The sequence below is a fragment of the Lygodium microphyllum genome, chromosome 22, assembly GCF_053477565.2.
Source record: "Lygodium microphyllum isolate KBCC chromosome 22, Lygodium_microphyllum_v1.1.10, whole genome shotgun sequence".
NCBI classification, from domain to species: domain Eukaryota; kingdom Viridiplantae; phylum Streptophyta; class Polypodiopsida; order Schizaeales; family Lygodiaceae; genus Lygodium; species Lygodium microphyllum.
In genome coordinates this window covers 78,949,873-79,021,961 of record NC_141156.1, presented here as the reverse complement: position 1 = coordinate 79,021,961, position 72,089 = coordinate 78,949,873, and positions in this window count along the sequence as shown.

The following is a 72,089-nucleotide window of genomic DNA, read 5'->3' as shown; positions in this document are numbered from 1 at the left end:
CTCCTCAAATCCCTATTTTCAATCATTGTTCTTTTATTGAGGATTGTGTTTTGTCCCCTCCTCCTTCTTGTCCTTCCCCATCCACCACTATTCTTTCTACTTTTCCAACATACTTGTTAACACCCTATTTAATAGATTCCCCTAAATTTTGAGCTTATTCCTCTTTAGCTCACTCTTTGTTTTATGATTTTGCTTACCCATTCCTTCATCCTGTCTTACTTGTTCCTCTTTCCTCTCCTACCACTTTTATCAGTCATCCCGCTCAATTGGTTAGTGGTTATATAGGCTCTGATTAAAAGATTCTTAGATGACACGAATGGAATTCAGCAAATTCTCTTGTAGGGCCTCAAATAAATTGGCCACTGATTTCAGGGGAATGGACAATTGCTAGCTAGGATTTTAAAAATTGTCTATATTTTTCTCAATAGTATTCTCTATCTTCATATTCTTCCGTGAGATTGACTACTCACTTTTTTGAGATCTTACGTACATGCACCCACATTTGCATAATGATCAGAAGTCAATCTTGAAGTTGTGCATGAATGCAAATGTGAATATCTTGTATTGGTGGAGAGGATGTGTTGCCTGTAGTTTTTCCAAAATCCTCCCAAGACTTTTGTAGATGAGTCTCTATCTATGGATCATTTCCATAATTGGTGCACAGATCAAACGCTGTATGCTTGCGTAGTGAATGTCGAAAGGTCCCCAAGAACAAAAGAACTCTACTTTTTGCACAAAACTCAAGGTAGAAAGCATGCACAACATGAATAAGAGACCAATTGGATGCAATCTCCCCCCATGCCTTGTGTGAGCACTCCACAAAGCATGTATTTTATGTATTAATCATCTTCAAGCTCAAATAATAGCCCAAATTACAAAATAGCACACTTTTAGCTTTTGAGTTTGCTTTAGCACAAAATAGAAATAAAGCTAATGGGCGGGCGCCCAAAGAGTCAAGCATACCCAATACAATGTCCAAATGCAAATATTATAATCGTGCACCCATGCGCATACAAAATAATAAATAAATATCTAACGCCTCAATAAATAGGCACGACAAAATATAGGCGCCATGCCTAAAGTATGTGCCCATATAAATGATTGCTCGAATACACACTATCCTCCAATGCTTTCCTCCACCACTGCTACTATCTCTGCACATCAACTGAAGCATTCACAATCGTTAGTAAAATATTACAATTAAACCGACAAAAGTGAATACATAGCAGTCTTCAGCTACATAAATAAATCAACTAGTTAGAAATCAATCCTAACCTTAATTTATTATGAGTGCGCACTCTAAACTCATAAACTTTTATTAATTTAATATGTATTTTTCGGAATCACCCGCTATGGAATCACCCATGTACACACTAAATTAATGAAACGCTCGAAAAGGATAGGCGTCCCCATCAACTTCTCGCACAAAGAATCCACTTTGTGTATGAGCCCCGGTCAACAAAGTTTACGGAATCCACGGTAAAACCTCACGGAATCCACTGTGGCACGGAATCCACCGTGAAATATGCCTCCTGGCATCATACCCCCGAGGTGGGATAGCAATTGTCCTCAATTGCTATTAGCTGAATGTGGAGCTAACAGAGTGGAAAAAGCATTTAAGTCTCTACCGTGCATCCATTGGGCCTCTTCAACAGGATGGTTTTTAAACTTGACTAAATATCTAGAATATCTTTGGCGAGTTCTAGTGGTCATAAAGTCAGTATCTAGGATAGCTTCAAGTTCAAGTATTTCAGTCTCTTCATCTAACAAAGGTGGGTTTTCATAAACAAGGTGTGCAGGTAATTGGCCTCTAAAGGGTCATAACAAACTAATGTGAAATGTGTTATGAATTTTCCAGTGAGGTGGTAATTCTAACTTGAATGCATTGTCATTGATTTTGTGAATGATCTTAAATGGTCCATAGAATCTAGGTGCTAATTTCACAACTGGCTGTTTATCTACACTTTGTAATCTACGTTTTTCTATTCTCAACCAAACATAGTCATCAACTAGTTTTGATATAAGTAATAAACATAATTTTTATTTAATTAGAGTAAGTAATAAAAATGGATTATTTGTTACAAACATCTTTCCATAAATAAGTTGTGAGTGATAGTCTATGGATAGATTATGTTGTACTTTCCAAGATATTAGAAGATATTAGAGACACATTGAAGTTCTTAATAAGACAACACAAGTTCAATATATAAGTTCTTATAATAGCTCTTGCATAACTTACTTTATGATAACACTTGCAAAATCTAGTTATGCTCACAAACCAAAACTAAATAAATATATAAGATCAAATTCAATAATGCAAACACATTATAAGGTTTTTGACAAGAAAATACATGTTTAAGCTTAATGGTGTACACCATTGAAAAATTATGTCAATATTATTTTCTTTATTTAAGTTATATACCTCTTGCTATCATATTTTTTGAACCACAAATATATAAACCATTGAGAATTTAGCCTTGCTTATTAGCACTTTTTGTGAAGAAACTTTTGAAAAAGACTTCATATACTTCAATATGATTCTTAAAATTAAAATATGTTTGATTTATATATCTAAATTATTTTATGATATCATGAGTTACAAGATGTGAGTCTACGTATATGAAATAATAGTCTGCCCTTGGAGTATATTCCTCACATATAAGCAAAAGTAGTAAAGGAATAATTACAAGATATAAACTATAATAACATGATATTTTTCTTTTTTCATGATTTTCTCATGTCTTTTTTAACTATATCTAAGATATTTGATTTTTTTATATTTTTTAACTTTAGGATAATGATGTGATACTGCTATGATCTTTATTTTAATGAGATTTTGTATTTTTAAAAAATTATTTAAAATTTACTAATACCTTGTACTTTGATAAAACTTTAGATTTTTTCGAGCTCATTTGTTATTTTAAAAATATTTTAAAGTTGTAAATAAGCTTTAAAATGAGAAAAAATCACCAAAGATAGAACTTGCATGATACAACACAATTAGGCGGATTGGTGCATCACCAACTCCCCTAATCACATCATATTATGCAAGTTTTATTTGTTACACTATTTAAAAAATATTGTAAGATTAAAAATAAGATTGAAATTTTGAAAAAATCACCACAAATGCATCACCAATCCCCGTAATCGCATTGTATCTTGCGAGTTCCCTTTATGGTGCTTTTTGCTTGTTTTTTAAACTTAATTTTACAATTAAAATATTTTTAAATAGCAAATGAGCTCCAATTTTTTTTAAAAGTTTTACTTTTTTTAAAAGCATAAGATATTTATGAAAAAATGTCACATTTTTTGACAACTATAAGATCCCATTAAAAATAAAGATTATAGCATTATCACATAGTCAAATCCACTAGTGACCATTACCCAAAAACTGAAAAATCTTAGAAAAATCAAACAACTTAGATATAGTTGAAGAAGACTTGAAAAAAAATACGAGTTGCAAGATATGGTGCGATTAGGGGATTAGTGGCATCTAGCAACCCCCCTTATCACGCCATATCAAACATTTATTATTCTTCATGATTTTTTTAGATACTCTTAATTAATATGGCTTGATACAAATATTGTTAGCTAGTTTGGGGTGTCACTTAATGGAAAGATCATTATAGATAGTTTGGAGTATCTTAAGCATAATAAGGCCTTGAAAATTTTCTGGCTAGTCCTTTGCTATTTTTTTAACCTATCATTACATAATCTGGATCTAGAAGAGGCTATCTTTTTCAAGAGATATTTCATTAGTATATATTTACTAGATGATTATCTTCTTTAAGAGCTTTGAAAATATACAAGAGGTATTGAACAATTATATATTTTTTGGACAATATATTAGCCTCTTCAAAAGGATCCCTGCCAATGAACGACCTACTGAGAGGGCAGTGTCTACAGTATTCATGAACGGAATTTGGAGTGAGGAGCTCTACAAGGCTTTGGCCAGTAACTCTATCTTGCAACGAGACGTGCTAGCTAGAGTTTTTGAAGAGGCAATACGTGTAGATGATCAGTTTAGGGAACGAAGCATGAGGACTACCAGCCGAGAAAGTGCAAATCAGAGGGATCCAAAGAGATCAACTATGTCGGGAGAAAAAGCAACCGCTAGTGTGCAGGAAAAGGTCGGTTCACTAGTTTGGCCATGCCTCTTCGCACCTAGCAGAATCACTACTCTGTCACCCTTTTTAAATTTTGTAAACCGTTTGGGTAGATCCTGCGGTTTCTTTTGCCTCTCTACTTCTGAGTCCTTTGCTCGTGTCCTAGCCTCCTCCTTTAATCTCCTGCGCCTTAGGTGGACTGGCAAGTCCCCTTTTGTACGTTTGACCATAGAGGGTTAGGGTATCTCGGGATCACTCTCAGTGCTGACTTCCAACTCCGAGTTAAATTCACATTCCTCGCTCAAGGAAGGATTTTCCCTAGGGGGTCGTAGTTCAGTAGGTGCATCTGTCTTGAGCACTGGGATTACCCATGGTCGTGCTACTCCAGCTTGCTCGTAATCCACGGCTCCTATGTGTTCTAGCCAGGATCTATCGCACTCCATCCGCATGACTCCTTTTTCACTCCAATTCGTCTTTTCCTTCCTAGTTCTCAAGTCTGCCTTGATTTGTTCTATCGTTCTCCCTTCTGTGTCATACTCTATTGTATCTATATCTTCCTCACTTTCATCTCCTGTAGAGCGGCAGTCCTCATATTCCTTGTCGTCAAAGTCTTGCTCTTAAGACCGTTCATCATCGCCTAAGATTTCCTCTTCAGTCTCCTTGTCGTCAGTAACTAAAGCCCAATTGTATAACAAATTCAAATTGTGGACTTTGGTCCATTTCCATTCTGGCTTAGTCAACAGATCACATAGAGGCTTTAGGTTGGCAGCCAACTTGCCCTTCAGTGTGTCTGTCAGATACTCTACGATTTCCTCAAGCTCTAGCTTATTACTGGGGATATGGAACGAGACAGGTTTCCTTGGGTTGAGTGAGCTTCCTACCATGACACAGAGTGGCACAGTTGGCTCCTCTATTGGCATGGTTGCAGCTTTAGCAACCTGCCGATATAGTTCTTTCTCATCTGAGAATGGTAGGTCAATGGTTGCCAAGACGTGCATCCAATCCCGCTCATCCTCAGGGCAGGGAATATATTTAGTGAGTGGTCCATAGGGTTTGGCCGTTTGAGTATCACCTATCAGCATGGCTGAGATGGCATTTAGGTCAACGGGGGTCATTTTCCAAGTGTCCATCTCTACCCTTACTGCTTCAGTTCTGCTCCCTAAGAAGATCAAACCATTTCCCCAATCTTCAATGACTCAAGCATTTCTCATCCAAGGTCGGCCTAGCAGTATGTCGTAGTCCACTCCCTTCATGACAATGAGGTTCACGGAAAATTGCACACCTGCAATCTTTACTGGCCAGTTCTTTAAGACTCCGAATGGACTTACCTTCATTCCATTTGCTAACGTGACATTGAACCTAGCAGTCTCTATAGGAGGGTTTCCCCATGCCTCTAAAACTGCATGGCTCAATACGCTAACACCAGTCCCTGTGTCTACAATTCCTTTCCGTGTCATATCTCCTAAGGCTAGAACAGGTAGGACTACATGCATTTCAGTGCCTTCCCAGAAAGCATTGATGTGCAATGACTTAGGAGTTGAGTGTAGAGTTAGACTTGGGATTTGTGTAACTGCATCATGATCTGGCTGATCAGCACCCGTAAGTCCTGTGTGTCCCTCCACCAAATCTTTTAACTCCTACCATAAAGAAGGATTCTGCCTAAGCAGGTCTTCTATGCTTAGAGTTACTGGGGTGGAAAGCAAGGTTGCAAGGAGACTGCGGGCTCTTGTCTTCCCCTAAGGATAGCAGTCCTGGGCCATGCATTATGTCTGCCCTGGTAAGTCCCCCTTTGGCCTTGCTGCTACTGAGTTGCCCCCTGTGGCAAGGATACACTTTTAGTTTGTAGTTTTGTGGGTGAGACTAGTGTGCTCACGCAAGAAAAATTGTCCATTGGATCTTCTAGTATGGGTTTAGCATCCTTGAGGTGCTCCCGGGCATCCTTAACCCACTCCTTGAATTTGGCTATAGCTTCGAGTTGTCATTTGGGATGGGGATATTCCCCTACCTTGGCACTCCCTAGCTCAGCTCTCTTTGTGGCTAAGGTCTCTACCTCTGCATCCGTGACTTTCTTTCCTGTCACTAACATCGTGGCTTCCTCGGTTTTAAGGGTTATCTTCATGTCTGTTCTCTTTTTCCTTCTCCTTCGGCTTTTCTTTCCTATTGAGGCTACGTCAAGGTTACTTGGTCTAGGCAAGGAGATACCTGCCTGCCTTGTTTGAGCTCGCATCATAACCTATAGTGGGATAGGTGTGTCCTCACTATCAAAGGTTTCCACTCCAAACAGCCCTAGAGGTACTGACGGTACGTTGGCAGAGCTAGCTGATGGTTTCTACCTAGGACAACTAGGAAACATGTGAGTGATCCCACATTCTATGCATCAGAGATCCGCTTTGTCCTTGTTAGCATGTTCCTTTTCTGGGAAACATGATGAAATGTGGCCTGGATAGCCGCAGGTCTAGCATGTGATCGGATCTTGGCTTGGCCTTCCAAAGCCTCTGCCTCTTCATCTACCTAATGCCATCACCAGCACCGGCCGATAGTCCATCAGGACTGGGTTGCCCTCCTCGTCATAGGATATGTACGGGTTTACATATGTCTCCTCTTCACTAGGCTCTTCCACATAGTGAACTGGAGCATCGTTCGGTGGGTGGGTTACAAAAGGCCCTCGTGGTCTTGGTATATATGTTGGGTTCATCTCCAGCCTAGGTCCGGCAGGTCTTGAGTCATTTGGTGCAAGGAGTGCCAATTGGGCTCCCCTCCCAAAGAAATTGGGTGGTCTATTACCTAAGTACGGAGGATTGTACTGTTGTGCATATGGGAATCTCCTCGGCATCCTGCAATGCAATGCATCATGCCCAAATCTACCACAATTTGAGCATGGCCTAGATCTAAGATCTTGGCATTTAGCTGGGAGGTGATTGCCACCACAATATATACACTGTACATGCGATCACATAGGCTTCCTTATTAGTTCCTGCAGTTGTGCAATCTCCATTCTCATCTCCTCCATCTCCTGGCCTTGGTCCATACTCTTTCCCTTTTCCTGCACACTAGCGGTTGCTTTTTCTCCCGACATAGTTGATCTCTTTGGATCCCTCTAATTTGCACTTTCTCGGCTGGTAGTCCTCATGCTTCATTCCCTAAACTCATCATCTACACATATTGCCTCTTCAAAAACTCTAGCTAGCACGTCTCGTTGCAAGATAGAGTTACTGGACAAAGCCTTGTAGAGCTCCTCACTCCAAATTCCGTTCATGAATACTGTAGACACTGCCCTCTCAGTAGGTCGTTCATTGGCAGGGATCCTTTTGAAGAGGCTACGCACATGAGGGATGTAGTCCCTGACGTCTTCCTTCTCCCTTTGGCTGATATTCATCAACCGAATGATGAGGTTGTCAGCATACCTTGCCTCCGAGAATCTCTTGATAAAGAGGCCCTTAAGGTGAGCAAAGTTTGTACATTCTGCGCCATCGAGGCTAGAATACCAGATTCTCCCCTTATCGCCTAAGCATAGGCCAAAAGCTTGAGAGTGTTGCGCAAGGTCAGTAAGACCGTTTGCTTCGCATACTTGCTCGAACTGCTCCATGAAGCTGTATGGGCCATTGCTAGGCTCATACTTCACTAGTTTTTTTGCTACGATAGGGATTCTAACCTGCCCTTTAGCCCCTTGCGTGACTCCCAATCCCGAGAGTAGTGCGGTGGCTAGGGCTGTAGCACTCTGCTCAACGGACATATTGTCCATGAGTTGCTTGGCTACAAGTTTGCTCAATGTCACGTCAGCCTCTGCTGCCCGTTCCCTCTCTTTATTCAGTCCAGATTTGGCTACCCCAACTAGGTCTAGCACCCTTCTAGCCTCGTACATATCTACATCTTGCTATAGCTTTCTAGCCCTTTGCTCGTGGTTGTAGGCAATTATGCCTTCTAGCGCTCTCCTGATTGCTCTTCTCTCTTCTTCGAGGCTTACTACCACTTCTTCTACAGGTCTGCCCTTGATCACGGCCCTAGTAAGTAAATCGTAGTCATGGACTAGTTCCTGTACTGAGACTCGGAATTCTCCTAGGTCCTCTCCTCGGTCGCCTCTTGATCCTGACATTGTTTCTGCCTCTAATTCCACAAGGCCGTCGATCAGTTCGAGTAGTTCTGGCAGCACCCGATCCTCTATGTTGTCGTCTTCTGGATCCTCACATCCACTTAACGTCCTCCTAGGTCCTAACCCTGTTTGTTTGCTAAGTCTTGGGGTTCACTCCTATTGGTGGGTTCCTTGAATGATTATGTTCGAGTGTATTCCTTGTTATTACAACCAATCCTCAAATTATGTACACTCAGTGTGGTGTCTGTGCATTTGGTACGAAATCAGGCTTTCTGCTCTTTTAGGGCACAACCAATGTGGCCTACTGTGTGTGCAGGATTACGGCACTCAAGTGCGATGTCAATGCTACCTTCAGCTCTTGGCCACTGGGTATGAGGTTAGCACATGGCTGCCTGGTTAAAATCTGGGTCTCTGCTGCGTCTCTTAGGTATGTGGGGGTCTGATTTTAGGTCCGCTATTGCAACTAGGCTGCAACAACACACTCTGCTAGGTTTCCTAGCCACACGGCCAAGTTTTCTATGATTTTCTCGCACCTACAGGGTCACACTAGTGTCTGTAACGCGGGTCTGGGCGTAAATTATTAAAATAATGTAAAAAAATGCATTTGGCCAAAATTGGCCTGAATGGCAGGGTCCGAATCCCAAAATCGGTGTCCAAACCGCCGAAGTCCGAATGTCTTGTTCGGCCGGGGCCGAAGGCCGAATGGTCGAGTCTGAGGGCCAAAGCCGAATGGCCGATTCCGAGGGCAACTCGAGTTGGGCCGAATGTCCAGGTTCGGGCGGGCCAATTTGGCCGGCCAAACACCAAATGGCCAAATCTCGAATTCGGAGGGGCCGAACTGCCGAAGCCCAAATGGCTAGATGGGTCAAAGGCCGAACTCCAAAGCCCAAAGGCCTTCGTTTGGGCGACCGAAGCTCGAAGCCCGAATAGCACGTGGCCAAATGCCCGAAGGCCGAATGCCGAACTCTAGGTTCGGGGCAACCAACTGCACGATTCTGGGGTTCGAACGTTTGAACACGTCGGGGTCGGTGCACTTCCGACAATGAAAATGGTGACGAATCTAGTGTTATGTTGATGATTAGCTATTCTAGGCTGTTAAATACACACAAGGGCATGCCAGAGAAGAGATTTGTATACCTGTAGCACCCCGGAAGTGTGATCGAAGGGCGTCCGCTCCTCTCCTGTGCCTGTAGCTCTCTCACTTTCTCTTGCTCTCTCTCAACTAAGTCAGAATGCAAATGAGCTCTTCTCCCCTTACCCTAGCCTTACATAGCATTGCTCTCTAACCTTAGAGCCTTTCCCCATTGCGATTTTCCCCTTAAAAAACACGATTTTTGCCTTCTTTTTCTTATTGCAACTAGATTTACAGCAGCAAAAACCCTACCATTTCAGTTTCGAATCTTAATCCTATCCTACCTAATGCTAACAAAAAACCTCAAAACCAAGCATGGATTGTATTTACCTACTCAAGCACTCATAAAAAAACTCAAGATACTTACTTATTTCAACGATTAAACCTCCTAAATCTCCTAACTATCTCAAGCACCGTTTTACGCAAAGGCCCTACTCCTATGCTCAATTTGATGCGCGCGGCGCTCAAGGCTTGATTCCGTCTATCCCAGCAATGGAACCAAAATGAAGGGGAGCTACAAGCTCTACCCCGAGACCTACGGACCGCTTGTTGATCAAGTGTTTCAAGCCGAGCGGCCATGGCTATCTCTCACATAGACGATGCATCATGCCTACCTTACGATTGTAGTGAGCTTACCTTGATGCTTGATCGAGTACCCTCCTCTCTCTTGCACACCGGTAGCTCCAAGATCCTTCTGGCAAGCTCAAGAAACCTGAGTCCCTCTCCCATGAGCTCCATCCTCCATAGCCATGCGCGAGACAAGGGAAGAGAAGAGAAGAGAAGAAGATGGAGAGAGGAGATGGAGAGCTTCTTCTCCATGATCCCTCACTCTCACACACTCACTCCCTCACCGTCTCACACTCCCTCACTCCCTTTCTCAAGCACAAGCAAGAAGGCAAGAAACAAGAGAAGAAGAAGAAGAAGCTTTAGCCACACGCAAGAATGAGCTTCTCATTCACTTTTGAACTTTATATACATGCCCTCCCTTGTTTGGGCGGTCATCCCCTTTTTTACATGGCTGGCCATTGGCCTAAGCCCATTTCTCATTTCCCACCATTCTAATTTATCCTATTCTCAACTAATGCATACAATTTGCACAGGAGCGAGCCTAGCACTCTTTTACAAGGATTTGGGAGCACTTCCACATTTAATGGTGCGCTTTTTACTCTTTTGCTTTCTTGGGGCGACACTGAGACTTTCTGGGGGTCCTGCTCAAACATTTAAAATTTTCAAGGTTTGGTTACCAGACAAGGCGCCTTTTCCTTCTTTTATCATGCACTTTTTTTGCTATGTTCTTTTTTCCATTTTCCCGCTCCTCTGCTCCATTTTCCCACTCCTCTGTGGTGCTGTGGTAAACACGATAAACAAGCAGCAAATATTAAGAAGAAGGTCATAACTAGTTAAGATAGAGCAGACACAAATCTTTTGAAAGGCTTAGCACCTATCAAACTTCCTTCGTAAACTTACAATTTGTGAAGAACTTATGTAATAACTATTTATTTTTCAGTTAATCCTACACGCTTATGTAGCAATGAGGATTTGGAGAGTTAATAGAATATGAAGAATGAATGAGGAGAGGTTAGTCAATCCATAGCAAAAACAAACAATATAGAAGATCCATTTTATGAACTATCCATGTAGGTGATCTACACAATGAAGTATGCTATGCATATTTCATTCCACACAATGAAGTATCCTATGTATTTTTTAATCTATCGGTATGTATTATAGTTAGTGTGCTTCCTTTGAGCAAGTACTTATCAGGCAAAGTAGATGCTTGCATAGGTTCTCCCTAGGCTATTTCAAAAGTAGGGAAAATACTTTGGCAACTCATTCTAGTGGAAAAGTATGGGAAATATAGAGGGACTAGGGCAAATATATTATGGTCTCAAGTTTGTAAATGAATCAAAGGATCTAAGAATTGACCCTATGTATTGGAAAAATAGTTTTAAGACTAGAATATGACTGAGTATGGAATTAAGAAGAGTGTGTGTCTCACTATTATGAGTTGTTAAAAAGTAGGCCCATTATTGAGCTTTCATAGAAAGGAAAAATTTAATTATATATTGGTTCTTCACTAAAAGAGTATGTGTGGTTGAGTCTATAAATAATGTGTATCATACCACTTGTAGAAATCTAAGAGAGGTAATTTACTAGTACTCAACCAAAAATTCTTGGTTCCATGAGTAGCACCACCAACCTAATAGGGAATGATTTATGGTCACCCTAACAAGTCATAACAATCTAACACCCATCTAAGAAAGGCCACATTGCAACCAATCATTAATCAAAGTGGGTAACACTGCACTTCATTCAAAGAGAGTGTGATATGGGAGGTTTCTAAGAGTCAACCTCTCTACCACATTATATAGTCACACATCTTACCTCCTAAAACATAATTATCTTGAATATTATCCTTGTATGAGGCAACAAGAATAGATTATCTCTAGTTCTAAAAGCAATTTGAAAAAGCCACCCAACTAATCGATAGGATGGGTTCATTGGAACCTTTACCCTTCCCTTCCCATGCATACCTCAATAGGCTTTAGTTGAATAAATAGCTTATAGTACCATAGTGCTTTGATATATGCAAATAGATTATTTAACTAATTTAGTATATAGGGTTTATTCTACAATTTCTTGAAGCAACACAAATCAATTAATTGATGCATACACATTCTTTCACTAGTAAAATAGTAAAGTATCCATAGTATAATTTCCATGATAAAATATTTGCTAACCAACTTATCATTCCCCTACTATTCTTCTAGAGTCTACCATTTTGTATGCCTAAGGGGACCAGACATCTTGTTCTAGATAGTTAGTAAGGCAATGAGGTGGCTAATAACACTCCTTGGACCTAACATTTGACCCCTCCACTAATTTGAGGGTATGGAACACTAGAAATTTTTAGAAAAATTTGTCTTACTCATGTGATTGCATGCCACCTCACCCTCCTTCGACCTAACATTTGACCCCTCCACTAAATTGAGGGAATGACACACTAGAATTCTTTAGAAAAATGTGGCTTACTCATGTGATTGCATGCCACCTCACCCTCCTTAGACCTAACATTTGACTCTTCCATTAATATGAGGGAATGGCACACTAGAATTTTTTAGAAAAAAATTGGCTTACTTGTGATTTCATGATCCACACAATCGATGGCCATCCTAGTCCAAGGTTAGAGGAATACCTCATACACGTCACAACTATAATATCCCCATTATGTAGCTGATAACAATAAAATGATGTCAATTTAAAAACAAGAAAATTATTATGTGAAAGTTGTTAAATAAACATTCCAGATATTGAAGTATAAATTATTAACTCATTTGCACATCTATAAATTGTTAAACATAGATGTAACTAATAAAATTTAACCCTTAAAATTAAAATGCAAGAAAACATGTATACTATAAAACAAGCCATTTGACTTTGTTAATTGTGTAGATGTGTTTGTCTCAAAAATTTATTCACTCTACAAATTAATGGCATGTCAATTGGACACCAAGAGTACAATAGGCCTAATCTGCAAAGGAACATGGAAGAACTATTATTTTGGTGCTATAAAATGATGAGAGAATGAAAATAAATTTGGAGCAAGAAAATGAATTCCAATTTTGATTTTTAATGAAAATGGACAAGCTTTAAAAAAATGGCTTTTTGAAAAGAAGGCACACTCAATAAAGTTAAACTCAAATTAGAGCAATAAAAAAAAGACAAAAAATAGAAAAAGTATAATGGGTTCTTTGTTCCTCTTCTTTCTCAAATATCTTATATAAATATTTACCTTTAGGTAGAAAACCATAGATTCTACATGCCATAATAGAGGCTAAATTGAAGGAGATGGCCAAACCTAAGGACCTAAGAATCTCATGGTGCAAATAAATTGCAACAAAGTAGTCTGTGCCAATTGTAGCATGGTCTAGGATGTTAGTGCCCATTCTTGTAGAGCCAACTATATTCTGCTCATATTGTAAAATACAATGTGATAGACCTACTACCATATACAACCCACTCACTTTTAGTTAGAGTTATCAATAGGGGTCCTGTTTATGGTGAGACAATGATTCTAAATTCAAATTATTGAGTGGTTTACTTTATATAATGAATTGTGTGGCAGTGAGATTTTCTCAAAGTGTTGCACCTAACACACACAATACATTAGAGAAGAAGCATATTCAAGAACACAAAAGGAGAGATGGAGACTAGGACATTTTCTTATTTTTTTTCTTTATTCTTTATCTCAAAATATAATATACAAAACTTTTAGATATGATATTAAAAAACGAAAGTGACCCATTAAGTAAAATAGTATATAACTATATATATTAATTGACTAGTGCTATAACTATGCTAGCAGGTTGGTGTAAATAACCAAATATAAAAGGTGATAAGTTAGTGGCTATGTGAAGGTCATAATGACTACTTAGATCTTAATATAAAGGTGAAAATCCATCTAACCAGGTTATCCATCATCAGTATTTGCATGGATTAAGATTAGGGTGAAAGCATTTATAGGTGGCTTGGAAAGTGGTGTCTAGGACATTGCTTTTTGGCACTTAAAAGTTGGATGTTAAAAGTACTTATACCCTCAAAGAGAATTTCAAGAAAAATGTAACAATAAATTTGGTCATTTGGACATTCACAAATATTATTTCCTCCATTAATGGAAGTTGGGATTGCACAAGCTTGTAGTTTCTCTCTTTCTCGCATTCTCTCTCTCTCTCTCTCTCTCTCTCTCTTAGTTGTTCTATATGTGTGCTCTCTATCTCCCTCCCTCCCTGTCTCTCTTTCTCTCTCTTGTTCTTTCTCTTTTTTTCTTTGTTGTTCTATATGCATGCTTCTCAAAAGTGAAAGAAATGAGTGGAAACAGTGATTTGTTGGATGGAATGTAGTAATGTGGTGCTCAATGAACAAAGAAATGAAGGATATGTTGATCCATGGTAGAGCACTTCGAGAAATTAGCCATAATTGGGATGTGTACATTTGCTAGGAAGGAAAATCTTTGATGAAGTTCTTTAGAATCCTTGTTTCCATCCTCTGTAGTGTAAGTCAAAATAGTTGGAAGGACAGAAAGAGAGATCCCATGCATCACATTACTTGATCATTGGTTCAAAATAAGTATCATGACATGTAGTCTATATGAGAATATTGATTGGCTAGTTGATGTAGAGCTCGGCAGGTAAGTTACTCATGAGTATATGTGTGCATCACGTGGGTTCAAAATAATGTATTTTTAAAATACTATTTTTATACATGTTTATACAAACAAAAGGGTGTAATAGAAATGGGTTATTTATAGATTGAATAGAAAAGGATTATGTTTTATTAAGGAAAATTTCATAGATAAGGATATTTACATATAGGCCTTGAATGCACATGATGTGGAGGATATATATCTATATATATATAGCAACTTCCTCGAGATGTAGAGCATGGATAGAGAATGCAAGCTACAAATAACTCCTTTGGAGAGCTTTATGCTACATGCCGAAATGTTTAGGGGACTATTAGAGATGTATAAGAGAATCAACACTTTCTCCTGTAGAATACATGTAGGTAATTGGTTATATTGGGACATCCATACATCACAACAATGAGAATGGAGACTAAATTGCTTGATGACGGTTTTGCATATGCTTCTAATAAGAGAAAAAATGATAGAAGCTCAATATAGTTCTTGACCATGTGTGTTAATCACGTATGAAACGGAGATACTCTCAAGGATTACCTAGTGTAGTGAAATATAAAATAATTTAAGGGTTTGTAAAAGGCATTGCTATAATGGGAAACTATGGTAGTGTTGCATGGAGGATGTTATTTATTCCTAGTGAGAGGAAAAATGTATCTATAGCTGGTTTTCATGTGTGAATAGCAAATAGCTCAAAAAGATTCAAAAGTATTGAAACCATGTGCAAGGCTGAGATGATGTATATAGAAAAAGTTGAAAAAGAGCTTTAAAAATATGGTGTTTTGGCTATAATGAAGGAATTTCAAGAATGAAAGTAGTAATTAATGTAAAAAATATCAAAAACTGTGTCTTATAAATATGCACCTTGGAGATGTTTGAAGTCATAAATGAATTTGCACAAAAAAAATGTAAATTTCAACAAGAATGGGCAAAATTACTTGTGAAGATAAAGTATAAACCCTAGCATCATCCCGCACTCAAGCTTAGACATTCACTACTACTACTGACTTGGTTCAAAAGAAGCATGCCTTGCAAAAGAATCCCAAGGAGGAGAGCAAAGATCACTATAGAGATGCAAAAGCCCAAGTAATTCACTATATGTATATCCTCTATATCACATGTGTTCAAGGCCTATTTATAAATATCCTTATCTGTGAACTTTTTCTTAATAAAAAATAACCCTTTTTTATTTAATATATAAGTAACCCATTTATATGGGACCCTTCTATATGTCAAAAATGTGTAAAAATTGTATTTTTGAAAATCCCTTATGTTGAACCCACATGATACATACATATATCTATCACTGACCTCTTGAGGAGAAAAAGTGGCCAATCAATGCACAGAGACAAAAATGTATGGAGTCTAATATTAAGCTACAAATAAAAGTGGAGCAACTAAAAGGGAGATTGATGTAGTGTAAGGCCCTAATGTCCAAGCACATGATGCACATCTACTCTCTCTAAGATACAACTATCATTTTGCACAACAACCTCCACTATTTTCTGCTCATAGTCTTGCCTTCGGATCCTTCTAGTCCACTCCCTATCGCTCAAAGCTGGCCCCTTTCCATCTAGATCTACCCATTTTTCTCAGTCCACCACTATAGGCTCTAACGTCAAACCTTGGTCCTAACCAACTCCTCTCGGTCTTTCTCTTACTTGTCCTTCTCCTCTTGACTCCTCACCCTTTCTTTTTCCTCTTTACTTCTTCCTTTGACATACTGTTTAGGTCACAATCTTTCCTTAACCCTAATGATCTCCATATAACTCTTCAATATAGTGTAACACTACGAGGGAAACTAAGTCAATTCAACCCATTGTCATGTATTTCTTCTAAATAGTTAGCTTTTGGGATGTACTCTATGTTTTAATGTTTGTGATTAGATCCTATACACCCTTGATGGAATATATGAGCATTTTCTTTTCTTGATTAACTAGTTTTCTCAATAGTGTAAATGGTAGTTACTTTTTTCAATATGCTATATTGTTAAGTCTGTGATGCTAGCATACCTCTATATTAGTTCTCGGTATGATAAGGCTCTACTATTCCACAAAGTTCATGTAACTAGTTTGCACCACCTAGCAACCATATCCAAAACTTGGACTCAATTACAATGTAGACCACTTTTTGATAGGTCATTAAGCTTTCTTAGAAACCATGGGTAATGAAATCACAAATGTCCTCTTTGTCTTTTTGATTGGTATTCATTAGTGTGACAAGAAAATTATCTATATAAATAGTTTCAAAGAATCTCTTGATAAAGAGGTCCTTTAAGTGTGTCAAACTCATTATATTCATCATCGTCAAGTCTAATGAACCAACTGCAACCTTTTTCTCTAAGGCATTACCCAAAACCTTGCACAACTCAAACTCTAGTTAAAGCCAATCTTTTAATAAGACAAGTTCAAAGATGTACATTCTCTAGGATAGTCGTAACATACTCTCAAAATTCTAACACACTCAATCAACAAGTAGTTGCACATATGATTCTAAAGCTTAAACATACATTGTGTATCTCATTACTTGCCTATCAAATTAACCCAATTATTAAGCACAATATCACAAGTTGTTATGAAATAGTAAGGTGTCTTTGTATGTGTGAATACAGTTTACAAAAGTTATTAATTTCCAATTGAGTTAAAATTATTCAAAAATGAGTTCATGAATCTTCTCTTTATAGAACTAATGAAGATCTACATCCTTAGAAACTAATGGTTTCTCTTAATGTCATAGATAACATATTTCTTAGGCACTAGTTAGGAATAACCCCAACATCTAGTTTTAGTTATTGGCATGCTTGACACTATATCTATTCTTTAGATGATGGCACCAAATCTAGTGTATGCTAATATGCCCACAATTTTTTGCGCATTGATTCACTACAAATTTCAAGTGATTGTTTTTTGTATGTAGCATACAAAAAGTACATAGTGACCAAATTCAATATTTCCACCCAATATATCCTACATAGCTCATAATGAAGCACAACATTTCAATGTGGATAGATTCCCATATGCTAGTGATAACATTGTGGACAAAATTCACCCATATACCACCTACCTTGATGGGGTTTCACAACGAATAGAGGAATAGATATCTTCTCCATAATCTCAAACATAGCTTCATATTATGATAGTGATCTATACCTAGGACCACTTAATATATCAATGGGAAGATCTCTCTCAATCAAACAACCTCTTCATCTTAATTTTCTATTGGTCATGGTTGTGTATTCAAGTTAGTGGGAAGTAATCATTAAGGATTCAATTCAAAAAGGTGTTACTTTCATAATTAATACTTTCTATTCACAAATTTATTATCCATAAACTATTGCTCCAATGCCACATATTGAGATGTACTTCATTTAAAACCTGAGACAATTCCTCTAGTAGTCAATTTTGTGCACATCACCATTCACAATCCCCTTGTAAAATCTCCTCAAAGGGAAAGCATGGAACAATCACCCCTAAGAGCAATCTAACACCTACCTAAAAGAGGTTACTTTATACTTGATCAAAGGTGAGAGTGGGCTAAGAATACACTTGGTTCAAAGAGAGGCAATATTTATTTTAAACATCCATGGCCATTAGGGTTAATACTCAAATATACTCTAGACCCCTAAAATGGTGTCAAGATAGTCCGATCCTATCAACTTTTGAGGATATACTATTTAGCTAATTATATCCTATTAGTTTGAGGGGAATCCAACTTGAGATCATGATGGCCTAAACCAATATTATCTCTTATCTTTCTGAGTATTGCAAGCACAAGTTTATAGGATAAGATAACCGTCACATTTGAAATACAAAAGCAATCATATCGCATTCATAAAGCAATTTTGTTATACATTTTTTTATCCTTGTTGTACATGAAGCATATTTACATTCAAACCTCTTATATTCTTAAAAAGAAAATATCCAACTAAAGTTGGCTTCAAAGTTTTTAAGGCTATTTTAAGTTATTTCTCAATCAATACACTTTTAAAAGGAAATATAGCAATCTTATGAATACTTTTTAACCATCACAAATATATTTGTATAACCTTACTACTATGTGTATGCCCCTTCACATAATTTAAGAAGGAAAGGTAAGGATTCTGAAGAAAAAAATATTAAGTATATTTTACTTAAACATTGTCCTTGTTTGGCCATACATCATTGTGTGGTACTACCACAACTTTGGATTGGTATGTAGCCACTACTATTTGAGTTCTATAGGTTTTATAGCATCCTTAGACTATGCTCTAGCTTGAGAATGAGCCTTATCTTTAAAATATGGTCTTATTGATGGTGGGATCATGAGTGTTCTATCTATATCTCTTTGGGGACTTTGAAAATAGTCTTGAGAATTTCATGAACATGTGTCAACTACCTCGAAATTGAGATCTGCTATTGCTTACAATAGATCTGCGGTATATGTTGGCATCCATCCATGTGCACATAGCTAACATCTTCACAAAGTCACTGGGTGAAAAGAAGAAGCTACATTAGAGAATAGGACATGGGGTTGAGCTTACAAAGGAGTATTGACATAACAAGCTCGATGTTTGACTATCCAATATAATATTTTTATTCCACCAACATGGGTTGGCATGATTGGTAGGATGCACTAATGATCTTGATTATAGATTCAATGGGTAAATATACCTTGTAGTGCTAACATAGTTATGGATCTTCCTATTGTTACATTAGTGTATTATGTCTAAATTGACATGTACAACCTTACACTTATATTTTATAAGATGATGTTAATTCTATAAGAAAGAGAGGAAGAAGTAAAAGGAAGAACAAGAAAACGAACTAATTTCCCTCAATCTTTACATTGTCGAAGGGATTTTAGTCAAAAGGTCCTATCCACTGGGGATCAGAGGGAGAAGGAAGTAGAGAATAAGAGATAGAAGAGAAGAAAAAGAATTGACAAGAGGTACACAAGATAAAGACAAAGCTTAATGAATCAAGGCACTATGTATTGATAGAACCTAAGAAGATGAAAAAAATCATTGATTGGGACTACTCAGAAGCAATCACGAAGCATTAGATCTCCTCGAGCTCCCTTGTAGACCCAAAACATGCACCAAACACTAGCTTCTTCTCTAATGCTTGGACTGCAAATTTGATGGCTCTAAAGGGGGAGTAAAACCTGAGGACATCTGATCATTATTTTTCCACTTCACTCCTTTTTCTCTAAGTTTGGAGTGTTGTTTGCTGCCTATAAACTGTGATCACGCAACAAGGATTTTGGAAGCCCTTCTTTTTGCATAAAATCTCCCAAATTGGCTGAAAAAGTAACTCACTTTTTGCATGTCACCCTATTTTAGAAGCTTTCTACAAATTTTAAGATATTTACAAGAAATAATATCCCAAATATAAAAAATAGGCTAAATTTCTCCAAAAATTATGTATTTTGGAACTAACCATACTATGGAACTAGCACTAATGCCTAAGATGACATTGACTCTCTAGATTAATAATAAAGTTAGATGATGATACACTTTAGAGTTTTTCACATTGTGTTCACATAATGGCACGACATCCATCCCCTCCGAATCCACACATCCTCCGGTATGTGACAAAGTCCTAGTTGTTACTAGATTCTAAGTCCTCTTCATCCTCTATAACCATATTCTTTGCTTCTTCACCTTCCATATCTTCTTAGGGAGTCCATGTTTCATGGCCACTAATTTCTTCCAATTCTGGCAACTCACAGGTAGTAGATTCTCGCCTCTTGAATAATTAGATTACTTTCCCTACTTACTGAAAGTTTTATGTATGTCCCATCCAACACATTTAATGCATAAGTAGCATTATCAAACACTCGTCTTACCACATAGGGTTCAAACCATCTTTTGGAGACTTTATGCATTGCACTATGCTATTGTCTAAACTGCTATCATAAACGAGTAACCAATCCCCATCTTGTATGGTTCTTGACCTCAATCTATGTATTTTTTCAAACTGTTTCATGTTATGTATCCTTGTTGCCCTTAACTTTGCAACTACTAACTCTATGTCTTCTGACTTTCTTTCCAACTGTCTTATACATAAGGAAAAAAACTCCTCTCGATTCAACTCCAAGTAGCACACTCCATGTGACTATCATCTCTTCTATCAACATGATAATTTTTTGACCATACATCAATTTAGTAGGCATATATCCTATAAGAGCACTATGAGTTGTTATGTCAACCTACAAAGCATAAGAGAGCAATCATTGCCAAACTTTTACCTTCTCTCCACATGCTTTGCCACTACCTTTAGAATAGGTGGATGGCCTCTTTAACTTTTTCCATTTCCTTCAAGGTTATAAGATGAAGTCAAAGAAAGCTTTCTCCTCAACCGTGCAAAGAAATCTTGGACTTCATCTGCATCCAATTCACCCCTATCTGCTCTAATTTTTCCCACATAGCCATACCGACAAAAGATCTCTTCTAAGAGAAAAATACACACTGCATTTGTTGTCTTAGTATATAGAGCTCTCCCTTCCACTTCATTAGTCAATTATTCATGGGAAATTACAAGATATCACATTTTCCAAAGACCTATAGGCATCGTGACTAAATCAACCACCCACTTAAAATGAAGAGACAAGGAATATGTGGGCTGCAATCCATCCCGATATCTCACACATGAATACATTTAGCATATCATACATGTTTCCACAAAGTGAGAAACTTCCTTATACATGCCCTACCACCAATATCTTTCTTTGATCTTTGCAAAAGTACCCTAAACACCTCTTTGACAAGCCCATAATCTTTCATGAAATTCTTGCATAATATTTACTTGTGAACCTCTATTAGCCACAACTTGTAATGGCATAACTTGTTTCTTCTTAGCATGTTTCCACAAGTATCCATCTTTTAAGAAAAATCCATAGGCTTTGATCTTGATCTTCTTAAAATCCTCATCTAATCACTCATCTCTCTTTGTTAATGTACTGAGGAATTGACCAATTCTCAACCAGTCTTCTGCATATTTGTCTTCCAAAAACACTTCTACACAATATACATAACATCTAAAGTGTCTTCTCTTTATTATCCCAGCTTCTATTAGAGTTGTAGCAACTCCTTTCATTGCTAAATTCACTCTTCCAACATCATTTTCAACTATAAGAAGATCATCTTCTTCCTCCTCATCCATCATCCCATCTTCATTCTCATAGTGTGCCTCAAATAACATGTCTGCTACTACTAGGTTATCTCTTCATGCAATACGTTGAAATTCAAGATTCAAAGATTTGATGTATGAAATCCACTAGAGCATAACAATTTCTAAGGTAGCACAACTAGTAATCATACCCAATACCATCAAATAATCAGTCTCAATGACTACACAAGCACCCATAAAATACTCCTTATTACATTTAAGGGCTGCCATAACTCCCCATAATTCTCTTTTTACTTGTGGATACCTTCTCTATCATTCAATAAATACTTTAGCACCAAATTGAATTGCATATCTTTGCCCTTCCTCATCATCTTGCCCAATTTCCCATCCAATCCCAATTGGGCTTGTATCTCAAGGAAGTTACTATATGTATATCCTCTACATCATGTGCGTTCAAGGCCTATTTATAAATATCCTTATCTCTGAATTTTTCCTTAATAAAACATAACCCTTTTCTATTCAATATGCAAATAACCCTTTTTGTATTATACCCTTTTGTATGTAAAAAATGTATAAAACTGGTATTTTAAAAATACCTTATTTTGAACCCACATGATGCACACATATATTCATGAGGCTCGTATCGACAGTAATAAGGATAGGCTTTCCATGTGAATTATCAGTATTTCTCAGTGTAGGAGCAAATTTCAAGAGCTGCTTCAATTTCTTCATTGCTTTTTTATGCTTCCTTTCTGAGTGAAACCTCTAACCTTTCCTCAAGCTAATATGGAGCATTAGCTACATGTGAAAAGTGAGGGATCCATATCAAATAGAACACACATGCACCCAAGAATCTATGCACCTCATATACATTCATGCATATATCTTGCATTCTATCAATCCCCTCTATTTTTACTGGTGATGATCTTTTCCCATAAGGCCCACACATATGCTCAATATTCAAAACCTCTTCAACTCCAAAGACTCACTTTTGTCTAGAAAGAGTTAAATACACCTCTTCTAGACATATCAAAATCCTTTCACAATCAACAATATGGTCTACAACAAACTGTCATCACCCATGGGCATCCATCTCTTCATTCCTTTCATCCATCACACACCCTTTGATTGGAACATCATCCAAGAAGGGCATTGTCAATTATAGTATAAAATTCTTGAGTACCCTATTCATAGCATTTGTCATGTGTGACATTGAGACTGTTGCACCCCGTGGGAGAGTATACATCCAAACTAACCCCAAGGGAGTCTTCATGGTTGTGATATCCCTACTCTCACAAGTGCAAGATGAAACTGATCATACCCTGAGTAAAGATCACCCAAAGAATAGATCACTCTACCTACAAAAGCCTTTGCAATTTCATCAATCATAGGGCCTACACCCACATTTCTTACGGTCACTTTATTGATTGGATGCATGTCTTGAATAAATCTCAAAGCCCCATTTTTTTTTGGCATGGAAAACCAACGATTTGAGTACGGGCCTTAGGAGGGCTCCAAGATCTTCAAGCAAATATTTCCATTTAGAAAACCCATGAGAGACAAAATTCGAATCCACTCAACCTATTTCAATTGATTGAAATGGAAATTACTTTTCATGCCTAGCCAACATCTGCATAAAATAGTCTCTTTCAGCAATGAAAAAAACCCTTATGCACCAACTTTCAATTCTTGTAATGTTTCAGTTTTAAACTAATGACCTATATCTTTAGGATCCCGTAAGCTTGGTTGCCTTGTCACTTTTTTATAGAGACCATCATTTTCTGATGGAAGTGGCAAAGTAAATGGTTTCACATTTTCATCAACCATCTTATACTTTGTCTCCACAATTGCTTCAACCCATTTTAATTCTTCGTACTGAGCAAAGAATGATAAAACATCATACATGTCCAAAGAACATACTAACAACACTCTATTTTTAGCCTCTTTTTCTTCATGTATAGTTACTAAAATTTCAGTCATAGTGTCAATAATATTCAATCTATAAACAATGCTTGAAATGCCTTCATTTTCAGCTAACAACCCTAATGCTCTCAATCCCTTAGTAGCCCGTTTCATAGATATGCATTTAGCCTTGCACATAGCTTCCATAGGCTTAAACTAACATGAACTATTTCCTGTAAACTAAGAATAATGGTAGTAAATACATGCGTCATTCCATCAAGAGGTGAGTACATCCTCTAAACAACACTACTATAGCCCTGCATTATAGTAGTGCTCAATGAAAATGTGGGTCTTTGAATTCCCTTGCATTTAGAGGAAAAGGAGACTCTCTAAGAATATCCCAATTCCTAGGATGATTAACACAAACAGTGAGAAATTAGAGTGCTTTCCTCCCATCCTTGCTTTTGACTCTTGCATAAGCAGAATCATCATCAAGTACCTTTGTTTCCATACACAAACATGTAATATACGGCTGTCCCAAAATCACTGCATATGAGGAATTATCTTGCACAAAGAAGTGTTGCTCTTCTTGTACATCACCAATTGTCACTTTTACATTAGGAAATGCATTATAGAGCTCTCCTAAATAATTATTTGTAGCCCTCATGCGCATTGGATCAGTGTCCATAGGCCATTCACCATTCTCATACGATCTATACTCAATGACATTAATCTTAAACCCATGGTCAATCATAGCAACACAAGGAATTCCACACTCCCCTATTTTCACTATTGTTTCATTGGTAGCCCTGTCCCAGTGATTTATTGTATAATGACTTTGAGGAACAAATCTTGGAGTCTCTTCCCCATATTGTTGAATCTTTCTTACTCCACCATGCATATTGCTACAAGACAATGCATGCATGTTCAACCACTTTTTTCTCTTTTCCACATTCTTTCCACTGTTTAGTAATATCTTACATAGATAAACCAATACTTACATCATGCTCATATTCATCCCAAATACCCAACAAACTAGTTTCCTCTTCAAATTCTAGCAATGCACTAGTGGTATCACTAAGAAATTGACACTTCCTCTTAATCATGTCAATGATTTTTTAATGAAATTCCCACTTGGCGATGCCAACCACCTCTCCCAAGGTTAATTCCACCCGATTGGTTAAGATCCATTCTTCAAGAACCTTCTTAAGATCCATGATTGTCTCAATATCAGACTACAGCTTATATCTTGGCTGCTTGCCCTTCTTTTTTCCCTCTTCTTTGCTATCCTATTTTTTCTCCTAACCAACTTCTTCCATAACATGCTCCGGAGGTGGCTCATTTGTAGCTTTAGGCTGATCCACACTTCTTCCTGTCACTCTTTTAGATGTCCTTGCATTATCTTCATCTTTCTTTCATTTCTCTTCCACAAGTACATCCTTGTTTAGCACCTTTGTTAAATATGCATACATTGAATATGCATCTACTGGTGATTCTTGTCCACTTATGTCACGAATGTCTTGCCCTGCATGAGAAATTTCATTATCAGTAACTTTTCTCTTTTCAGTTGCATGCAAATCTTGTGTCCATATTGTAGCCTCTTCGGACCATTGGCCAGACATTCTATCCAACTATAGACCAAAAGTAAAAGCATCTACAGCCGCATAAGCATTTTGGACAACCAATTCTTCAACTTTTGCATGCCTCCGTTTCCAAAATTAAAAGCAAGAGGCAATCCCGTTTCTTGTGCATGGATCTTGCAATATTTCCAAAAGATGATCTGTCATGCCAAGGCCTCCTAATAAGCAGCATAATCCTTCCTTTTATGCTGCAAACTGTCACACCACATACATCTTTTCCCTAGTTTAGGGGTTATTGCATGTCCCCTTTCCTCTTGTCCTTTCTCATCCAATTTTGCGACCGTCAACATGATCAATAATCTAATACATCTTCTCTAATAGTGGGAAAATCAGGTGCAACCACAGGGTTAGTCATAGAAGTAGGTGGCTTACTAGATACATCAACTATTTTGCTCGTAACAATGGGAAAGCTAGGTACATGTAATCTTTCTCCTCTTCTATGCTTTTTTACCAGTGCAATAACAGATACTCTTTTTCTCATATCTATCTAGGTATTCCTCTCTATTTCTCTCTCTCAACACATGCACTATCTCTCCTTCTCAAGGATCTTTTTGTGTGTGTGAACATACAAACACAAAGGCACATACTCTCTCAACTCCCTCTCTACTCACTCTTGTGTATGCATACTGACATAGATATGAACTTTGAAGATTAGCATTGAGATCTTTCTTGTGCATGGGTATTCACTCATTAATTTGTATGACCAATTGTGATCTTGGAAGCTCAAGGGTTTCTTTCTACAAGTATCTTGAATACCTTCCAACAAATATATTTTTTCTCTAACAAAGATTATAGTATATTAGTTTATCTAAGTCATAATAATATAATTTTTTATAAAAATAAAAATTAGAGTCACAAAGAACAATGAATTTCACATTGTGATTATTAGAAATAATTGAACATTGAAATTAGAAAGAAATTTGACATTATTAGAAAATAGTGAGACTAGAGGTAGAGTTGGAGAAAGAAGAAAGAGTGGAGGAAGGGGATAGATAGAGAAAGAGAGGAAGACTAAAGAGAAAGTAAGTAAAGAGTGTGGACATTGATGATGGATAGCCTAGTTAGATGGATCCACACATCTACACTTAGCACATTAGTGGTCATTATGATTCTCACATGGCCACTGACTTATCACTTATTATATTTGGTTAGTTATACATGTCTATAACTACCATAATCATAGCATCAATTGATTAGTATAGTTAATTATGCACTATTTGACTTGGTAGGCCACTTTCCTTCATATTGTATCTCATTGTACTTTGTATACATTACATTATCTAAGGAAGAAGGAAAAAAAACTAGTAAGAAAACATGTGGTCTCCATCAGATCTCTTCTTGTGTTCTTGAGTGAGCTTTCTCTTATATCTGTTGTGTTTGTTTGGTGCAGTAGGTCAATAAGGTTTCCCTACCATGTGATTTGGGACATGGTATCAAAGAAATGCCATTGAGATAGGTTAATTTTTTAGGTTGAAGTGAAAGAGAAGAACCAAGGATTCAACGAAGCAAGTAATTTGTAAAAATCTCTCCCATTCTTTCTCCCTTTCCCTTGGATAGTATGCGTGGAGGTACTAAAAGAAGGGTCAAGAAAAAATCTCATATCTTTGTGAGATTTGGTGTGCAACTAGAATGATATATATTCTATAGATAGGTCCTTTCGGAAACTTTGCCCATGTTTTTTGCCATCTCATGTGATTTTAGGTTCCATTTTAGCTTTGCAAGGTTGTACATAAAAGTTTCAAGGCATATTTTAATTTTGGCTGTGTCAGTCATTCTTATATGCACCAATCACAAGTTACACATTTTAAATCTGTAAGTTTTTGTATGTTTGTCAAGAAGAGAACACAAGGTATATCTGCGAATAGGTTGTAGATTGTATATATTATTGAGCAATCAATGAAAAAGACTACCTAATTCATTATTGCACATATCTTGTGAAGGATTGTAGAAATTTTGCTTGTTGTTTAAAACTCAATTATATTGTAATAGCTAAGAAAAATGAAAATCCAATGTTTAAGAAGCTAGATGAGAACAAGTACCCATCATTCAAGTAGTACCTAATCATTGAAGTTTCCTATAATAAAATTTCTTATTGGAAAATGTCTCTACAACTTTGTTTCATGAGGTAAAGAAAAGAAATAAGTTGCTCAAAATAGTAAGAGATTTGATGCAATGTATGAAAAGTTTAGATTTTAGTCTTTCTCTTTTTTCTTTCTCTCTTGCCATAATTGTTGTTCGTATGGACTAAGATGATGAGGGTAGAATGGGTATCAATTTTTATGAGGACGAGATGTAAGGAATAGAGTGAGGAAGTGTGAAGGTTAGCATAAGCTACTGTGTGATGGTGTCAAAGACTTCGTTTTTTGAAATATGATGTGTTGTGTGAGATTTCGTGTAAGTGCTAATTTATTAGATATTATGTCGTATCTCTTATGTCTATTGTGAAATATAATTGAAAATGTTTGAGCTATATTTGGTGATGTTTGACATCATTAAAAACTCAATTTCTTTCAATTTTTTATGTAAAATAAATTAAAACTACAAAATTTGAGATGTAGAATTTCATGCATAAATGAGATTTTCTTTGGATTTTGAGAGTTCAATGTTGCTTGCATGTAATAATAATTCATATACTGATGGACCACAATCCATACTAGTCACACGAGTCAATTTTTTTAAAAAAATAACATTCAAATAAATTTTATAAATCATGAAAAAATATTTTTGAAGCTAAAAGGAGATAAATTAGTTTGAATGTGTGGAAAATTATCAAAATTTGAGAGAGTGTGTGTGGATGTATAATGAGGGTAGGGCTTGAGGATTTGCCTTAGCATACCTCTATTAATGTGTGAAAAGTGTGTATTTATTGCTTATTCATATAAAAAATGATGACAAAACTCTTTTATACCTATGCACGAAAGTAAAACCTAAGCAGTAGAGGGAAAAATGGCTGAAAAGAGATAATATTTGAATAAGTTTTGATTTCATTGCATATTATGGTATATAGGCTTTGGTTTATTTGAGTTTGAAGAGAAATAGTAACACCAGTTAGCTTGGTATTGTCCCTTTCAAATGCACATTAGAAGAAAAGAAATCATAGGAAATATATTTTTGTATAACACTTGGCTAATTTTTAATTAAAATTATTTGAGCACAATGAGTCATACACGTTACGTTTGCATTTAAGCATGGTATCAAAAGAAAAACTCTTATATGCATATCACATGTATACCTAGTTGTGATGAACACTAAGAATGTTAGATTCCTTTGATGTAAAGTAGCACGGTGATCTTTGGGGAGATGTTATGTGAGGTTGAAAATTTCCTACATTGCTATTTTATCTATTCTTTATGTTAGAGACAGCAGATCTTGGGGCCAATCCTTAGAGTGTAGGAGAGTCGTAACAACCACATCAATCAACTAGGGGGTACTCTATTTATGTGTGTGATGAGGTGTTAGTCACCTGTATGTATGGGATACTCCCTTTGCTTGGAGTCCGGATCATATACTATGGTAACAAAGAAAATTAGAAATACAAATGTTGTAATCACAATACTTTTTCTTTAAAAATGTGTAATTTAAAATACCATCTTTTATTCTTTTCAAGCATGATTTAAATTTGTGAGAGCCATCTTAAACTAAAAACTTTCTTTCTTAATATTAGTCCATTCATCAATTAATTATTCCTCCAATTTTCAATTTACCTCCCACCATATTGGTCCCCACTCCTCCCTATGTTGAGGTGTCAATAGATCTGTGATTTCTCTAGAGGGAATGGTAAGAGAAACAAGGATTTTTCCATTGTCTCCTTATACAAAACATTATCAAAAGGAATCAATCATGATGTCTAAGAAGACTAATGCCTTGCAGCTTCACAAGGAACAAGACAATGTTTGATATAATTTCAATCATAACCTACTCTCGAAAGTGTTGCACATGATTATTCTTGATAGCAATAGGTTGCTTCTTATTCTCATTGTCTTGTTTAACACCCTTCTCCTCTTTATTTGCCTAATGGATAGCAATCATCTTAGGTTTGGGTAGCCTCACATGTAGAAATTCTTCCACTAGAGGCTAGAGTCAAGTTGCCACACTGCTATCCTCCTCTATAATATATTCACAATAGTCTCATCATCGACAAAACTACAACTTTTTTCACTAGCACAATCTCTCTTCATTTAAGAATTCAAAATGGCTCAAAAATATACATTTTGATCAAAGCTATGAGATGCTCTACATAGTCTACAGTGTAGCCTCATTATCAATGTGTCTACATGAAAAAATCACCAAAATTAGCAAGATCATGAAGTTTCTTTCAGTAAAACATAAACTTCAACAAATAACCAAACAAAAAAAGTACTTTCAGAAGTTATGATGTCTACATCAAGTATTTTATCTCCATGAGGAAAACAAATTTTAAAAAGAAAACTTAAAATTCATTATGATGAAACGAGATAATTTAAAACTTCAACAATTAGAAACATATTCACGACTAAGTCAAAACATATATATAACATAAATATCTTTGAAATGGCCAATGAATTATTAAGAGGGAAAGAATCAAAGTAAGATTGCATGTAGGGGGTTTGCCTATTGCCCCCACTGGCAAAGAATCTACAATGAAACCATCTGTAGCTATAGTTGTACCTTCTAATCCAATGATGAAAGAAAATGCTTTGGATGAGACAGTGAAGAGAATGTATGACATATAGTTAAATATTATAAAGTTGGATAAAAATGTAAAAGAAAGAGGGAGGGCATTAGCACTAATCCTACCTGAGAGGGGTTTATACATAGATGTATATGGTGTGACTGCCCTCGATATGAGAGGTGTTATTGTGCTTCCTATTGTGATGCATATTGAGATTTCTAGCTCGACATGAGTTGACATTCACTATGTGCCTTAGTGATGCAGTAGGATATTACTCACTAGCATATTGAGTGACTAACATGAGGATATGCTAGTGATTCTACAGCTAGACCACACCTATCTAATCCACCCTTGGTTATGGCACATTCGCTATACCACCTCTTTTTTCCTTAATAAGTTGACAATTAGTGATTGTGCATACACATATTCTGGTACTTTCATGTTAGCCTTTTATTATGTTGTAGTTTTAGTTTTGTTGAGTGAAAGAAGAAAAAGAAGAAGAAGAAGAAGAAGATTTTAGCCATATCTCTCAATGTGCTCAAATCTCCATTGTTTTTGTATATACTTCTGGTTTCTTCACCTCTCTCCCCTTCTTTTTTATTTTCATGGTATCAAAGCCATCACGCTATTGCACAAAGCTTTATTAAAGGCCAAAGTGAAGGTGTTTGAGTACAAAAGTATGCAAGCAAGGAATGGGTGAGAAGCTCTTCTACCATGCTCAATTTACCTTAGATCATAGTTCGCAGCTGGCTCCTAAGACTGCCAAGGCTTCAATCTAGGATTGTAGTGAAACTTGCTAAGTAGGGAGAAAAATTTATATACTATAAATAAGATGTTTTGGGCTATTCACTATCATTTTTGGCATTTGGGGTAATTTTTCCTCTATTTTTGAGTACAAGTGGTTTGATAGCAGCTTTAGATATACTACAATTTCAGGTGTGTCAACCATTTACAGGTGCACATGTTACAAATTTTGACTCTATAAAGTTTCAATTGTTTGCTAGGTTTTAGACACACAAGACATCTACATATATATTACATATTGTTGCTAGGTTGTAGACACAGAAGACATCTACATATAGATTACATATTGTAGTTATTGTTGTGTAATTTGTGAAAAAGGGCACATGTTTAGTTGTGGTATACTTGGTATCAAATTTCTTACAAATTATATAAGGATGTTTGTTTTGTCAAACCATCTAACAATTTCAACTAGATTGTCAACAAGAAGCTTGATAAGAACAATTAGAAGTTCATGGTAAAAATTCTCTTGAAGGTCAAAGGCGTTTAGAATTACATTCAAGGAGACATAGCAATAGCACGTGAAGTTCATGTGCAATACGCTATTTCAAAACATGCAAAGGCTAGGAAAAATTAAGGGTAGACACAAAGTAAATTCATATATTGGCTATTTGTTAGTGTCACAGATAATGTGATGTACTATTTGTACAAATTTGATATCCTCACTATTACAAGGAAGAATTTTTCAAGGTTATTCAAAGTAAACAAAAATTTTGGAAACCTTTATCTCAAGAATGAAGTGAAAAGAGAGAACTTGTATATTAATGATGATGCCTTGAAGATCAAGAGTATTGTGAAAGCTCTTGGATCTATCAATGTGGTAATTGATGATGATGATGTTATGCATGCATGATAGACTTAGAGATGAATACAAGAGCTTTAGATCATCTTTAAATAGGAGGGATGATATCTCTAATTTTACAAACTCAATTTATATATTGATACTTGAGAAGAAGAACCTTAGCTTAAATTTTTCTTCTTCTCAAAGCAAAAATAAGTCTGAATAAGTGTTTACTCGACTAGTAGAGGTAGAGGTCGTGGCAAAGGGGCTTAGATGGTGGTCATGATCAAATGTTATGATACTAAATAGAATAAAGGAGGAGAGCCTTGAGAAAAAGGGAGTCAAAGAGGCCAAGCTCTAGATTCTGACAAGCAACAAAATTTTTGTGATAGTAGGGAATACTACAATTGTAGTCAAAATAGTCATATTTATAAAAATTGATATAAAAAAGAAGGTTAAAATTAAAAATAAATAAAACCAATAAGATAATTATGCATCCTAGTAGCAGAAAACAATGATGATATATATAAACAACTATTTATTATATCACACTTTATAGATATTATGACATTTAATGGTTCATTAAAGAATGACGAATGGTATGTAGACTCAAGTGCCTCTAACCACATGACTTATCATGAAGAGTAGTTTAAAGAGATGCGCAGTCCAAATTCTCCAAGATAGGTGGATAGGATGATACATGTCACCCGTTTACTCATGTTGGAAATGTTCATTTGAGTACATAGGATGGTAAAATTAAGTACGTAGCTGATAAACAATATAGCATAGTATTTACTGAATTTGGAAAATTTCCACAAGTTTAGGACTCATGGTCAAAACTTTCTCTTTTCTATAACTCTCACATCATTGCTCTAAATTTATTGCTCAATAGCTCAATAGATTCTATTTTTCATAAGGTTTTCAATTATGTGTTTGATGATAGCTTTGGAAAATATAGATATGTCTTTTGGAGTCCCAATATTCTAAATAATGAAGAATGAAACTTGCAATATTTTCAAGTTCATTAAATTTGTGTTATACATAACATATTTTATAAAAAAATTGGTTTCCGTTGGTTAGATGGTAGAATATGGATTGCAAGTTTGGTTCACATCTAATGGTTGTTATGTAGAAGATTCGAAAAATCATCATAAGTTGATTGCAAAAGGGAAACATGCTAGTAGATTATTTATTCTTGATATTAGTGTACTTGAAATGGATGTTATCATGTTTGCACAAAGATCCACGTGTTGTGGCTAGTATTAAAATTTGACATAAGAGAAGTGGTCATGTTAATATGCAACGACTAAGAGACATGTAGTCAAAATAGATTGTGGATAGTTTGCTAAAGTTTAGAGTTGATGGGATGCATAAAGTATGTAAAGCACGTCAATTTGGACAAAAAATAAGGCATGTATTTCCACATGAAAAGCATGTATACAAGAAGCTACTTGAAATTGATACATTCTAATGTGTGGAAACCTACAAATACTACAACTTCAAGTATTTTCAAGTATTATATTTCCTTCATTGATGATTACTCGTAAAGTTACGTTATGGATGAGAAAAGTAAGGTGTTCACTACCTTAAAAGCTTCAAGGCTTTGGTTGAGAAGAACATAGGGTTGCATATTAAAAGTGTAAGGTCATATGGAGGGGGAGAATATCTCTCCAATGATTTTTTTTATTTCTTACAAAAGAATGGTATACTGAGGTAATATACATGTAGATATACTACACATCAAAATAAAGTTACTGAGTGAAAAATAGGAATATTGCATGTCAGAAAGAAACTTTCCTCATTACTATTGGGTTGAAGGAGTTGTTATTGTTATATATATTATGAACTAGACACCCACTATTGTTGTACATGATATAATACTCAAAATATTTTATAGGTAGAAAACCAAATCTACCTTATCTAAAATTATTTGGATGTAGTACTTATGTGCATATTCCTAATGAGTTGCATGGTAAATTAGATCCCAAATGAGAAAAATGTATGTTTGTGGGATATTCTCTTGAGAAAAGGGATATAGATATTACAACCCTATTATAAGTGAGCTAAAATTTAGCTTAAATGTTGTTTTGTATGAAATGACCAGCTGGTATAGTAATATGCAAGATGTAATTGAATTTTATGAGCATGAGGCTATGACTCTGTGGAAAACATATCAATAGTCAAAGATATTAACTAGACCACAAGAGTCTCCTAATCATAGTTTTGTGAGAGAACTTCGAGTGGTAGTTTGAGATAACAGGTTTCTCCACCAAGTACATTCAAAATATCAAGAAAAGGTAAAGAGAAAGTTGGGGATTACCTATTATAGAAGATGTATCATCAGGTTTCTCTCATGTTGATGTTGATTTAGATGGCTCTAAGCAGAGCTTGGATGATGAATTTGCGATTCCATCTATTAAAAAACTTGGTTTGTGGAAGACACAAGAGGATGCTTCAGCACTTGGTAGTGATCCATGTCTATGTAGATCAAGTATATTAAAGAAGACAAAGTAGAGATTGACATATGATAGCTATGTAGCTCATCAATATGCATATATAGTTAAGGTTATGGAGGATGTGGAACCCACTTTTTTTGAGGACGCAATAGGTAATGAATATTGGGATTGTATTATGGATGAAGAAATGACTACACTTAAGGAGAATGACATATGGGAGTTGGTACTTTTACTTGAAGGTAAGAAATCTATTGGCTACAAATAGGTTTACAAGGTAAGCATAAGTTAGATGGATGTATTGATGATGCCAGGAGGCATATTTCACGGTGGATTCCGTGCCATGGTGGATTCCGTGAGGTTTTACGGTGGATTCCGTAAACTTAGATGACCAGGGCTCATACACAAAGAGGATTCTTTGTGCGAGAAGTTGATGGGGACGCCTGTCCTTTTCAGGGGTTTCATTAATTTAGTGTGTACATGGGTGATTCCATAGCGGGTGATTCCGTAAAATACATGTTAAATTAATAAACGTTTATGAGTTTAGAGTGCGCACTCGTAATAAATTAAGGTTAGGATTTATTTCTAACTAGTTGATTTATTTATGTAGCTGAAGACTGCTAGGTATTCACTTTTGTCGGTTTAATTGTATTATTTTACTAACCATTGTGAATGCTTCAGTTGATGTGTAGAGATAGCAGCAGTGGCGGAGGAAAGCATTGGAGTCCAGCGAGTATTCGACCTATGGATTATATTTTGATAGGCGCCACGCTGTCGAAGGGTTTGTGAAAGCAATGTCGCAACCACGGAGGACCTTGACAAATTTCAAGATAGAAGATTCAACATGTAAATAATCCTATTATCCAATTTTCCACACAGCAACAAGTTCCAGACGGGTTTGTTTTTTGGTTGTGAATATATGCTCAAGCATATGATTAGAGAAAGCATCTTTCATGGAAAAAGTCAGTTAATTCTTCTGATTTCATGATAGCATTACAATATGAATGGATTATGGCATCTACACTTGGCACTTGTAAGCTTCATAAAGCTGATTAATGCTAGACATCTCAAATTCCAACATACATGTGAATGCAGGAAATAGTTGGACTTCCACAAAGGATCATTTTTGCATTCCAATAACTCTTCAGAAGACTCATGTAGTTTTGAGATTTTCGATCTCAATCTTTATGTTCAGAAGAACTTTTGTATTCAGTCCTTCAAATGTAATAAACATGACATGTCCTTAACCTTCTCTGTAGTCTCCTGTAGTAGAAATATCACTATGGCCGGTCTGTTCTGCAGGTACACGACTGTTGTATACAGTGTTGTCTAGATCAGAAATCCTCCATATGCACTACTAGTTCCCTTGATCACAGAAGCTGCATAAGAGTTCTCAATTCAGAGACTGAAAGAGCATTTATCTATGTACGGTTCCAATCATACTGCTTTAGACCAGTTGCACGTGCGAATTCCATGAACACAAATCTGCATCATATTGTCTCCTTCAATTCGATCTGTGAATCCTGATCAATCCGATACTTTGTGATAGGGATTGTAAAGAAGAAAGTGAAGTCCCTTTGTTGGAAATCAGGGAATTATGTGTCTCAAAGGCTTTTTGTTAAGCTGCTTGTTGCCATCCACAGAAAATCGCCACTCTTCCTCTTCCTTCACATACTTCTGCTTCAGAACTGTGCCGAATGCTTGTCGTCTGCCTGACTGTTGAGTTTATTGTTGATAATCACCTTCAACTTGGTCTTCTTTTGTTGTGAGACTTCTTCTCTCACTTCATCGGCCTTCAACATCTATGTCCTTTGTCACCCTCCTTGCTCGTTGATGCTTTCTACTGCAGCTTTTGTCCCTTCGTCTTACCATCGACTGGGCCTTCTTTGTGATTAGAGTGGCCTCTTCAAATGCAGCATTGATTTCATCACAATCTGCGTGTCGTCTTCATCAGTCGTCCCCTCTTCATCCTCGTCCTTTTTCACCTTCGACCTCTCTGTCACAGTAGCATCCTTGTCTTCAGGACCACGTTCGCAGCTTTAACACTCCTCCTCCGTCGTCTTCTGCAACTCTTGTCGATCGTCGTCGACTTCGGCTCTCATCTTCGACTTCATCACCTTCCTTCTCTTCTGCTGCATTCTGTCATTGCAACTTCGTTTGGTTTCTCTGTTTTCCTTCAATCTCTCTTTATACTACAACAGCTTTGTCGCTCCTCTCTTCAGTCCCGTCTTCTTGTCCTTCATCTTTGACTGTGTAACCTTCCGTCTCCCCTGTTCTCCTCATTCCTTATTACTTCTTTCCCCCCTCCAAGCAGCCTACAACACAGACCGATGAATCATTTTCTTAAGCAGGGTTTCCATGATGCTTTTCTTCCTTCATCGCTAATCTCTCGTCGATCCCCTTCAGAGCTCCCTCGATTTCCCAAGATATGCTTCGTGCTCCTTCAATGCTTCCTTAATCGATCCCTCTCATTCCTTCCAGAAAAAATTTTGTCCTCACGAACATATTTCCTTCCTCATGGAGCAGCAGCGTCCCGGATTCCCCCCCCTCCGATTCAAAAAGCTCTCCCCTTTTTCCCCAATTAGCATCGCCTTCCTTCCTTTTCGTCACACGCTTGCTTTTCCCTCCCTCCTTAGCTTTTGAATCCACTAATTAGCGACTGGATAAGGGTGAGGTCCAGCTACGGACCCTAAAATATAGTGTGTGGTCTCTACATTTGTAACCCAGTCTCTTATTGCTTCTGATGTCGCATCTTTCAACGTACCTGTATGAGACTGGACAGCACGTACCTCAACTCCAAGGAGTCTCACTCTGAATACATTAAGAGCCTGTTGTTCCATATCTTTGGCGCCCATGTAAACAACACATTGTAACCCAAAACAAGCACACACTGTAGCAGTGACAACTCCATGCTTCTCATACCACGTTTCAATGCTTGGCCTCCTTTCCAACTTCTGGATGTGGAGGCTTGATATCATTAGGTATTTTTGATATAGCTGGAGAAGGAGAAGACAAAGTCCTAAACAAATACGTGTAACATGTTCACCAGCATCAGTTGTGCTTTCCACTCGACCTTGCTCAACATAGGCTGAAAGCATCTCATCATGTTCACCACTATGCCTCCAACTCCTCCCCACTATACTCACACGTAGAAAATAAATATAAACACAACAACTAAGTATGTACAAAATATCAAATCACACGCACAACTTCTGGGTGGTTTTCACACCTCGAATGCGCAGCAATACGACATCCACCCCCTCTAATCCTGCGCATCCTCCGGATGGGCCAACTACCCATGATCATTATCATCAAGCTCCACAAATAGATCAATCTCTTCATTATGCATTTCCGGTAGATCAACAAGATTATCTGTCATATCATCTGTTTCTTCCATTGAAGTTTCTTCTCGTTGCTCTTCTCTTGAAAATTCTTCCAATGCATAATCCTCATCATCTCTTTTCTTGAAAATCTTGATTCTTTTTCCAGCAATAGGCACTCTAAGCACTGTCCCATCCAATTCTGTCAGCTCATATGTTGCATTATCAAAGACATGTCTGACTATGTATGGCCCAAACCATCTTTTCACCATCTTCCGAAGTGCAGTATGCTGATTTTCAAGGCTGCTATCAAAGACCAATACCCAATCTCCCTCTTCTATTGCTTTAGGCTGCAAGTGATGCCTGCTGTCAAACCTGTCCTTATTCCTTAGTCTAGCAACCTTCAACCTGTCAATAGCTAGCTGAATATCCTCAGGTCTCCTCTCCAACTGTCGAATCCGAAGAGCTAAGAGCTCCTCTCTTGTCAAATCCTCCTGCCAAGGTAAAACTGACCAAGTCAAAGCACAAGTCTCAGTCGGCATAACAGATTTCTGACCATACATCAACTCTGCAGGCATATATACTGTGGTAACATTGTGAGTCGTACGATCAGCCCATAAAGCAAATGGTAGAAGTCTCGGCCATTCTCCAATCTATCCTCTGCATGCTTTGGCTAATGGTTTCACTATCGGCGGATGCCCTCTTTCACTCTTCCCATTTCCCTCTGGATTATATGCTGTGGTTAAAGCCAACTTGATTCCTAGCTGAGAGAAAAACTCCCTAGCTTCATCTGCATCCAATTCACCACGATCCATAGTGATCTTACCCACACAACCATACCTGCAGAAAATTTCCTCCAATAAGAACTTACACACTGCACTAGTGGTCTTTGTTCTCAAAGATCTGCCCTCAACATGATTGGTAAGATCCTCTCTAGCCAAAACAATGTATCTCATCTGCCATAGACCCATAGGCATGGTAACCAAGTTAACTACCCACTTATAATGAATGCATAGCGGATAGGTCGGATGAAGCTCATCTCGATGACGCACTACCGAATACATCTGGCAGTCTCTGCAAGTCTCAATAAAGTGAGAAATATCTTTGTACATGCCTTTCCACCAATACTTCTCCTTGATTTTCTCATAAGTAGCCCACACTCCTCTATGACCAGCCCAAGGACTCTCATGAAACTCCCTCATCACCTGTAACTGTGTCTCTCTATCGCAGACAACCCGCAAAGGTAATCCGCCTCTTTTCTTCGGATGCTTCCAAAGAAATCCGTCCTTGAGAAAATAACCATAGGCTTTCCTTCTGATCTTCTTAAACTCTTCATCTGTCCATTCATCTCTTTTGCTTAGTGTACTAAGGTACCTGTCAATCTGCAACCAATCTCCAACATAGAGTTCTTCTGTGAAAGCCACAATATCATAGACATGACAAACATGATCAACCATAGTGGCTGAAATTTCTGCATCATCCTCTTCTGCAAGTAGAGTCTCCTCATCATCATATCTGGCTCTAGACAACATATCTGCCACTGGATTATCCTTCCCTGCTATGTGTTTGAATTCCGGATTTAATGACTTGATGTATGCAATCCATCTCAGCATAGCTATATCCGGAGTAGAGCAACTCGTGATCATACCAATCAATGGCAAGCAATCTGTCTCTACCACAACTGAAGCTCCAATAAAGTACTCTTTATCACATTTGAGAGCCGTGACAATCCCCAATAACTCCCTCTTGATTTGCGGATATCTCCTCTGTCTCTCGTTCAGGACTTTCGCCCCAAACCGAATAGCATACATATTTCCATCTACATCATCTTGACCCACAGCCCAACCTATGCCAATTGGACTAGTGTCAACTGTCAATACAATAGGCTTTCCACAATTATAATCCGCTTTCCTGAGAGTAGGAGCATTCTGCAATAACTTCTTCAATTTTTGCATGGCTCTAGTGTGGCTCTCATCCCAATAGAATTTCTGCCCCTTTCGAAGCAGCTGATACAAACAATCTGCTATGTGTGTAAAATGAGGTATCCAAATCATATAGAACACACAAGCTCCAATGAATCTCCGTACCTCTGAAGTGGTAGAACAATACTCCGCAATCTTGCCTATAGCATTCACCTTATCAGGTGAGGGTTTCCTGCCATAATATCCACACATATGCCCAACAATGACAACCTCATTCACTCCAAAAATAGATTTTTTCCCTGAAAGTGTCAAGTTCACTTCTTCTAACCTGGCCAAAATCTTCTCACATGCTGAAATATGATTAGCCACAAAGTATCTGCATCCCTGCTCATTTAGACTCTCATTCTTCTCTTCTTCTGCACACCCCTTAATGGGCACATCATCCAAGAAAGGCATGGTAAGCTGAGGTATATAATCACGAAGGACTTTATGGATGGCATTCATCATATGCACAACAGAATTAGTGGCACCTTGAGGCAAGGTACACATCCTAACAAGCCCAATAGGAGTTCTCATGGTGGTTATATCCCTGCTTTCCAAAGCCAGCTGAAACTGATCATATCCTGAATACAAATCACCTAAAGAATAGATGGCACGTCTAGAAAATGCCTCTGCAAACTCATCCACAACTGGACCTATACCAACATTCCTGATAGTAACTCTATTCATTGGCTGCATGTCCTGAATAAATCGGAGAGTACCATTCTTCTTTGGAACTGTAAACCACCTGTTTGAGTATGGTGCAGATGAAGGCTCAAGGATTCCCATCCTGATTTTCTCATTCAATAAATCAATGAGCTTTAGCAAGTGTGCTTTAGGCACTGGAATAGGTCGGAGATTCCATGGGATATGAGGAATAGTAAAAGTGACCATAGGAGCAACAATATCAGGATTCACACATCCAATCTCATGTGGGAAAAAAGCAAATCCCCCTCCATGTCGCTCAAGCATCTCCTGAAAGCATTGCTTCTCTATGGGTAGCAAGAAATCACCATTTCCAATTTTCAATTCAGCAAGAGTCTCTGCTGAAAATTTATGACCAATATGCTCCGGATTCCTCAAAATGTGCTGTTTAGCAGCCCTCTCTATTTGCTGATCACTGTCAGGTGGAAGCGGTATAGCAACCGGCTTCACCTTCTTATCCACAGTTTTGTATTTCGTGTCAACCATGGCTTCATTATGCTCTTCTGCATTACATAAACCCTGCTGTAAATCAGCAATTCTGCACTCCAATGGCTGAATATCCTCAGCCCTCTGCTCTATGGACTGCATAGGAACAGCCCCAAACTCTGAATGCTGAAATATTTCAGCAGTAAACTCTGTTGTCTGAAAATTTTCAGCCCTCTGTCTCTCTGAAAGCTGATCATAACCAGCTGGAAACTCTCTTTGCTGAATTTCTTCAGCACTCAACACTCTTTGCTGAGTTACCTCAGCCTCTGACTCAATCTGTGACATAAAATTTGCAATTTCATGAAACATGTCCAGGGACTGCACTAATACATTACTGTGACAATTCAGCATATCAATTTTCAGCATATCTCCCATCTTTGTCATCGTATCTGTACAAATCACACTGTCATACATCCCATCTATGTGCTCATCATCCTCCAAAATTCCTGCATTTTTCAAATTTTTCTCCTTCCTGCATATATACTGCGTAGCAGCTCTAGGCAACCTAGAAGTCTTCTGATAACTCATCGAACTATTTGCTGAAATCCCAACAAAACCGGAGGAGAAAACACCGCTGCCAGGAGGCGAGAACTCCAATCTCCTCTGCTCTGTACCACCTTCGTCTCGCGAAACGGCGGTACCTAATGAAAACCCGAATCCCTCACAGTGGGCAAAGGTGCATCTCTGAGAGTATCCCTGTTTCTAACATGGTTCACACATACAGTCATAAACTGAACTGCTCTCATACCATCTTTACTGCGAATCCGTGTATAAGCAGATCCATCATCCATGACCTTTGTTTCCATGCGCATCTCTGTGATGAATGGCTGTCCAAGAATTATAGGATAAGAGCATGAATCCTGCACAAAGAAATGAAAATCCTCCTCTACATCACCAATAGAAACCCTGACACTAGGACAGGCAGCATACAAATCACCTGCAGTGTTATTGGCGGCTCTCATATGCCACCCATGCTCTACATCCATAGGCCATCTGTTACTCTCATAAACTCCACGAACTATGAGATTAATCTCTGAACCATGATCCACCAATGCAACATAAGGCACCTGTTTCTCTCCAATCTTTACCATCGTCTCTATAGTTGCCCTAGCCCAATGGCTCCGCGAAAAGTGACTATGCGGTATCATGACAGGCTCATCAATTTCAGCATAATGCATAGGTTGAACCCTCTTCTCTACCTGCGGAAAAATAGAAGCATTATCAACCATAACCTCATCCTCATCCTCATCCAACTCCCCAATCAAAACTCCCTGTGTATCAGTGGTAGACAATGCATGTCTTTTCTTCTTCAAAACCTCTTGAAACTGATCCTGAAACTCTCTTTTCGAGATGCCCAAAATCTCAGAAATAGTGAAAGTCACCTCACTGCCAAGTATCTTCTCATTAAAGATTCTCTTCATGTCCGTAGATGTCTCAATATCGAACATCAATCTGAACCCTGACTGCTTTCTCTCTCTAGGCTCTTGCCTCTTTTCTCTCTTTTGAGCATCTTCCATCTGTTGCGCTGGTCTTGAAGACGGTCCTGTAGTAGGTGGAGTAACAAACTCACCCCCTCTAGTCTTCTTAGTTGCACTTGGATTTTCTTCATCCCTCTTACGCTTCTCCTCAACAAGTACATCTGCACCATGAGACTTAGCCAAATAAGCATAAATAGAGTACCTGTCAACAGGTGAATCCCAACCTGTCTCTGATCTGATGCTAGAGCCGGCACTAGTCAAAACAGTTTGCTGAATTTTTCCCTTGTTTGTAGTCTCCATAGCATAATTCCATAGCGCTGACTGAGTCTCTGATCCCTTCTCAATCTGGACTCCATATGCAGAAGCATCACCTCTAGCTGTCACATAAGAAGTACGCGCAGCCATGTCATCCACTAACTTCTTCATTCCACCTTTACCAAAGTTGGTAGCAAGTGGAGCTCCTGTCTCAGTCAACCAAATCTTACCATCTTGTCCCCAATATACCAAATTTTGCCTCCTTGCATCCTGAAAAGATTCACAATCCCTGCAATGCTGATGGTCTATACTATCGCACCAAATACATCTCCGATCTCTCCTAGGTGCACTAGGAGCACTCCTAGGTGCAGTAGGAGCACTAGAAGAAGTAGTAGGTGCAGTCGAAGCAAACTGCTCTTTCAACTTTCCCACCAACTCCGCTTTGACTGACTCCAATGTCAAATCTGTGATGCCTTTGATTATGTCATCAAGAGAGGTAGGCACTGATGGAGCGGATGGTTTTGGAGCAGAAGGTGTAGGCATCGGTTGTGGAACAGGAGGAATAGGTGGAGTGGAAACAGTAGGCACTGGCATAGGCCAAGAAACTGGCTGAGGAGGAGAAGAAATAACAGGAATAGAAGTAGGCATAGGAGCAGATGATGGTGTAGGTGTCATGGAACCATTCTGTAGGCGAGTCTTCCATATCCTCCTCTTGGTCAAAGTCGAGACTGCATCCTGAGCATCCTGCCAATCCATTTTAAGACCCATAGGCTTCGTGCGATCCTCAAGAAGCTCACCCAATTCTTCCTGAAGAGCAGGATCTGCAGCTTGCAAGAAAAGTTCAACTTTTTCAACATCCAATGCTTTTTGTTCTATAGCATCAAGCTTACTATACCTCTCCTCAAATTCTTGAATCAACTCTGAAGCAGCTAGACCTTTGTTTGGCATGTAGACCCACTCTTGAAATGACCGCTGAGTAGCCATGCCAAAGTCCTCAAGGAAGTATTCTTCTTTCAAGGCCTTCTTAAAATCTTGCCAATGTGTATTTTGAATAAAAAGATCAGTCACTTTTGCCCTCAAAGCGGGTGTGACAAGATGAAGGAAGTACTTACTCATAAGTCCAGCTGGAACTCCAAAAAACCCCATCTTGATCTCATATGTCTTCAAATATGCTGAAACATTACGCCCATCAAATAGCTTCTTCTCATTCTCAACTGCTTCAATAGCCTTAGTCACGCTGTTTGCATTCTCCTGCTCCGAATAGGGTTGCCTTTGCTGTGACAACTGCTATTGATGCAATTGTTGCTGCTGCTGCATATACAATTGTGTCTGCTGATTTTGGAGCTGCATATACATGGACATATTCTGCAAAATCTGCTTTAGATCCTCCGTTGAAGTACTTGACGCAGTAGTCATTGATGGAGCTGAAGTAGACGCAGCTGGAGTTGTAGAAGAAGCTGAAATAGAGGCTGAAGTATCTCCCATCCTGAAATTTCTGCGACGCTTTCACGTCGGGTTCACCAAAGATGTCGAAGGGTTTGTGAAAGCAATGTCGCAACCATGGAGGACCTTGACAAATTTCAGGATAGAAAATTCAACATGTAAATAATCCTATTATCCAATTTTCCACACAGCAACAAGTTCCAGACAGGTTTGTTTTTTGATTGTGAATATATGCTCAAGCATATGATTAGAGAAAGCATCTTTCATGGAAAAAGTCAGTTAATTCTTCTGTTTTCATGACAGCATTACAATATGAATGGATTATGGCATCTACACTTGGCACTTGTAAGCTTCATAAAGCTGATTAATGCTAGACATCTCAAATTCCAACATACATGTGAATGCAGGAAATAGTTGGACTTCCACAAAGGATCATTTTTGCATTCCAATAACTCTTCAGAAGACTCATGTAGTTTTGAGATTTTCGAACTCAATCTTTATGTTCAGAAGAACATTTGTATTCAGTCCTTCAAATGTAATAAACATGACATGTCCTTAACCTTCTCTGTAGTCTCCTGTAGTAGAAATATCACTATGGCCGGTCTGTTCTACAGGTACACGACTGCTGTATACAGTGTTGTCTAGATCAGAAATCCTCCATATGCACTACCAGTTCCTTTGATCACAGAAGCTGCATAAGAGTTCTCAATTCAGAGACTGAAAGAGCGTTTATCTGTTTACAGTTCCAATCATACTGCTTTAGACCAGTTGTTGCAGGTGCGAATTCCATGAACACAGATCTGCATCATATTGTCTCCTTCACTTCGATCTGTGAATCCTGATCAATCCGATACTTTGTGATAGGGATTGTAAAGAAGAAAGTGAAGTCCCTTCGTTGGAAATCAGGGAATTATGTGTCTCAAAGGCTTTTTGTTAAGCTGCTTGTTGCCATCCATAGAAAATCGCCACTCTTCCTCTTCCTTCACATACTTCTGCTTCAGAACTGTGCCGAATGCTTGTCGTCTGCTTGACTGCTGACTTTATTGTTGATAATCACCTTCAACTTGGTCTTCTTTTGTTGTGAGACTTCTTCTCTCACTTCATCGGCCTTCGACATCTACGTCCTTCGTCACCCTCCTCGCTTGTTGATGCTTTCTTCTGCAGCTTCTGTCCCTTCGTCTTACCGTCGACTAGGCCTTCTTTGTGATTAGAGTGGCCTCTTCGAATGCAGCATTGATTTTGTCACCATCTGCGTGTCGTCTTCATCAGTCGTCCCCTCTTCATCCTCGTCATTTTTCACCTTCGACCTCTCTGTCACAGTAGCATCCTTGTCTTCAGGACCACGTCCGCAGCTTTAACACTTCTCCTCCATCGTCTTCTGCAACTCTTGTTGATCGTCGTCAACTTCGGCTCTCATCTTCGACTTCATCACCTTCCTTCTCTTCTGCTGCATTCCGTCATTGCAACTTCGTTCAGTTTCTCTGTTTTCCTTCAATCTCTCTTTATATTGCAACAGCTTTGTTGCTCCTCTCTTCAATCCCGTCTTCTTGTCCTTCATCTTCGACTGCGTAACCTTCCGTCTCCCCTGTTCTCCTCATTCCTTATTACTTCTTTCCCCCCTCCAAGTAGCCTAGAACACAGACCGATGAATCGTTTTCTTAAGCAGGCTTTCCATGATGCTTTTCTTCCTTCGTCGCTCATCCCCTTCAGAGCTCCCTCGATTTCCCAAGATATGCTTCGTGCTCCTTCAATGCTTCCTTAATCGATCCCTCTCATTCCTTCCAGAAAAAGTTTTGTCCTCACGAACATATTTCCTTCCTCATGGAGCAGCAGCGTCCCGGATTCCCCCCCCTCCGATTCAGAAAGCTCTCCCCTTTTTCCCCAATTAGCATCGCCTTCCTTCCTTTTCGTCACACGCTTGCTTTTCCCTCCCTCCTTAGCTTTTGAATCCGCTAATTAGCTACTGGATAAGGGTGAGGTCCAGCTACGGACACTAAAATATAGTGTGTGGCCTCTACATTTGTAACCTAGTCTCTTATTGCTTCTGATGTCGCATCTTTCAACGTACCTATATCAGATTGGAGAGCACGTACCTCAACTCCAAGGAGTCTCATTCTGAATACATTAAGAGCCTGTCGTTCCATATCTTTGGCGCCCATGTAAACAACACATTGTAACCCAAAACAAGCACACACTGTAGCAGTGACAACTCCATGCTTCTCATACCACGTTTCAATGCTTGGCCTCCTTCTTTCCAACTTCTGGATGTGGAGGTTTGATATCATTAGGTATTTTTGATATAGCTGGAGAAGGAGAAGACAAAGTCCTAAACGAATACGTGTAACATGTTCACCAACATCAGTTGTGCTTTCCACTCGACCTTGCTCAACATAGGCTGAAAGCATCTCATCATGTTCACCACTATGCCTCCAACTCCTCCCCACTATACTCATACACAGAAAATAAATGTAAACACAACTAAGTATGTACAAAATATCAAATCACACGCACAACTTTTGGGTGGTTTTCACACCTCGAATGCGCAGCAATACGACAATGCCTATACTTTGTTATGTCTATTGAGACATCGATTATTTATTATTATTTTGTATGCGCCCATGTGCACGGATATGTTATTTCTATTTGGACATTGAGATTGGACGTGCCAGACTCTATGGGCACCGTCCATTAGCTTTATTTCCTATTTTTGTAGAAAGCAAACTCAAAAGCTAAAAGCTTGTCATATTTTTGTAAATTGGGCTTTTATTAAGTATGAAGATGGAAATATACATAAAATACATGCTTTGTGAAGCGCTCACACAAGGCATGGGGGGAGATTAAACCCAATTGGTCTCTTGCTTCTTGTCGTTCATGCTTTTACATTGTTTTTTGTGCAAAAAGGTAGAGTTCATTGTTCTTGGGGACCTTCTGGGATTCACTACGTGAGCATACTGCGACCAATTTGCGCACCAATTGAGCAATAGAAGGCATGGCTAGTTATTGCCAAAGGATACGTGTAGAATCATGATATTGATTATGATGAGACTTTTCCTCTTGTGGCTAGAATGGCTATTGTAAGGGCTATCATAGTAGTGGCTACATCAAAGGGTTGGATAATACATGAAATAGATGTTAAAAAGACCTTCTTATAAGGGGAGTTGCAACAAAAAGTTTATGTGGAGCAACCACTTGGTTATGTGGATGAGAGTCATTCATTTTATGTATGCAGTCTTTGTAAGGCCTTGTAAAAACATACCCATGCAGAGCCCAAAAGCACAAAAGAACAAAGAAAGAAAGAAGAAAGGGATGAGACAAAGAGAATAAAGGAGGAATCCAAAAGAGCTAATGAGGAAGAGAGAAAGAAAAGAGCTGAGGAGGAAGAGGCAGAGCTCAGGAAGAAGGAGGAAGACAACATAGCTCTTGCTATCTGCCTCTCGGTGGAGCAACCTTCAAGACAAGAAGAGTTGGCAGCCATGAACACACCCTGACACGAAGGTCCAAGTATCAGCTCCAAGATACCCAAAAAGGTTCTGCCCTTGGTGACTGAGAGAAAGGGCAAGGGTTTGATCTTGAAGCAAGAACCCATGGCGTGGTATGATAAGATTGTAGAATATCTTGTCAGAATTGGATCTCATAGAGCACAAATCGATCACACTCTACATCTATGAGAGAGATGCAGGTATATCATTACTATATATGTGGATGATTTGATTATTGTGGGTGAAAGTAAGACAGAGATTGACCATGTGAAGGGTCTCTCAAACATTACGGGAGTTTTGAAGTCTCAAAAATTCCCTGTAAGCAATCCTAGAGAGAGAAAATATTTTAGAAAATAAACTAATTTTTATATTTTTTAAAAAATTATATTTTGGTAAGTAAATATATAAAAAATTATTAATAAGTCATTGTTATGATATTCTCGTGGTCACATCAAACCTAGAAATCTAGGCCGCTATAAAGGTGACAAAGATTGTCATAATGAAAATCTTACTCATCCTGATTAAAGTGAAAAATAATATTCAATTTAAATTTTTTTCGATATTTGATTACTTCCCTCCATTCTAACTCTCTTCTTTCTTTCCCATCCTTACTAGTTTCTTCTTCATTTTCCTTCTTGTTTCTAATTCGTATACTTTTTCAATCCAATCTTCTAATCACATCCTTAGCTATGGATCAATCATCCAATGATCTCTATAGCTCTAGTAAAATACATCTCTATCATCTTCATACTGAATTGGATAGTGAGTATGAACCAATAAGGAAGAGAACAAAACCCATTACTATTACAGAGTCTACGAAACATATACTCATATTTGAAGGAAAGAAGAATCTTGATCTTTGGTTAGATGGCAAGCTATATCCCAAAGATCCTAGCAAAAATAGCACTATGCCTTTCTATAATAGCTCTTCATTATTGAGGTTCATTGGTAATGGTTATAATGGGTTTCTAGGCTATACACTTAACTTGGTTGCAGAAAAGGATGTACTCAAATTGGAGAACCATCTTTTATCAAAACATAACAATGAGTTACTGCAAAAGCTAGAAGGCTATCAATAGAGGATTACTTTTTGGAGAAACACATCAAATCTGATCAATAAAAGAAAAATATTTTAGGACTTTTGAAATCGACAAAAGGCTCTTAGAAATATTGAGAGTCTTAGATGAGGAGGAGGTGGTTGTAGTGAAAGAATCCAAGTAGCAAGGTACATTTTTTTTCACTTAAAAAATATGAAATATGGCTTTGTTTATAATTAATTGTATTGATTTGTGATGATGATTTTGTTTAGTTTTCTTCTTCAACCAAGTGCAAGTGAAAGAGATTCTTTGAAAGCATCTCAATTTGATTATCATATTCTTCCTTCAATAGTTTCAAAGGATATTTTGCAAAAGAAGAAATTTGAAAAGACAAAGAAACCATACTTGGAGTCATTTATAAAGGATCTCTCTTTGGATACTAAGTTAGTGCACAAGACACTAGATAATATTGGTATAAGTCAAGATGCTTATATACAACTTTTCTAGCTTTTACAGTCAAATAAGAAGCAAGGACAAGTACGTAATTGCATACTTCCAAGGCCATCTATAATTAGAACTATTAGACAAGGAGTGACTAATAAGGTAAAGGAGATTTTGGGTGATCCTTTCCATATCAAGGCTAGCTTCAAGGGAAAGAAAAATGAAGTTGTATTCAATGAATTTAACAATATTTTCCTTGACTTGCCCACCTTACAATCCGTAATGATTAGATTCTATGACTTGTCACTAGAAGAGGCACAAGAAGTGGCTAGATTTGTGATTAAACTTGATGAAAGTGAGATTCTAAAATGTAAAAAACTAGAGAGGGTCTCGATTACCTTGATGAATAAGGCATTTTCATCAAATCATTACAATCACTCAATGTCATTTAGCGTTCAATTGAAACACAACATCTGGTGGCTAGGAGGATTCAAAGTAGATATAGAGGATTTTGATATATTGTATTGGGTTTTTCATCGAACACCAATACCTGATGCTATTAAGAGACAAGCAGCAAGAGAAGAGCTATTTATTGAAGGATTTGGGAACTATAAGATTGAGTGGCACATAGCTGGTGACTTAAAGACACTTAAATGTATGTACAATGTATCAAAGGGAGCCAACTCTAGATCTCCTTGCCTATATTGCATGTCCCCATCCATAGAGTTGAGCTCAAGAAATTGGAATAGATCTCCCTCTAGGCACAACAAGGATCCACAGTTTAAGCTAGTCCTAGATATTCCTTTAGTGAATGCCCATATCTGTACACTTCATGCACTTTGTAGGATAATTGAAAAGCTTGTTCATCTTTACATAGGATTTGCATGGAAGTTGAAGCTATTATCAGCTAGAACATATGCAAATATTGAAAAAGTCTTATATGCAATTGGTTTGCATGGTGGTAATGCTATTGATGAACCAAATCTTCAAAAGTCTAAGGATGGAAATTGTGTCCCCAAAAAGTCATCTATTGGTGGAGTGAAGGCTAGAAGGTTCCTAGACTTTCATGGGAGACTTGGTAAGATAAACTCTAGGAATGGTGGCTCAACCATATGGAAGTGCCTACATAATGCAGTTGAGGATCATGCTGATAATGGATAAGCTCAAAATAGAAAAGCCAATGTTTGGAAAAAACTAGACAAAATATTCTTTTATTGTGATAAAACAAAGTGGAATGATGATGATATCAAAGACTTCAAAAACCAATTGAACCTTTTTAGAAAGGCAAATTTGACAAAAGCTTGGGGTAATCAACACTTCACTCACTATATGGTAAGAAGTTTGCATATCTATGTCTCTTTATTGTTTGACTCATAAAGGGTTTTCGAATTGAATTTTTATATTTGTTAGCTATGCAACATATTTTATACAACCATGCTTCATATTTTATCAAGAAATATGGATCTCTATCTATTTTGTCAATCCAACGTACGAAAAAATCATATTATCAATCAAGAATAAAATACTTTAGACACACAAGACATGGAGGTGGAAGATACAAAGTAAATAGTTTATTAAAGGTCTCTCAATGGTTCTACACAAAAAATTGGCACAAATTCAAGCTCAAAGACACAATTGCATCATGTAATACATCATCTTTGGGAAGGACTATATCCATTATTACACCCAAAGAAAAAAAGAGGGATATTTAAACTCTTGTGCAAATGGTTACAAACTAGACAAAGAGATGGAAAAATATTGGTCTCAAGTCACCCTTAACATCTTTTAGTCTGACTTTGCAGAAGAGTCATTAGTTTCAAGGAATTCACTAGGTCCTCTAAGGGAATCTTTTGTTTTATCTCACTCGATGAGACCTCTACATTTCAATAACTCTTGTTTTCTATAGCTTGGAAGGAGCTTCAAATTATTGGCATCTCCTACATGGGAGAGCAAATACAAAGCAAGAACTCCAAAGTATCTTGACCTAGATTCACTATATCCAAGCATGAAGCCAAAAACTCTTATGGCTTCTTCCTTCTCTACCACAATTATCTTGTCTAAACCTTTATTGAAAGCTTGGGATCCAATCACCTTGGAGATAGCTTTCAAAGCCATTATTGATAAGTTTGGAGAGCTTGACTCTAATATTCTTGTTAAATATATATGTCTATATACTATAAAGGCCAGGTGAAGTCTCAGGGAAGTGATAATGTTACGTTGGGACGGGTTAATCCAATACACTCGCCACCGAGCCCAATCGAGACATAGCTTAGCAAAACCCTGTATTTCTCATGGGAACCTCCTCTTGGGAGGAGGATAAGGGATAAATATTGATTTAATGCAATTTGTTTTTAGTACCTTCCCCCAGCCGAAGCGTGGCTGAGGGAAGGGAATGGTACTAAAATGGGAGAGTGAATGAGGTGGAGGGGAGAGTCTACATGCGGCCAAACACGTGGGGGGAAGGGAAGGCCTTATCCCTTCCTATAAATACCCCTCTAAGGGGTTGAGAAGGAAGGAGAGTCATGGTGAAAGGCTGGTGGATCGATCGCTGAGTGGAGGCGTCCACACAGACAGGAACAAGGAGGAACGCTGCGGGCCGTGTCGTGAGTGGAAGGCCGAGAGGAGGATCGAACGTGGGCTGCTATTGCCGCTGATGCCCAGAGCTGCCACTGGCACGAAGAGCCGCCACATGCGCCGTTGAGGTCACGTCTGCCTGGCCATGTTGGACGTCGTCATCCCATCTCCTCTCCCTGCCACGACTGTAACCAGAAGCTTTAGAAGCTTCTAGTAACTTCTAAAGGCCTCCTTCCAAGCCCCCTTTCTCGTGGTGCAGTAATCCCTTTTTTGCGGTAGACTTAAGCCTTTTCCGGGTACAATTAACCCTTTTTCGTGGTACAATTAACCCTTTTCCAGGGTGCATTAAAGCAAAGTCCCTTAAAACTCACCTTACTCTAGGAAGAGAAAACCCTTAATCCCCGTGTCTAAAACCATAAGTCCCGTCTTATGTTTGACCTCGTGTTTTAACCTCATATGTTCTTTTTCTTTTGTACACTCCTAAGCCCTTTCTAAACCCCGTACACGCCTTTTTCCCCAACTATAAACCCTTGTGTTATTTTTTAACTTTTCCTTTGGGTTTGAAAAACTCCCAAATCCTTCCATTCCATTCCCAAAGATATCCCAAGGGCTTTCATACATGTTTGTGAAGCCACGCTCACACATAAATTTTCCACCGTGATTATATCCTATAGACCCTTTATCCCTTAAGCTTACAAACCTTTTTCTGTCCGAAGAAGCTAGGATTTTAGAGGTCTTATTATTCCTTTTGGTGGTCAACTTTTTGAACGACTTCTTGCCTCGAAAGAGAGACGGTGGAAATCTAGAAGAAAGAGTTAAAGCTGCCTTCATGATGGAACTGCGATGCCACCTAAGAAAGTCCAAGGAGTAGCTATGGGAGGATCATCTCCTGGTATCCATGTGGATATCTCACCGCAAAACTAGGTTTTTTTTTCTTCTCGGTTTTAAATCGGTTTTAAGTCAATCAGGCAAAGAGAAATTGTTAGGGATAGGATATATTTTTCCGAGTTATTTACAATGAAGGAGTTTAGCTTAATTGAACAAATGATAATGTATAGAACATAGTTTCCTTTGAATAGCATCTTGCATTATTACGAATTACGAGCAAGATTATCTACTTACTATTATAGTAGTATATTTCAGTTAAATCCTGAAGGTATAAAAATTGTATCTTGCATGATTAACCCTATTCCTTTAGCAACGATTCATCATGAAATTCATGAAAGGTTTTTTTTTTTCGTTACTCAAATTACTAGGAATTTATCATTGCTAATTGCATATCTTAGCAAGGAAAAGATTGTTCTTTGGCATGAGTTTCGTTTGCAAGGAAAAAGGAAGATTAAATTGAATTCACTGATGACTGAAAAATCAATTGTCACAAGGATAACAAATCGTGACGAGGTGATCAATATTACCTTCCAAAAGATAACTAAACCAATCTAAACTTAGAAATACCATGCTGAAGAGAAAAATATGCCTCGGAAATGATTTAAAGACCAAAGAAATGTTTATACCTTAAGCACTTGACTACTTTCCCTGATTGTAGGGTCAATAAATTCATAAAGATAAAAGACCTAGGGTTTGTTCCTGAGGTTTTTAAAAAGAGACCCTAGATCTGACATACATCAGCTTAAAGAAGCTAAAATGGATTATTTTATGGCATGACTTGCGCAGCAAGTACGAAGTCGTATAGTCTTGTGATTGAGTCACAAGAAGAAAGGGTAAATACCCTCAACAAGGATGGCAGAACCTTACACAAGTTATCTTGCAAAAGGATGTATTCTTGGATATCCTTCTAATAAGGAAAGTTATAAACCGAAAACTAAAGTACCCAATGAAATTAGGGTTCACCAAGTTGGGCTAATAAGGTACGCCCTAACACGTAATATAAAGGATCTTGCTAAGTTGCAAGACACCTTGGAACGAGTGTTGATACATTCAAAAGGAAAGAATAATTCCTTAGCAGTTTGCCAAACAACAACGTCGATTAATGGAAATGTTTGTGCTTGCTAGAGATTTTAGAGTACTATTTGATTTATGAATTACAAATTAAATGAATACCTATACTTCAGGTTGAAAGCCTGAAGAGAGAGGCAGATCAGTTACCCCCGACTGCCTGCCTAACCCTAGCCAAGGGAGTTGTTGACCGCGCCGGGAACGTGGACCGAACCCACCGCGAGAGGTCTTTCCGTGAGTTCTACTTGGAGCAGGAGGACGCTTGGGTGCCAGGGGGGCTCTGGTCGTAAATCCCTCGCCTTCTGGGTCCTACACAAGAGGCTAACGTGACTCGGGATTGGATCTCGAGGCCCGCATACTAGTCTATGGGCGGAAGCTTGGAATAGTGATCCCTGTGGATTACTGGATAGCCTTCGGGCAAGCCTACGGGCAGAACTCCTTGTATTTCAAAGAAAAAATGATGAAATGTTAATAAATAACTTGTTTGATATTGTTTTTTATGTCACGTGATAAGATTACGTGAAGGAACCAGTGCTTAATGGAATTAATTAAAGAAGCTGATTGTTATATGTCAAATGAATGTGTTAGATAATTACATAACTAAAACAAATCGAGGAAAGTGCGGAGGATGGGCCATGGGTCCGTCCTACGGTTGGGTGGTCCCAGTTAGCCGGGAACTTTCGTCAAAATCTCAAAGAACAGTGGGATGATCGTCAAAGAAAACAAATAACGAAAGCGATGACATAGAGTTATGTCTTTACCGATTTACGCTGTTTTAGGGAAACGGAATGGGACTATGCCTTATGGCAGAGAGTTTTGAGCTTTGCATCCCTCTCGTTTCCCATTCTCCTTGAACCAAGTGCAGCATAAATCCGCTTTGGATCTGGCATTTCTGCGTAAAGCAGTATGCTTGGGTCCGATGCTAGTTGTTGTTAGATAATGACCAATCAGGATAACCCTAATTCCGGTCGATCGTAAGTGGGAATAGCCAGGATACTTCTGCTACGTGGCAGACACGGAAAGACCTAGATCGCAAATCCCGTAACATTCCATGGGAGTGCCGGGCATAGCTTTCTAGACATACTTTTCGATGGACTACTACGACGTATCCTGGATGATTCTAGTGGACAGGTTACAGTTGGTATCAGAGCTGACCAATAATGGAATTGCTTTTATAAAATCTCAATTAAATGAAGTAAAGAAATTGTTGCTGTCCAAACATTTCCTTACCTTCAATGCTGTCTTGCAGAGTTACGAAGCGTGGAACAAGTTTTTGGTATTTCAAGTCATGTTTATGACTGCAATGGGTTCTCCGCTTTATAGACAAAGAATTGGAATGATGATCATCCTGGAGCAGATTTATAATCCATCACCGCTATACATAGAACGAAGATTGTCGGGGTCTTCTGGAATCTACTATATAACGGCTCACCGATTTGCTTCCAACCTAAAAAGGATCAAGTGGTTGGAAGACTTGAAAGTCATGAAGCTGTTCATCTTTGTGGAAGCTCACGTAAATTCGACTTTACACATCCGAGGTCAGAGGGTTGAGATGACTCATATGTATATGCGGAAGTAACCCGTGTAATCCCCGCTGACAGGATTAAAGTGTTGGGTCGAAATGAGAAGTATGGATTCCAACGGAAATGATATCCTAAACTTCCAATGACTTATCGATTCCTGAAGATCCATGACCCAAAACCCTACTATTACTCAGTTCCTGTAGATAAATGCAATACAATGTTGTTCTCCCCAAATTGAATGTAACGATTAGCTTATCATCACATGAAACGTTGTATTCAAAAGGGCTATGTCCATGTAAATACAAATAAAGACTTCTTTTTATCACTGTCTGGCTCTGTATAAGAATTGATAAAAAGTTAAGTAGCTACATTGTTTACGATATAGCTGAACTAAAAATGAAAGATAAGCTAACATCGGTTATCATATAATAACGTTAAGAAAACCTTTATTCAGGCACAACCCCAAGTACAGGTTCCAAACTCGCCTCCTACATCAAGTATTGCTATGATCCAGGAGAAGAAGTTCCTTCTCAAACAGATTAAGCCACCCGAGTTTGACGGGAGAGGTAGATTCGTCCAAGCTGATGCTGAAATTTGGATTGAATCCATGGAGGATTACTTGGAAGTAGCCGGTACTACACCTACCAATCAGGCTATGCCCGCCAAGTTAAAACTCACCGGCGAAGCCAGACTTTGGTGGAAGCAATGGTGCAGGGATCAAAGGATTGCAGAGGGATCCGTTACCTGGGAGAAGCTGAAGAAAGCTGTGCAGGGAAGATACTTACCACCTGCATGTCGAACGCAGAAATTGAACGAGTTCTACGAGCTAAAACAGCTAGAACTCACTCTTGACGCATACTACTCTAAATTCGTTTGACTTTTAAAGTATGCGCCACAGATGGACATGACACAACGGGTGTCAAAATTTTGTGCGGGCTTAAATCCACCAGTAAATACCCATCTCGAATCTATGCATCCATCAGATCTTCAGGATGTACTCATTCGAGCGGCACCTATAATTCAGGATGTGCAAGCTAGACCAAGGGGTAACAAAACTTGGTCTTATAATGATCCAAACAGAGGAGCATTCAGACCTCAAATGAAGAGAATTCAAGGTCATAATTAGGGACAAAGAAAGAAAGCAAGGACAAATAACGTCAACAACTTTGTTCCTACTCAAAGTAATGGACAAAACCTCCGTTGTTTCCACTGCAACGAACCCGATCACTTCAAGAGGCAATGTCCCAAGCTCAGCGGAGGACATCACCAAACGCCTTTCCAAGGAGACCATGGAAGCAGAGTTCGCAAGAGCGACAATCCACGCCACTCTACACAAGAAAGGGCCGAATTGCCAGTTCTTGGTGATTCAGACACCGTCGGACTATCAAGGTAAAGGTTTCAAAACCTTGATTGATTGTGGCAGTACACATTCCTTTATCTCACCAGCATGTGAAAAAAGATTAGGAATAGCCACAGTAGAAGCACCTACCCTGCTTGTGGAGTTGGCAAATGGTCATGAGGTAACTTGTACCAGGCAAACTGCTAAGGCGGAATTCTTTCTGGGAGGAAAGAAGACTTCAGTCAAATTCAGAGTCATGAATTTAGGTATCCATGAGTGTCTACTCAGGATGGATTGGCTTAAGCCCAGGCTTAAGCCCAACGATGCCCACATTCACTGTGAAAAGGGTCAAGTTTCCTTTCGAAACTCTGAAAGGGAATTTGTCACAACTCAAGGTGAGGCAGGAATTCCAAGAATCCAATTGGCCAAAATATCTCGAATCATAAAAGGAGTCAAAAAAGGATTACCCGTTTACTTGATCAAACTCAACAAGTTAGATCAAAGCAAGAGTCTCATGAAGGGCCTTCATGGTTAAAGGAATACACTAATGTATTCCCTGAAGAATTGACCGAACTTCTGCCTCAAAGAGAAGTAGATCATGAGACTAGGTTAGTACCTGGAGCTGCGCCAATTGCAAAGAGACCTTATAGAATGTCCATACCAGAAGAAATTGAGTTGAAGGAACAACTCAAGCAACTCTTAGATCAGGGCTACATCCAGTGCTGTAGAGATTGTGCAAGAGCTGCAGAACACGGGGTTCAAGGAACAGCAAGGAAAGAGACTAACAAGAAGATCTCAATAACTCAATATTTGATGCCAAGATCATTATATTGCATGTCAAGTACATTACAAAAGAAGAGTCAAAATAAATGAAAAAGCATGTTAATCTGTCCACTGCTTTACAATAAGCATATGAGCTTGGTTTTCAGGGCACCAAATAATTCATTCAGATTCAGGACTAAGTCATAAACAGCTTATTCAAACTCCAAGTCCAACGGATAAATCATCTGATAAATGCATGCATAGGCTCCAAACATGTATACTGCTCAAGTCAGCTGAAACCTATTGCAGAGAGATGCAGTCCATAATGGCATATAGGGCACACTCTTGTATCCACTGCATCAAAACTGGTATACATTTTCCTTGTTTGTATGGTGTTCGCTATCCTGAAACGTCTGACACATTCCAAATCCACTCGATTCTTTAATCTTAGCAACACAATCCCATACTGAGCAAGATAATAGAAGCTTATCATGTGAAACAGAGTTTTTACGTCTCTGTTCTTTGTTTAGCTTTACTGCATTCTGCCCAAATCTAGGAGACAATAGAATGAATTACCCTTCTTGAGTGACACACTTGCATTGTTGAAACTAGGTTGGCAATACATGCTGTCCAGTTACAAATTTGTACACCATCCACAGGTCTCTCCTGATGAGGTACACCATACGTTGATACCTTTTTGCAGTGTCTTCCAGGATTTCCTCTTTTAAACTCAGTTTCTGCCAGACAATAACCTGGCCATTCACTAGTATCTTGCTTGCAAAATTGCCTCACTGCTACAGTTATAGAGCAACAATTACAGATACTTCATTATCTAATCATCATGCAGATAACCCTGCAAGTAGAGGCCATGTTATACTCCTACGCCACCTCTGACACACTTTTTGCTGCCATTAATCAGGCCGCTAACTTCACTCACTACTGAAACCAAGGCCAGCCTAACAACATTCAAGACCATAGAATAGAACTTGGAAAGAAGCCACATAAGGTAGAGCCAGCCACCTTGATCGTCAGGCTCTGTAAAAAAATGCCTGCTCTACAAGTTTATACTCTTCTATCAAAATCTCTCATCTCTTGTCACCTGAAACCATACTGCTTGAAAAATGCTTCGACAAAAGTGCACTCTGGTTATGCCATGCTGAGTAATTGCTAAAATTCTCATTGATCTTTCGTAATGTATAGTTCAGTTCCTCTTCTTTTGTTACTTTCTTGACAGTTGCAATAAACCTCCGATAGTCCCATGCAACAAAGTTCTGAGAATCTGCACATAAAAGTTTTTCAAGCAGCTGAACTTCCCGATCCAATGAAGATACACCAAGATTTATGATCCACTTTTGATGATGCCAAGCTCCATAGCATTTGAAATTTCGAGCCAGAGCTCTCTCTACCACGTGAAGCTCCTGGTCAAGGATGGCTTTGCATGCAACATCATCTAGTTCTGGATCCAGCATATGTTTAACTGCTAGTCTTCGGTAGTTCCAAGCTGTGTATACTTCAGGGTTGAATTCAAGAAGTCGAGCACTTTGTTCTTTTCCCGATGGTTTCGAAAGACGCCTGCCTGCAGATTGGCGATCTTGGCCTCTTCCTCCTTTAGTCGAGCAGGATCGAGAGCAGTAGATTTCCTTGGTCGGCCGTGCATCGTTACGCGAAGAGGATTTGCTTAGTTCATAAGAAAGCGCAACCTTTCGATGTCGTAGAGTTCACGCAAGGGCTGCAGAACACGGGGTTCAAGATACAGCAAGAGAAGAGGCTAACAAGAAGAACTCAAATATTTGATGCCAAAGTTCACTATATTCCTTGTCAAGTGAGTTACATAAAGTTCATGTTCAGAAAAATCTGAAGTCTCTCATAAACTGTTTACATTCAGGTGTATGATGACAGTTATAGTAGGAAGAAAAACATTCTTCACATCAGCATGTTCATTCTGTAACTTGGCAGTTGCCTGATCAGTAGAGGATTTCAGAAGATCCAGAGAACTGAAAGGATCTATGAGCTGGAACCTGCAACCCAACTCCGTTCTAGAGTATCAAGTGTTCACAAATGGAATTGTGTATGCATAAGAATAGCCATTCTCTGTTTACCAGCATGACCTCTCTAATCAAAGATGGTATGAGTTCACCATCAGCAATCTGCTTTGTAAATTGTTTCATTTTATATGATTCGTGTTTCTAAGATTTAATCACCTTGGTGACAAGCTTCATATTCTCAATAATGTCAACTATTTGAAAAGTCCCTGCTTGCTCTTTCGTATTGATTTCTGTCCTGTTATGAAGTTCATGATCATAGGAAACTCAGCCAACTGTGCATATGCTGCAGCAGTTGCAAAATTAGTCGCACCCGGGCAAAAGGTGGATAGGCAAACTCCAACATTGCCAGTTAGTCGCCCAGCGTTCTTGCCATGAACCCAGCAGCCTGCTCATGTCTTGTCAGTATTAATTTGATACTCGACCCTCTTAATGAATCAAGAAGATCTAAATTTTCCTCCCCCAGGTATTCCAAAGATGTATAGTGCATTTGCGATTAGCACCAGCTCCGATCAACAAGAGAGGATGGCTGGCCGCTTCAACCATCTTCTTTCTGGATGGCCTTTCCCTCTGCTATCGGACGCCGAACAGGATGAACAGGAAAATTTTTTTCTTCTATCATTGTGCCTGTTTTATCTTCAGGAAGTTCAATATGCACAGCTCCAGGTCGCTCCTCTTCAGCTTGCCGCACTGCCTCTTACTTTCATCCTGTAATTCCATAGTTGGAGACAATCCATGTCCGCAGAGCTGCAGGCTATGGGATGTAAACGATGAGTTGACTCGTGCCGATTCTGCAAACTTGCTAGTCCTGGTCAGAGGTGTCTCTCATTCTATTCCGTTTTTCCCCGTCCTAGATGGTTTACTTGCATTCACCAAGCGTGTTCCCAATTTTCTTTGTTTGATCCTCAGTCAAGGACAGGCTCTGCTTTTCAGTATCCTTGATTTCCTTTGCTTGTTTCACGGTCAGGGATAGTCCTTATTTCATATTGTCTGATTTTATCTTGACATAGTTTCAGAAATCCGCAAACTGATGCGATAATAGATTCGTTTCAGGAGACGCGCCAACAGGTTGAAGGAGCAGGTCGCCACAAAATCCTTTGCTCATCTCCTTTTTTATTAGTCCTGTAATTCCATTCAATCCCTTGACAGCGAGAGCCCAGGGCGCCAGAGACCTCTTGCTTTCTTGTCGAGGATGATTTTTCCCCAAAAACAGTTCAGACCCCCAAAATTAGTCTCTCCTTCTTCTCTTTTAGCTGAGCTTAAAAAAAGCACTCCTCTTTGACAAGATAGTTTCTTTACACCCTTACGAGATCTATGCACCAACATTGATTTTGACCTTGAGGATTATCTTTGGAGTCATGCATTGCCCCATTGACAGTCAACTTTACGATGAATGATCTGCGCATAAACTTCGACTTCGGCCTTGAGAATTGGGTGACAAAATGCTCCCTCGGTGCTTCACTAGTGCTTAACTCGCTTAAGCAGCTTTTGAGAGACTTCCTTCAACTCTATATCATGGGAACTTTTGAACTTAGATGATCGCTTCCACAAAGCTTCCTTTGATTCCACAATTCCCTGCACTTTTCTTAGAGATCAGCATTGAAATTATCAGCTTGATAATGTCCTTTGGCATCAGTTTTTTATATTTTTCTAACACACACACATCATGCATCCAAACAGAATCACACACACACACTAATGGAATATATACATTGGATACTTTATCATAATGCATCTCACACACAATGAATCACACGCAGAAAAATAGCACAAATGCACAACAAAAGAAATGGAGGTGTATACGGCTCAGATGCGCAGCAGCACGACACCGCTGCTTCGTTCGCTTCTGATAATTGATTTTGGAGTCAACAACTTTGTCGATGTTGAATGATTTCCATAAGATGCCGAAAAAAATACACTAGAATCCGTGGTTTGGTTGCCCTGCACCGTCTTGAATGGAAGCCCGCCATTGATAGCGCCTTCAAAATCCCCCCTTTCTTAGCTTTTCCCCCCCTAAATTCATAGCAATGCGCTCCTTTTGAATTTTGAGTGCCCCCATCTCAATTTAGCATTAATAAAGCTATTTTGAGGATGCAAACCTTTTTATCTTTCTCTCCAATTTTCGAAACGGAAAGCCTTCTCACAAAACAGTAGGCTCTATAGGCTTTTCTTTTAGATCCATCCGGTCGGGCACCTTTAAGTCCATAATCTAAAGATTCTCTGTGGGTGTCAATACCATCACAAACCCAAATTTATAAAAAACTTTCTAATAGTCTTCTTGTAGACATCCATGAGTCCATTGAATTGACGTTCCCCTCCTTTCATTGCAGTCTTGACTTCATTGGCATGGTGAATTCTAGCATATTTAGGAGGGAAGAATCAATCTGTATTCCTCCATTCAAAAAGTCTTCGGCAAAGGCATATGAACTCTTCTCCTCTATGGTAGATAGTAAACTGCTTTATCCCGCATATTACATTGACCTTGTTCACATGCAACCTTTATCTTCATAGCTCAAATGTCAGCTTCTACTCCGCCTCCTTTGATTCCACGATTTCCTGCACTTTTCTTGGAGATCATCATTCAAATTAAGAGCTTAATAATGTCCTTTGGCATCAGTTTTTCATATTTTTCTAACACACATACAACATGCATACAAACAGAAACACACACAAACACACACACACACACTAGTGGAATATATACATTGGATGCAGGTACTGAAAAGGACGGATTATCTTAATGCATCAATCACACGCAATGAAATACACGCTAAAATATATCACAGATGCACAACAAAAATGGAGGTGTTTACGACTCGGATGCGCAACAGCACGACATCCACCCCCTCTAAACCTACGCATCCTCCGGATGAGCCAACTATCCAGGATTGTCCAAGTCCACAAACAGGTCCAGTCCTTCATCAGTTTCTAGTAGACCTGTTTCTCCATCAGCTTCATCATCCATATTCTCTACTTCTTCTGGTAGACTTTCTTCTACCTGCTCTTCTTCTGCCAATGCTTCAAGTGCATACTCTTCATCTTCTCTTCTCTTGAAAATCTTGACTCATTTTCCAGCAATGGGCACCCTCAATACTGTCCCATCCAATTCAGCCAACTCATAGGTAGCATTGTCAAAAACCTGTTTCACCTCATATGGTCCAAACCATCTTTGAACCATTTTTCTCATGCTACTATGCTGATTCTCTAAGCTACTGTCGTAGACTAGAACCCAATCTCCCTCTTTTATGGCTCTAGGCCACAAGCGATTCCTCAAATCAAACCTATCCTTGTTTTTGAGTCGGGCTGCCTTCAAACGATCAACTGCTAGTTGCACATCTTCTGTCCTTCTCTCTAGTTGACGAATCCGAAGAGCTAGTAGCTCCTCCCTTGATAAATTCTCATGCCATGGAAGAGCACTCCACGTGAGAGCACAGATTTCTGTAGGCATGACTGGTTTTTGCCCATACATCAACTCTGCAGGCATATATCCAGTAGTCACGCTATGTGTAGAGCGGTCTACCCACAATGCAAAAGGTAATAATCTCGGCCAATCTCCAATCCGACCTCTACAAGCTTTTGCCAATGCCTTAACTATCAGCGGATGTCCTCTTTCGCTCTTGCCATTTCCCTCTGGATTGTAAGCAGTAGTAAGAGCCAACTTAATCCCAAGCTGTGAGAAAAATTCTCTAGCTTCGTCTGCATCTAGCTCTCTACGATCAGCTGTAATATTGCCTATACATCCATACCTGCAAAATATTTCTTTCAACAAGAATTTACATACTGCAGTGGTGGTCTTCGTCCGCAAAGATCTGCCTTCAACATAGTTTGTAAGATCCTCCCTAGCCAAGACAAGATATCTCATTTGCCAAAGTCCCACTGGCAAAGTAACCAAGTCAACCCCCCATTCATAATGCACACATAGCGGATAGGTTGGATGCAACTCATCACGATACCGCACTAAAGAGTAGAGTTGACAGTCCTTGCAAGTCTCCACAAAGTGGGAAACATCTTTATATATCCCTTTCCACTAGTATCTTTCTTTGATTTTCTCATAGGTAGCCCACACACCTCTATGACCAGCCCAAGAACTCTCATGAAACTCTCGCATAATCTGTATCTGCATCACTACCTCACAAACTACTCTCAAGGGTAAGCCACCTCTCTTCTTTGGATGCTTCCAAAGAAAACCATCTTTCAAGAAATACCCATAAGACTTTCTTCTGATTTTCTTGAATTCATCATCTATCCAATCAGCTCTTCGAGTCAATGAACTTAGATACTGTCCAATTTACAGCCACTCATCAACATAGAGTTCTTCAATAAAGGCTGCAACAGTAGATACATGACAATCATGAACAAGGAAAGAAGCTGCAAACTCTGTCTCGTCATCTTCTGCAAGCATTGACTCCTCATCCTCATATCTCGCTCTAGAGAGCATGTCAGCACAACTAGATTATCTTTTCCTGCTATATATCGAAATTCTGGATTCAATGATTTGATATAGGCAATCCACCGAAGCATCGCTATATCTGGAGTCGAACAGCTAGTAATCATGCCAAGCAAAGGCAAGCAATCTGTTTCCACAACAACTGAAGCACCAATAAAATACCCTTTATCACACTTCAGTGCAGTGACTACTCCCCATAACTCTCTTTTAATCTGCGGATATCTCCTCTGCCGCTCATTAAGAACTTTAGCTCCAAAGCGGATTGCATATTTGTTTTCATCAGCATCATCCTGTCCCACTGCCCAACCTATGCCAATAGGGCTAGTATCAACTGTCAACATGATTGGCCGTCCACATTGATAATCCGCCTTGCGAAGAGTAGGAGCTGACTGCAACAGCTTCTTGAGTTTACGCATGGCTTTCGAATGCTTCTCATCCCAATGAGATTTCTGCCCCTTTCGAAGCAGCTAATAGAGAACATCTGCTATGTGAGCAAAATGAGGAATCCAAATCATGTAAAATACACAAGCTCCCACAAATCTCCACACCTCTGAAGTAGTCGAGCAATACTTTGCAATCCTGCTTATGGCATCCACCTTTGCAGGTGAAGGCTTCCTGCCATAATAACCAACCATATGCCCAACTATGATGACTTCATTAACACCAAAGACAGATTTCAGCCCTGAAAGAGTCAAATTTACCTCCTCTAATTGTGTCAATATTTGCTCACAAGCAACCAAGTGTTCAGCCACAAACTGTCTACATTCTTGCAAATCAAGACTCTCATTCTTTTCTTCTTCTGCACAACCCTTAATAGGCACATCATCTAGGAAATGCATGGTATACTGCGGAATATAGTCTCGTAGAACTCTATGCATAGCATTCATCATATGAGCAACTGAGTTGGTGGCACATTGAGGCAAGATACACATCCTCACAAGACCAATAGGTGTCCGCATAGTAGTAATATCCCCGCTTTCCAAGGCAAGCTGAAACTGATCATAACCAGAATACAAGTCACCTAGGGAATAGATGGCTCGTCCTGCAAAAGCCTCAGCAAACTCATCCACAACTGGACCTATTCCCACATTCCTGATTGTCACCCTGTTCATGGGCTGCATATCCTGAATAAATCTCAAGGTACCATTCTTCTTTGGTACAGTAAACCACGTGTTAGAATAGGGTGCAGAAGAGGGTTCCAAAATCCCCATCTTAATCTTCTCATTCAGCAACTCTATCAGCTTTGGCAAGTAGGCTATAGGCACAAGTATAGGATGTATATTCCATGGCACATGAGGGACAGTGAAGATGACCATAGGCGCAACCAATTCGGGACTAATGCAGCCAATTTCATGAGGAAAGAAAGAAAATGCCTTACCATGACGACCAAGCATCTCTCTAAAACATTCTTTTTCCACTGGAAGCAAGAAATCATCATTTCGAATCTTCAATTCTACAAGAGTTTCAGCTGTAAATTTATGTCCAATATTTGTAGGATCCCTCAACATAGGCTGCTTCATAGCTTTTTCTATCTACTCATCACTATCAGGAGGAAGTGGCCTAGCAACCGGCTTAACCTTCTTATCAACTATTTTATACTTCGTGTCAACCTTGGCATCAGTCAGGCACTCTTTTCTTTGCTGCAATTTCTGCAAATTTTTAGCAACTCTCAACTCTGTTGGGGGCTGAAAGATCTCAGCCCTTTGCTCTATGGACTGCATGGGTGCAGCCTGAAACTCTGTTGGCTGAATGGATTCAGCCCTCGGCTCTATGGACTGCATGGGTGCAGCCTCATACTCCATATGCTGAATTTTTCCAGCATATAACTCTGCTGGCTGAAAGGTTTCAGCCCTCTGCAACTCTGTAAGCTGATCAAGATCAGCCATAGATTCAGTTTGGTAAGTTTTCTCAACCTTTAACTCTGTTTTCAGCATAAAATCAGAAATTTCCTGAAACATATCCAAGGATTGCACAGGTATGATCTTTGAACCCTTACTTACATCAGTTTTCAGCATATTTCCCATCTCAAACAATGTATCCGCATAAGACATCCCTTCGTACAGCCCATCTACATGCTCTTCTACTTGCAAAATACCTGCAATCTTCAACTCTTTCTCCTTACGACCAATGTACTGCCTGGCAGCTCTAGACAAATCTGAAAATTTCTGATAACTCACTAAACTATCTGAAGAAAAACCAATAAAATTAGTGGAGAAGGACTGGCTGCCAGGAGGTGAGATCTCCTCTTTTCTCCGCACTGTACCATTGGCGTCTCGCAAGACAGTGATATCTAATGAAAATCCAACTCCTTCGCAGGTAGTTGTGCCTCACGCAAGGAGTCCCTGTTTCTTGGATGATTTACTCCAGCAGTCATGAACTGAACATCTCACATACCATCCTTACTGCATATCCGTGCATAGGCTGAACCATCATCCATCACTTTCGTCTCCATTCTTGCTTCTGTAATGAAAGGCTGTCCAAGAATAATCGGATAAGAGCAAGAATCCTGAACAAAGCAATGATAATCCTCTTCAACATTACCAATAGAAATTCTAATGCTCGGACAAGCAGCATACATATCACCAGAAGTATTATTGGCCGCTCTCATGCGCGAGCCATGCTCTGCACCCATAGGCCACTTGCCACTCTCATAGACACCTCAAGCAATAAGATTAATCTTGGAACCATGATCGACTAAAGCGACCAAAGGAATCTGTTTCTCTCCAATCCTTACCACTGTCTCAATGGTTGCTCTAGCCCAATGACTGCATGAAAAATGGCTACGAGGAATGAGGATAGGGGTTTCATCATCTTCATACTGCATAGGCTGAACTATTTTCTCCAACTGCGGATTGATAGAAGCATTCTCAACCATCACTGCATCATCATGCTCTTCCCCAAGAGCTCCATGCCATAATCCCTGTAAAGCAGGTCCTTCCATCGCATGTCATTTCCTCCGCAATAGATCCTGCATCTGATCCTGTATTTCTCTTCTAGCAGTCCCAAGAGCTTCTCCAATAGTAAAAGTGACTTCACTATTCAAAATTCTTTCATGAAAAATCTTACTCATATCCGATTGCATATCAAGGTCTGAGAAGAGCTTGAATCCTGGCTCCTTTCTTGGTTGCCTCTTCTCCTTCATCTGCTTCTCTCCCATAGGTTGTTCAAGACCTGATTGAGCTGGAGAACTCGTCATAGGTGGAGCTGTAACAGGTGGCGAAACAAAGTCACCCCCTCTAGTCTTTTTGGAGGTACTGAGACCCTCCTCATCTCTTCTTCTCTTTTCCTCGACCATGGCATCTAAACCCTGTGTTTTCGCCATATAAGCAAAAATAGAATACCTCTCTTCTCGCTATCTCCAAGGTAGAGGACCATAAGGCTGAGTCTCCATCTGATTTATGCTCAAGCTGGACTCCATAAGCTGAAGCATCGCCTCTAACACTCACATAAGCTGATCGCGTAGCCATATCATCAACAAGCTTCTTCATGCCTCCCTTACCAAAGTTCGTGTCAAGAGGAGCACCAGTCTCTGTCAGCCATATCTTTCCATCTTGTCCCCAAAACACTACATTCTTCTTACGTGCTTCCTGAAAAGCATCACAATCTCTGCAATGTTGGTGCTCTGTACTATCGCACCAAATACATCATCTCCCTTTTCTTTGGCCAGTTGGAAAAGCAGTCGCTGGAGTAGGTGCTACAGTAGGTACTGACATAAGTTGCTCTTTTAACTTCCCAACTTCAGCTTTGACTGCCTCTATTGTCAAATCTGCCAAGCCTTTAATAACATCTGGATAAGGGCACTGGAGCAGCATGAACTGGTGGATTTACAACAGGAGGAGTAGGCTTAGGCATAGAACTTGTAGCAGGGGTAGAAGAAGAGGTCTCCAAGGATTTTTCAGAAGCAAATCCTGTATTGCGATGTAATCGTACTCTCCTGCGCTACTTCTTAACAAGAGCATTCACAGCATCGATGACATGTCTCCACTCGGTCTTTAAACCTGAATCGGTAGCTTGATCTTCCAAAAGATCATCCAACTTTTCCTGTAAATCAGCATCAGCAGCTTATAAAAATAATTCCACTTTTTGCATCTCCAAAGCTTGCTGCTCAGTTCCATCCAACTGATCATAGCAGCTCTCAAACTCTAGCAGAAGGGCGGTAACTGAAAGTCCCTTATTAGGCATAGAAACCCATGCTAAGAAATTCCTGCGATTCATAAGACCTGTATCCTCTAGGAAGTATTCATCTTTTAATGCCTTCTTAAATTCTACCCAACCAGCATGTGTTCCTTGAATTTCTGAAATTCGGACTTCAAGTGCGAGAACCACGATCCGCAAGAAGTAGCGGCTCCAAACATCTTGAGAAACCCCAAAAAACTTCATCTTTTCTTCATACAAATGCAGGTAAGTTGACACTTGTTGGCCGTTGAACTGCTTCAGCTCCTCTTGGACAGCTTTCAAGGCATCCATGGGATCACTATCACGTTTTGCGTGACCTTGCTGCTGCATATAGGTTGTAAATGACTGAAACAGGTGCTTCATGACATTGTCATCTATCATCTCTTCTTGCGAGTCTCCCATCTTGCTGAAAATTGACGCAACACTTTCACGTCAGGTTCACCAGAAATGTCGTAGAGATTGTGCAAGAGCTGCAGAACATGAGGTTCAAGGAGCAGCAAGGAAAGAGACTAACAAGAAGATCTCAATAACTCGATATTTGATGCCAAGATCATTATATTGCATGTCAAGTACATTACAAAAGAAGAGTCAAAATAAATGACAAAGCATGTCAATCTGTCCACTGCTTTACAATAAGCATATGAGCTTGGTTTTTAGGGCACCAAATAATTCATTCAGATTCAGGACTTAGTCAAAAACAACTTATTCAAACTCTAGGTCCAACGGATAAATCATCTGATAAATGCATGCATAGGCTCCAGACATGTATACTGCTCAGGTCAGCAGCACTGAAACCTATTGCAGAGAGATGCAGTCCATAATGGCATATAGGGCACACTCTTGTATCCACTGCATCAAAACTGGTATCCATTTTCCTTGTTTGTATGGTGTTCGCTATCCTGAAACGTCTGACACATTCCAAATCCACTCGATTCTCTAAGCTTAGCAACACAATCCCATACTGAGCAAGATAATAGAAGCTTATCATGTGAAACAGAGCTTTTACATCTTTGTTCTTTGTTCAGCTTTACTGCATTCTGCCCAAATCCAGGAGACAATAGGATGAGTTACCCTTCTTGAGTGACGCACCTGCATTGTTGAAACCAGGTTGGCAATACATGTTGTCCAGTTACAAATTCGTACACATCCACAGGTCTCTCCTGATGAGGTATACCATACGTTGATACCTTTTTGCAGTGTCTTCCACGATTTCCTCTTTTAAACTCAGTTTCTACCAGACAATAACTTGGCCATTCACCAGTATCTTGCTTGCAAAATTGCCTCACTGCTACACTTACAGAGCAACAATTACATATACTTCATTATCTAATCATCATGCAAATAACCCTGCAAGTAGAGGCCATGTTATACTCCTACGCCACCTCTGACACACTTTTTGCTGCCATTAATCAGGTCGCTAACTTCACTTGCTACTGAAACCAAGGCCAGCCTGACAGCATTCAAGACCACAGCTTAGAACTTGGAAAGAAGCCACATAAGGTGGAGCCAGCCACTTTGATCGTCAGGCTCTGTAAAAAATTGCCTGCTCTACAAGTTTATACTCTTATGTCAAAATCTCTCGTCTCTTGTCACCTGAAACCATACTACTTGAAAAATGCTTCGACAAAAGTGCACTCCAATTATGCCATGCTGAGTAATTGCTAAAATTCTCATTGATCTTTCGTAATGTATAGTTCAATTCCTCTTCTTCTGTTACTTTCTTGACAATTGCAATAAACCTCTGATAGTCCCATGCAACAAAGTTCTGAGAATCTGCAGATAAAAGTTTTTCAAGCAGCTAAACTTCCCAATCCAATGAAGATACACCAAGATTTATGATCCACTTTCGATGATGCCAAGCTCCATAGCATTTGAAATTTCGAGCCAGAGCTCTCTCTACCACGTGAAGCTCCTGGTCAAGGATGGCTTTGCATGCAACATCATCTAGTTCTGGATCCAGCATATGTTTAACTGCTAGTCTTCGGTAGTTCCAAGCTGTGTATACTTCAGGGTTGAATTCAAGCAGTCGAGCACTTTGTTCTTTTCCCGATGGTTTCGAAAGACGTCTGCTTGCAGATTGGCAATCTTGGCCTCTTCCTCCTTTAGTCGAGCAGGATCGAGAGCAGCAGATTTCCTTGGTCGGCCGTGCATCATTAGGCGAAGAGGCTTTGCTTAATTCACGAGAAATCACAACCTTCCGCTACTTCATTCGCTTCTGATAATTGATTTTGGAGTCAACAACTTTGTCGATGTTGAATGATTTCCATAAGCTGTCGAAAAAACTACACTAGAATCCGTGGTTTGATTTCCCTGCACCCTCTTGAATGGAAGCCCGCCATTGATAGCGCCTTCAAAATCCCCCCTTTCTTAGCTTTCCCCCCCTAAATTCATAGCAATGCGCCCCTTTTGAATTTTGAGTGCCCCCATCTCAATTTAGCATTAATAAAGCTATTTTGAGGATGCAAACCTTTTTATCTTTCTCTCTAATTTTCGAAACGGAAAGCCTTCTCACAAAACAGTAGGCTCTATAGGCTTTTCTTTTAGATCCATCCGGTCGGGCACCTTTAAGTCGATAATCTAAAGATTCTCTGTGGGTGTCAATACCATCACAAACCCAAATTTATAAAAAACTTTCTAAGAGTCTTCTTGTAGACATCCATGAGTCCATTGAATTGACGTTTCCCTCCTTTCTTTGCAGTCTTGACTTCATTGGCATGGCGAATTCTAGCATATTCAGGAGGGAAGCTTCAATCTTTATTCCTCCATTCAAAAAGTCTTCGGCAAAGGAATATGAACCCTTCTTCTCTATGGTAGATAGTAAACTGCTTTATCCCGCATATTACATTGACCTTGTTCACATGCAACCTTTATCTTCATAGCTCAAATGTCAGCTTCTACTCTGCCTCCTTTGATTCCACGATTTCCTGTACTTTTCTTGGAGATCATCATTGAAATTAACAGCTTGATAATGTCCTTTGGCATCAGTTTTTCATATTTTTCTGACACACACACAACATGCATACAAACAGAAACACACACAAACACGCACACACACACTAGTGGAATATATACATTGGATGCAGGTACTAAAAAGGACGGATTATCTTAATGCATCAATCACACGCAATGAAATACATGCGAAAAGATATCACAGATGGACAACAAAAATGGAGGTGTTTACGGCTCGGATGCGCAGCAGCATGACACCGGCCTAGCAATTCACCGTGGGGAGCTCCAGAACTATTTCAGAAAAAGAAAGATGGGACACTTCGACTATGTATTGATTACCGAGGGTTGAACCAATCAACAATCAAGAACAAGTATCCCATTCCTAGAATAGATGAGCTTCTTGATCGTCTTCAAGGTGCAAAGATATTCTCCAAGATTGATCTCAGGTCAGGTTACTATCAGATAAGGATCAAGGAAGAAGATATCCCAAAGACGGCCTTCAATACCAGATATGGGCACTTTGAGTTCCTGGTTATGTCATTCGGGCTTATGAATGCATCTGCCACCTTCAATAGATTAATGCAAGATATTTATAACCATATCTTGATGATTTCATGCTTGTCTTCTTCGATGACACTTTAGTCTATTCTAAACAGGAAGAAGATCATGAAGCTCAACTTTGGATTGTCCTTGAGACAATGAGGTCACATAAGCTGTATACAAAAATGAAAAAGTGTGCATTCTTTAAGCATCAGATTGAATATCTGGGATTCATAGTATCATCATAAGGAATATCAGTAGACCCAGCCAAGGTCAGAGATGTACTTGAATGGCCAATACAAGTATCCATCAAAGAGATACATAGCTTTCTTGGATTGACAGGATGGTATAGGGTCTTCATCAAAAACTATGCTTTGATTGTAGCACCTCTTACAGACTTACTAAAGAAGCAGACTTCCATTACATGGTCAACTTCCAAACAAAATAGCTTCGACACATTGAAGCAAAGTTTGGTATCAGCACCTATTCTAAAACTTCTTGACCTCAATAAGGAGTTCGAGGTAGTAACTGATGCTAGCATTCTTGCCTTGGGGTGTGTACTTATGTAGGAAGGTCATCCAGTAGCATACTCTTCAAGGAAATTGAAGAATCATGAAAAGAATTATGCCACGCATGATCTGGAATTACTAGCTGTCATCCATGCTCTAAAGCTTTGGAGACACTACCTACTGGGTAACAAGTTTACTCTAGTAACGGACCATAAGAACCTCAAATGGATCTTTACCTAGAATGAGCTCAACATGAGGCAACGTCGGTGGATTGAAGTGTTGGAGGAATATGACTTTGAAATCAAGTACCGACTAGGGAAAGAGAATGTAGTTGCCGATGCACTTAGTTGCAAGGCATTCCTAAATTCCCTAATCCTGCAGAATCCATCGACGGCCAGATCTCTGGCTACAAAAGTATCTATGCCAAATAACCCTATACTTGAATTAGCTAGAGAGGGAGCATGCCATGATTTGGCCTACCAAACAATGCTAAAGGAAATATCTACCAAGGAGCAGAATCAAAAGTTGCAAGCTAAGTATCAGGAAATTTCCATTGATAGTGGACTTATCTACTACAGAACAAGACTGTGTATAGCAGCAAGCCAGTCACTTAAGCAGAAGATAATGTGGGAAGCTCATGATTCTCCTTTTGCAGGACATCCTGGCTATGCTAAGACTCTTAATGCAATTAGGAAGAGCTACCATTGGGAGAGGCTCAAAGGTGAGATTCTCAAGTATGTCACTGAGTGTTTGTCTTGCCAACGTATCAAAGCCGAACATGTCATGATGCCAGGGAAATTGAAAC